Source organism: Sceloporus undulatus, chromosome 6, assembly GCF_019175285.1.
Source record: "Sceloporus undulatus isolate JIND9_A2432 ecotype Alabama chromosome 6, SceUnd_v1.1, whole genome shotgun sequence".
In the NCBI taxonomy this organism is placed as follows: domain Eukaryota; kingdom Metazoa; phylum Chordata; class Lepidosauria; order Squamata; family Phrynosomatidae; genus Sceloporus; species Sceloporus undulatus.
This window is the reverse complement of record NC_056527.1, coordinates 92,526,488-92,584,291: the sequence shown is the minus strand read 5'-3', so window position 1 is coordinate 92,584,291 and position 57,804 is coordinate 92,526,488. Positions and strand designations below refer to the sequence as shown.

The 57,804-nt window shown below is 42.0% G+C and overlaps 2 protein-coding genes across 4 annotated transcripts in view; both read right to left on the bottom strand.

The window, feature by feature from the left end:
- The window catches only part of TBKBP1 (TBK1 binding protein 1), an 86,365-nt gene extending 85,271 nt beyond the window's left edge, over positions 1-1,094 (bottom strand). For 2 of the 3 annotated variants that reach the window (XM_042477177.1, XM_042477179.1), the window contains exon 1: positions 608-1,094. The gene's annotated coding sequence lies outside the window, so the exon portion shown is untranslated. The remainder of the gene's footprint in view (positions 1-607) is intronic. The other variant, XM_042477180.1, reaches the window with a different exon arrangement.
- Positions 1,095-16,227: 15,133 nt separating this feature from the next.
- Positions 16,228-56,986, bottom strand: KPNB1 (karyopherin subunit beta 1). The gene is made up of 22 exons (XM_042474922.1): positions 56,453-56,986; positions 55,505-55,563; positions 50,350-50,532; positions 49,822-50,022; positions 48,711-48,863; positions 46,021-46,080; positions 42,832-42,921; positions 42,617-42,727; positions 39,883-39,984; positions 37,580-37,804; positions 35,978-36,169; positions 35,379-35,509; positions 28,217-28,364; positions 27,779-27,850; positions 27,348-27,492; positions 23,472-23,554; positions 22,061-22,168; positions 21,036-21,179; positions 20,843-20,948; positions 19,203-19,317; positions 18,030-18,191; positions 16,228-17,414 (listed from the first exon to the last, which is right to left on the bottom strand). Coding segments are annotated over exons 1-22 (2,631 nt in total). The 5' UTR covers positions 56,493-56,986; the 3' UTR covers positions 16,228-17,413.
- Positions 56,987-57,804: the final 818 nt, after the last annotated feature.

Genomic DNA, 57,804 nt, shown 5'->3' with positions numbered 1-57,804 from the left:
AACTGAAGGCATATATGCAATTTGGGGGGCTGGGGGTTGCAAGAGATATGGGGAGTTTGCTGAGGATGCCACAGACCCAGGGAGGAGGAATTCAGGATGAGAGTCCTGATACGATTTTTCTTTTTTCCCTAGTTTGATGGTGTCAGCTTGGATGGAGATCAGAGGCAAGGCAGCTGATACAAATGGGGAGGAAAGAGAGGGGGGGGGGGGGGGGATGAATAAAGGTCCAGGGGGGGGGGGGGGGGGGTTACACATCAGATGGGAGGAGGGAAGAGATCACCCAAATAAACATGATGCACAGCCCAGGGAAAGGGGGAGGCTTGGGAGCCCTCTTAACTCTCTTCACCCCCCCCAGGGCCAGGCTTTGGGCCAAGGCCAAGGAGGACACCCAGCTGGATACCTCCACAATGCCCCCCCAAAGCATGGGGGGCCGATCCCCTTCCTCCACCCGGGATCAGCTTCCCCATCAGGGTGCATTCCTGGAGTACCAACCCCATGATCTCCCCAGATCCCTTAGGCAAGCATCTGATCCCTTCTCCCTCCCTCTCCCTTAGCCATTCCTTATTTTTTTAACGGGGGGGGGGGGATTTTATCAGGTTGGACTTACCTCACCTCCCAGCTGGGTTGAGCTCCATCGTCCATCCTGAGCAAGCAAGGCAGGAGAAGGGAGGAAGGAGGGAAGAAAGGAAAGAAGGGGCTTCTTTGGGGAGGCGCTTATGGGGGGAGGTTGGCTTCACTGGCTTCTTTTCTCCCCCCTCTTGTTCTTTTGTTGCTTCTCCAGCTTTTCCCCCTTCCTTTTCAGCCCGATCCCCAGTAGATCTCCAGGGGATCCCTCTCTCTTCTTCTCCCCCCCCTTCTCCTTCCTCCTTTCCTTTCTCTCCTTCCTTCCTTCCTTCTTTCTTTCCTCCTCCTCCTTCAGGCTCACACCATCAAGGGGGCTGGCAAAAGCCACAACGCCTCCCACGTGTTGTGGCATCACCTTTGGGGGCCCTCAAGGGGCCCTGCCACACCTCCATCACCACTGCCCTGATGCCCCCCCCCCCCAGGAAAGGCCAAAGGATGAGGGTGGCACTAATGCCAAGAGAAGAAATGTGTTACAGTCTTCCTCTGCTGCTGGCTGGCCTGCTGTTCTGCCTCTCTCTTGTTCTCCTTCCTGCTTTCCTTTTTCCTTTTGCTCTGCCAGCTCTCCAGTTTCCTGCTCCCGGTCACACATCTCTCTAGGGCTGCGTCCACACTGGAGAAATAACCCGGTTTTGCACCGCTTTACAGTCGGCCCTCTTCACACATTTTTTTATCCATTGATTTATCTAGTTCAAATTTGCAGATGACACCAAATTAGGACAAATAGCTAATACTCCCAGAGGATGAGATCAAAATTCAAATTGACCTTAATAGATTAGAAAGCTGAGCCAAAGCTAATAAAATTAATTTCAACACAGAGAAACATAAGGTACTGCACTTAGGGCAAAAAAATGAAATGCATAGATGTAGGATGGGGGACACCTGGCTGTATGAAACTACATGTGAAAGGGATCTAGGAGTCCTAACAGACCACAAGTTGAACATGAGTCAACAGTGTGATGCGGCAGCTAAAAAGGCCAATGCGATTCTAGGCTGCTTCAATAGAAGTATAGTGTCTAGATCAAGGGAACTAATAGTACCACTCTAATTCTGCCTTGGTCAGGCCTCACCTAGAATATTGGGTCCAGTCCTGGGCACAGGATGTTGACAAGCTGAAGCATGTCCTAAGGAGGGCCACCAAAATGGTGAAGGGTCTGGAAAGCATGCCCTACAAGTAGAGACTTAGGGAGCTGGATGTATTCAGCCTGGAGAAGAGACGGTTAAGGGGTGATATGATAGCCTTGTTTAAATATTTGAAGGGATGTCATATTGAGGATGGAGTAAGCTTTTTTTTCTGCTGCTCCAGAGACTAGGACACAGAACAGTGGATGCAAGCTATAGCAAAAGAGATTCCACCTCAACATTAGGAGGAACTTCCTGACATAAGGGCTGTTCAACAGTGGAACACACTTCCTCGGAGTGTAGTGGAGTCTCCTTCCTTGGAAGTCTTTAAACAGAGGCTGCATGGCCATCTGTTGGGGGTGCTTTGAGTTCTTGCATGGCAGGGGGTTGGACTGGATGGCCCTTGCGGTCTCTTCCAACTCTATGATTCTATAATTCTATGAACTGCCATGACTCCATGCTATGGAATCCTTGCTTTGTTGTTTGTTGTGGCACAGGAGCTCTCTGACAGAGAAGGCTAAAGATCTCAAAAAATTACAAATCCCAGAACTACATAGCATTGAGCCACAGCAATTAAAGCGGTGTCAAACTGCACACCACAACTTGACAAAATCTCCTCTAATCCTCTACCCTACTCCAGCTCCTAGCTCTTACACCTCAGATGGATTTGTGGGGTTGGATTCACAATCTGCTTTCTCCAAATGGAACAGAATTATACACAGTTCTAGAGAAACTCTTTTCTTCTTAAGACCACAGTCCATTTAATAGGGCCTCGGGCACAATAGGTAGCCTTTTGGGGGGCTGGGGGGCTGTCATGAGGAAGAGGTGAGAAAGTCTGTTTCGGTCAATCTGGTTGTACATACTAAACTCTGAATCCAACCCACTGAACTTAGAAAGGGAAAACAACTATTGAAGTAATACATTTAAAAACTTGATTCAAATGCATCATCAGTACATCAAGATGTTTCAAAGGAAACAGTCAAACTTTTCTTGTAAATATACAGTAGAAGCCTCTATGACACACAGCATATAAAACATACATTACATTCAGTCATGACAAGTTATTATCACTTGCATTAAAGTGTCCAAAATTCACGTCAGAATGTAAAGGATAGTCTTATTTTGGAAGCATGCAAAATATATATTGATTTCTGCTCCTATCACTATTTAAAAATACCTCCCATATATGTGTCCAATAAAACCTATACAAATAAAGAGAAAATTATGTCAGAAAAACTACTATGGCATATAATTGATAGATAAGAGGATAACTCCAAGTCCACTGTTATTATTTTATGAAGAATGGCATGCCCATTCGAAACCGGAATATTGTTATTCAAAAAAACAGATACCTTTTCTTTATGTATAAATCTGAAAGTAGCCCCCTACAAAGTCATCTATATTCAGTACTCGGTGCCACAAAGATTAAACAGAATGTATCAAGTAAGCATATGAGTAATTTATTGTAAAGACAGAGGCCTCCATGACACACAGCATAATAAAATATACATTATACTGTATTACAATCATCACGTGTTCATACCATGAAGAGGGAAGGAAGGGCAAATGGAAGAAACAACACAGAGACATTACATCGTCGTCATCATTATCATCATCATCAGTACCACCACCACTGCTGCTGCTCATCCTTTAAAAATCTTGTTTCAAAATCCAAAGTTTAAAAGCTTTTAAATGTATATATTTGCCTGCAATGGCCACCTACCCTGTTTCCCCGAAAATAAGACATACCTATAAAATAAGCAGGAAAGGAGCGGAAAGATTGGGGCCAATGGTTCTAAAGCAAATGGAGTCGTAAGAAATTCAGGATGGAATTTCAGGTTTGGAGAGTTATGACAATTTTCCAGAAGAATACGACTTAATTATATTTGAATAAATGTAGATTGTTGTACTATACTTAATACAAGTATAAGACATCCGCTGAAAATAAGCCATAGTGTGTCTTTTTGAGGAAAAAGAAATATAAGACAGTGTCTTATTTTCGGGGAAACACGGGCCTGTTACAGACTGCCAAAATAAAGCTGCTTCCGGTCTCTTTGGAGGTATACTATTTAAATGATGCATGCATCCTAAGAATCCGGAAGCTGCACCAAAGCTGCACTCCAGTGCTTAGGAATGGAGTGTGGCTTTGGCGCGACCTCTGGACTCTTAGGACCCATGCATCATTTAAATAGCATACCTCCAAAGAGACCCAAAGCAGCTTTATTTTGGCAGTCTGTAACAGGCCAAAGTATCAGAAATGCTGTCGTTTAGGTGTTGTTTATTTCCTGGTAGTCCTGCCTATGCAATTAGGCAAAGTCAAATAGCTACCTGAAGTGTCAGTTGTTGAGCAGAGGCAAGAAGTTTATTTATTTGATTTATATGTCACTTTTCTCCAAATGGGGACTCAAATCAGCTTTCAATTACAAATTAAAATAGAGCATGTAAAACAATATGGAGTACAAAAGTTTAAAAAGCAGTAAACCAGACACTGAATTAAAACACTACTTTTAAAGCACTAAAAATCCACATGACATTATATATGATGAGGAAAGTATTGTGTTTGTCGCACAACAACATGTCTGATGGCCCATAAGCCAGGCTACTGCCTTCTGATGGGAGTGGTTATCCTCCTGCCAATGTTGAAGGAAGATTCAACTGTCACCGTAGTTGGCTTCTGTATGTTAAACAGTTGCACCATCTTGTCTTTTGCCTATGGTGATAAAATATCTTCAGCCAGACCTGTTTCCTATATAGCCAAGGCCTTGGACTAGTGATCCAATGGTTCCCAAACTTTTTCATCCAGATATTTTGGACTTCAGCCCCCCAAAATCCTGACTGCTGGCTAAGCTGGTTAGCCCAAAACACCCAGAGGACCAGAGTTTGGGAATCACTGCAACTTTCAGTAGTTTACAGTAGCTAAAGATCTCAAGAGTAGAAAATCTGGGAAGTATTTGATTGGGAGGGACTATGGGGTTTATCACACAAGTCCCATGACTGCATTAGTAAAAGGAACCTGATTTATACTGGTTTGGGAGCATTCCATATTTCATGTCTCTTCAATAGCACTACTGGGCCCTTGTGCCATCTTCCGCATTCCTCGCTAACCCTTCCTTCCTGCCCTATACCCTACCCAGAGTGCCATTTTTAATGTTGGGGTTTTTTTAATCTTTAATGCACTTCCAGAGGTATGCTAATACAATTTAAAAAGAAAATAAAAGAAAAAAAGAAGTGGAAATTTAAAAAAAGGAAAACAGCTTGTTGCTTCTGAGGACAGCAGTGGGTTTGGGAGCTTATTGACAAGTTTTCATTATAAGGTGCACTCTAATAATGCTTTGAGGGCAAGGCAGTGACAAGATGGAGATGGCATTGTGTAATACATATTGCCAAAGGAGCTATTTTCCAACTTTAATGGGGTTTAAAAGCTGTGTGTGATAAAGTCCTATGGCATCATCTTTTACTTGCACTAACCAAATTTTCACCAACTTAGCTTTAGCAATGTGACAGTATTCCCTCCTCCTCCCCCACCTGAGGTGCCCCTTAATGCAGGCAGAATATTGGAAAGTTAAGGCAGAGGAGCATAGTGAATTAACTCCTCATAGTAATGGTCTGTGATAGAACCAGGCCATTTTCCATAACTTTGGTCTGGGCCCAGAGGGGGACACTAGAATGGTTCCATTTTCCAAATGCCAGAAATATTCCTTGGCAAAAGGTAAACTAGGATTTCTGAAATGTGCCATAATATCTGGCAAGCTGCTGGATGTGCTGATTAGGGTATTCTGGGGATTTTAGCTTTCCCAAATTGTAGCTTTTTTCAAGCTCAGTGTGAGAATGATACAGCCACATTTAATACTATAGTCTTCTCAAAACAACCCAAGTATGTTATGGTTTCACCACCTGTTTGATTATTTTCTCAGGCTCTTATCAGGTATGTTTCCGTCATCCTTATCTTTAACCCAGGTGCCAAGCTCTTCTACCCTGCTTGTCACCCACCTACAAGCTGATTGCTTTTCCACATCTGTTGTCCATTTTTAGTCTAGCATGACTATTCTGGTGTTGCTAATGTAGATTAAAAGGCCTGTAATTCACACAGATAGGTAGGTAGTAGACAGACCACTGATCCAAATACTTAACCCAAACGTCTGCACCAGTTACATGTCTGCATTTCATGGTTTATCCTGTACCAATGCTAGGTGGCTCTCCAGCTGTTGCTAGACTACAAGTCCCATCAACCCCCATGGCAATCATTTGGGAATCATGAGAGTTGGAGTCCAACAACACATTTTCCCCAGTCCTGCTCTGTACAATCCAGAATGCAGTGGAAATTGCCAGTACACAAAAAGTCTTTCATAACAAATGGCTTGAAATGCCTCATGCAAGCAAGCGGAGCCAAAGACTGCAGAGATCAGCAACCCAAAACAGGATTGTTAATCAGCTTGCCTTACAAGTAAAATTCCTTACCAAACCCTAGAACTACAAACAACTCCAATCCAAACATGAGCAAAGTAAAAACAGGCCTGTGCTACCGAAAGTCCTGTCCATGGGCTTTCCTTCCTTTCCCACATTATATAGGGATGCACTGAATAAAGTCAAAGGGAGGAAGAGCTGAGGGAGATAGGGACAGCTTAAGAGATTGCTGGAGCAGACAATCTTTGCACTAACAATGACAAAAATAGCATTCTGATCACAATTAATTGGGATGTGCAGAATTTGGATTATGTGACTGAGGCATTCTGGATGGGAAAGAGGTGGATACCCAGCCTTTTCCTATACAGTGGTACCCCGGGATACGAATTGATCGCGTTACGAAATTTCCGGGATACGAAAAAGTTAGATTGGAAAAAACTGTTCCGGGATACGATGTTTTTTTCGGGTTACGAAATTTATTTCGGCGCGAAATTCAAACGCAAAGCGCGGCTAGCGGCTTTCCAGCGGCTTTTCGGGTTGCGAAATGTATCGGGTTACGAACGGAGCCGCGGAACGAATTAATTTCGTAACCCGAGGTAGCACTGTATTTATATTACACACAAGAGTGCACCTCTTATATTATGGATCTATTACACGTATAATATTATATTATATATACTGTTATATATATTATATTAGAGTGGCCAGTTATACATCACCAGAAAATCAGGTAGATTTTGCATGTGTGGGTGGTGCACACTATACATTACCAATATATTGCACATATGACATGATGCATATATTATATGTACATATAATGTAATATTATAAATATTGTATTAGGGTGGCCAGTTACAGTCACTAGAAAAGGAAGCAGATTTTGCATGTGTGCATGTGTTACACAATATACATTATGCATAAATAGCAGAAATTATATTATGCATGAGAGCCAATGTGGAGTAGTGGTTTGAGAGTTGGACCATGACTCTGGAAACCAGAGTTTTATTCCCTGCTCAGCCATGAAACCCACTGGGTGACCTTGGGCAAGTCACATGCTCTCAACCTCAGGGGAAGGCAATAGCAAACCTCCTCTGAACAAATCTTGCCAAGAAAACCTCATAACAGATTTGCCTTAGCGTCATCATAAGTCAGAAACAACATGAAGGCACACAACAAAAACAGCAACTATACAAGCATATAATGTGATGCTATAAATATTGTATTAGGGTGGCCAGTTACACCTCACCAGAAAAGGGGATAAAATTTGAATGAGTGTTTGCTTGTGTGAGTGTCTCACATGTTATACATTACACATAAACTGTGCATATTTCATTTATCCATGCATCTGTTGTGATATTGTAAATTTTTTGTGTGTGCTAGCATGTGTGTTAGTGTCTGTGTGTAGATAAAAATGCAATACATGCCATCATGGTACAATATGTGGCCATGTTTCTGATATGGCTGCTCAGACTGCCCCACAATGGAAAGTATGATAGGCAACTGCAAGACCCTTTCTGCTCTCCCTTATTTTGGATCTGGATCTATAAAACAGGCCCAGCCTCTTCAAATCAAGGACTGTCCTCTATAGAGGAGGACAAATGGCCACCCACATTACATTCATTATAGCATTGTTTGTTTTTGATTTTTGAAGAGAGAAACTATCACTTTTAATACAATCATATGAGCAAGAACAAAGAGGAAGTGGAGTGTCAGGAGGTTCTTCTTTGCACCCAGGATTTAAAAATAAAATCCCTTGGTTTATAGAAGTTGAAAGGAATGGGAAGAAGAGAGGCAGGCTTTGTTTTCAGGATCCCATCTCTTCTCGCTCCCTTTCTCTTTTGCTTTACCGATTTGCTCTAGAGTACTTTGAAGTACAAATTAAGTCTTGCCATCAGCTCTGATGTTATGAGTTGATGGAAAGGAAGCAGAAATAAATAAATAAATAAATAAATAAAACGAACAAACACAACACATTCACACAGAGGAGCAGCTCTCCCTCCAGTCTGCTGAGCTTTATTGTGCCAGAATAGACAAGTGACTCAGAGAGAAAATATAACATCTGGAGGTATAAGGAAATCAACAGTCTCCTGCCAGGAAGTGAAGCGAGGAAGTCACCCTGCCTACTTTGGGCATATTTTATTCCAGAGACAGCTTTTTCTGAAGATGTAACTCTTCAGAATAGAGGTGTGGGCTCACATGCTTATACAGGGAATATAGAAAGGGGGCTGGAGGATCCCCCTACATGTCATTTTCAATGCTCGGGGAATACAACATGGCATATGTGGGTCCCTACCTGCATTCTGACATGATGCAGCCCAGGTACACACGTTTACTGTTGCAGTCACCGAGAAAGAAGAGTTGGTCTGATCCAAACCTAGTTAGTGGGGACGGGACTTGGCTTGACATTATACATCCCTTTATCTTCCAATGGAAAGTGGAAAATGTGAGCAGACAATACAGCTGTCACTTTGGATTTTAATAATACTGACCGTCCTTAGTACTAAGATAGATGCCTTTCGGTGTGAGCATTAACCCAATGGAGATGCCCTTTGCAAAATGGTGGCAAGGCCACAGTCATTTTAGGAGACGATTGTTTAAAAGGTGAAATGCGAAATGTGTTGAATAGATAAGCATCTTGATTCATTGCCTGGCCAATTCTATCATGCTTCAGTCTAAGGACCAGTATCATTCTTAACTATTCCCTTGTACACTGGAAAAATAAATGCTGATTGCTAGGAGTAGGCAGCCTGATGTGCTCCATATTTTTGGGCTGTAAGTCCCAGCCACCATGGTTAATGATAGGGAATTATGATAGTTGCAGGGCACAAACTTGTTTGTCCCTGCTCCAAGCCTTGTATCTTCACTTTACTAAACATAATTGTATGCAAAGAACTTGTATTTATTTTTTCCTCATTTGTATTTAAAGTCTATTTAAAGCCTGTGTAATAGGCTTGAAATATCTGTGTGCAGCCTTTAAAATGGCAGAGCAGTTTCAATCTTTTGCCATAAATTCTAGTGCTATAGCACTACAGCCATTAAAATCTAGCTATCAAGGGTTGGATTACACATGGTTTTACCATGTCAGTGCCAGTGACTCACTTTCTAAAGCACAATGTGAATGTTGGCTGGTGTTCTCTTTGGGACAAACCGTTCTGAAGGATCATTCTTGCACATGAGTCTGAATGCCTTATTCTTCATCAGAGATCTTCTTGCTCCTTGAGACTTTCAAAGATGCAAATGGCCAGCCTTCATATTGTAGAACAAAGTGTTGTTGGAATGCAACTCAGTGGAGCATAATCTGATGGGAACTACAGTTCTGCATATGGGCCACAGATTGGGGGGGGGGGGCAAGGGGACCCCAAAATGAGGGGGCAGACCAGGCTGGAGGGGCCAAGCCTCCCAGAAATGATCTGGCAAAACTGGACCACCAGAACTAATCTGTAGTTGAGCCTCATCAGGGAATTATCAGTCAGAATTACCAATCAGTACTAAGAAATAATAAGGCAGCTATTGTAGTTTAGTCTTCCCATGAACAACAAAGGCTGTCTGCCACCTATACTGTGCATATTTACTTGGGCATAGCCACAGTGAACATACTAAGGGTACTTCTAAGTATATATTGTGTTTTTATGACTCTTCATATATAAGGATTTTCAATGATAACAGATGGTTAAAAGCAATTTGCCTTTCTATTACAAATAGTTGCAAGGAGACAAAATTAATAACAACCTATTTACCAATTGTGAAGTCTTCATCTCTGGAAAAACAGTTGAAAACAGTTCCTGAGTCCCTATTTCAGCATCCTGAAGGCCACTTGTTCACCCTCCCTGGCCTGTTCTCATCATGCAGCAGAATGTGGTCAAGGTCTCAATGAGAGAACAGACAGCACTAATTTGCAGATGTATTTTTAAAAAGTGATCTTTTACATAAAAGGCTTGCTGCTGAGTACTAAGCACTGAAAATATATATCCCTGAACTTTAATTTAAAGTGGCATAGTCTATTCAGCACCACAAGCTCCTCCATGGACAGATCAGTCCCCAGCAATTTACATCTAGCTCAACAATGGCAGTTATCTTCTGCAGCAGCTTCCATCCAATTGGGTGACTAGGCAAAATGCATTAATGGTAGTGTTTTGACACTGAAATTTGAATATACACTATTCTACTGGAGCCTGCATGTCTTATGTAGTACTTCCTATCCTATGGTCCCCAGAGGTACTATAGGCCAGAATGTTGTATGATGTATCAGGGGCCTGTAACATCTGGGGACCCAGTGCTAGGAAAAATCAACATAATGTAGATATGGGAAACATACAGGTCTCCAAACATTGTTGGACTGCAACTCCCATAATCCCTTACCACTGAGTAGTAGTGCACCAGCAGCTAGAGGGCCACACACTCTTCCCTTCTAGGGACCTTTTATACTACACAGCGCTATGATCTTACTTTAACTGCTGTGGCAACTTTCTATTGAATCCTAGGATTTGCAGATTAGTACTTTGGCCATATCATGGAAGAAAGGACAATAATGCTTAGCAATGCAGAAGAAAGTAGGAAAGGAGAAAGACCACATTCCAGATGAGTAGACTCAGAGAAGCCATAGCCCTGTGTCTTCAAGGATTGAACAGGGCCATTGATAATGTGACGTGGAACTAGAGGTCTCTCATTCATGGGGTCACCATAAATCAAAGTTGACTTGATGGCAGTTCACAACAAATTTAGGATTAACTAAAGTGTGGCATAGTGGTTTGAGTGCTGGATTATGACTCTGGCATAGTGATCTGAGGGTTGGACTATGACTCTGGAAAGCAGGCTTCGATTCCCAGCTTGGCCATGAAATTTACTCGGTGACCTTGTGCAAGTCTCATGCCTCAGGAGGAAATGACAAACCTCCTATGAACAAATTTTGTCAAGAAAACACCATGATATGGTCACCATGTCGGAAATGACATGAAGACACACAACACACACCATAGACCCCCAAGGAGTAAAAACAAAATTTTGCAAACATTTTCAAAAATGCCTCCAAATCCTTCTAGGATACCAGTTAGTCCCTAAAACTCAGCGAGAATATTCCCATGTCCCATAAAGTGTGTTTGGGGCATGGCTGGTGGTGATTTTATTTTATTTAATGGGGGCAGGTATGGTTGGAGTTTTGGCCCTCCAAGATGTCCTGGGGACTAACATGCTCCCTATAGTTCCGCAGTTGCACATCTGTTTTAGAACAAAGGAGAGTGTTTAATGATTAGATCACATAATGGGTCTCATCATTGCCATGTGTATGGTCCCTTATTGTACTCCAGCCCAGGAAAGTTCTTTTCATCATGGGGACCCCAGTGGACATCAGCTCAGAGAAAGGACTGCTTTGGTCAGTGAAACAACATGAGCTAACTTTACCTCTGCCTTGGGTTTACCAATAAGATTTAAACACACCTGTGACTACATTTCATTTTGATAGACCCTTGGGCCTGAGTTGGTTTGGGAATTGAGCAGATCAAGGATCAGGAATTGTTACATCTGGTTTCTGCAGAGCACCCTGCGCAGACACTGACCAGATTGAACACGTTCCTTTTGTCTGCTTATCAAAGCCTTAATCAGTAAATTATCTCACCACCACGTCAATGATGTATTAGCAAGAATAAATGCCTACTGTAATAGATAGCCAACATGACTATAGATTTCCTATACTAAGCGAGATCTACATGACAAAAGGTTAAGGAATGTCAAAGCCATAAATATCGTTAAATAATACTCAAGGGGCATCTTAAATAACCCTAAGTCAGGAAAAGATTAGTCAAATCCAAGATTCTGGTCACAAGTGCCAGAAACAGCTCTACAGCCAAGCCTTTAGCATCACCATTGGCCATAAACATAAAATGTGCCTTGGTGGTGCAGTGGTTAAATGCTGGTACTGCAGCCACAATGTTGCGAGTTCGATTCCAGAGAGCTCCAGGCTGATTCATCCTTCTACCCTTTCTTAGGTGGGTAAAATGAGTACCCAGCCTGTTGGGGGCAATAGGTTTACCAGATGTAAACTGTTTAGAATGCCGAGTTCATTATTAAGCAGTATAGAAGTGTAAATGCTATTGCTAATAGGGGATAAACTAGGAGATTAAGATGGTTGCCCTCGTTTGGACTGCTGCAAAGTTGTAGTGCATTCCCCTGAATTTTGGTAGAGAAGCCTTAAGTACCCCTTTGTACTAATCCCAGGATTATCCATCTGTAGGATGGAGCCACAGCAGTCAAAATATTATCAAAGGTCAATACTACTCAAAAGGGAGACCCATGGACTGCTGCTGCTCCATGAGCATTCAGCTGCAGAGGTCCCTGCAGTGGTTCCAGGAAAGAAACAATGGACACAAATAGGGTATCAGGCCCGGCACACAAGAAAAAAGTAACCCATTACATAGTTCAAGAAGCACTTGTGTAGATGAGACTCACAGCTGTCCTTTGACAGACTGGAACGGCTAGTGGACTCCCGCTAGCAGTGGTGTCACTAGGATTGGCACCACCCAATGCAGTAACTCATGGTGCCGCTCTATCCATTAGCTTCCTCCCATACCACACCATACAGAATCCTTAGAAGTGTTTCTTGTATTAATGTTACTCATAAATTGTAATTCCCATATATCACTGGTAATAATTGTGACATAAACGCCTAGCAAAATTAATATATCTTTAAATCATTGTATCATTTGCACAGTCTAAATGTATTTACAAGTACGTAGTTGCATGTGGTTAAAGTAAATATTTGGTAAGATGTGATTTATAAAGAAAATTTTAAATAATTTTTTAAATTCTAAAAAAAATTAAAATTTCACTCCCCATGAGGCCTTGGAGAGCTGTATCCCACACCCTATCCAAGGTTCACCCTCTCCAAATGTCCCCAGACACTCTTTAGACAAATCATTCCCTGTTTCAGGACAAGTGCTTTCCTAATCCTACAGCAAACTAGGGGAGGCCAACTATATATATTTTGTATCCCTGGGGGGGGCCTCTATGAAGACTATGTGACTCGCAGGGTGCCAAAGGGTTCTGTCCATTCCCTGTGCAATTCAGTCTTTATGAATGACTTGGATGATGAAATAGGGGGCATGCTCAGCAAACTTGCAGATGACACCACATTAGGTAGGGTAGCTAATATCCCAGAGGACTGGAGCAGAATTAAAAGCAACCTTAACAGATTACAGAGCTGGGCCAGAACTAACATGATGGATTTCTACAGGGAGAAATGCAAGGTACTATACTTAGGCAGAAAGAATGAAATGCAGATACAGGATGAGTGGCATCTGGCTTGACAACAGTACATGCGTAAGGGATCTAGGAGTCTTGGTAGTAGTTGTGTGCTTTTCAAGTCATTTCCAACCTATGGCGACCCTAAAACAATTGGCAAGTTTCTTTAGGGGGGCTTTGCCATTGCCATCCTCTGAGGCTGAGAGACCACAAGTTAAACATTAGTCAACAGTGATGCAGCAGCTGCTAAAAAAGCCTGTATGATCCTAGGCCTGCATCAACAGGAATGTAGGGTCTAAATAAAGGGAACTAATGGTACCACTCTATTCTGCATTGATCAGACCTCACCTTGAATATTGTGTCCAGTTTGGGGAACCACAATTCAAGAGGGATATTGACAAGATGGAGTATATCCAGAGAGGTCAACCAAAATGGTGAAAGTTCTGGAAACCACCAAGCCCTATGAGAGGCTCGGAGAGCTGGGTATGTTTAGCCTGGGGAAAAGGTAAAGAAGTGACATGGTAGTCATGTTTAAATATTTGAAGGGATGTCATATTGAGGATAGAGCAAGCTTGCTTTCTGCTGCTCCAGAGACTAGGCACATGGAGAAATGGATTCAATCTACAGGAAGAGAATCCACCTAAGCATTAGGAAGTGCTCGACAGCGCAATACACTGCGTTGGTGTGGTAAAGTCTCCTTTTTTAGAGGTTTTTAAACAGAGGCTGGATGGCTATTGTGGTCTCTTCCAACTCCTATGATTCTAAATCACATTTATAAAGACTTGCTCTGCCAAGTTCTGCTATTTCTAAGGGGCGCTTACCAGGAACATTGGTTAGTATCCAAAATCTTAACGCAGCCTCATAAACAAACTCACAAGTTACTAATCTTCAAAACACAGTTAGGAATTATCTGTAGGAACAGTTCTCTTGTTTAGCAACCCTTTTTATTTTTTGGCTTCTCTATCAGTTCACTTCTATTCTAAAAGATGGCAATAAGTTATGTGCAGGTGAGTGGTAAAAATATATGGCTGGTTTAATAATAATTTTAAAGTTTAATGCTCAATTCAGGATTATGGTTGCCATTTTGGAACCTTTTGTTGAATCGGTATAAAATCTTTAATATCCTGCCTACCCCCAACCTCCACTAGTGCCTAAAATGATTTCACAATGAGCCACATGCATTTCTTCATCCTTAGTTCCTACCTTAAACCCAAGTACTGAACATCTGGACTCAAAGATAAAAAGGCTTTCCTTGAAAGCAATACTCTCAGCCTTTGATCCTCCCATTTGTTTTGGTCTTCAGCTCCCAGAATCCTGACCTGGCTGGACCTTCTGGAATCCAAACACCTTGCAGACCAAAGATTGAGAATCACTGCTTGAAAGAATTAATGAAAAGCTATGAATCCTATAAACAATATGTGAATACTCCTGCAGGCTCATAAGATAGGCCTGTAAAACTTGTGTGCTTGTGCACGCCACAAGCAGCTCACCCTCAAGGTTCCAGATGTAATTTATAAATTATTAAGTCTCACACTGAAGTCTAATATTTTATTGTCTCCTCCCAAAAGTAGGTTGCAAGAATTCTGATGGGTGTGCATATTTTTGGAACTCTCCTTTCTGTGGTACTAAGACACAAACAAAATGGTTAAAGACTGGTAACAGAACTTGACAGATGCCTTCTTGAAGTACATTCAAGGTTGTTTTCACATATCCCACCCTCACCATTGTGCATTAAGCTTATCTAAGACTGTGGAAAGTTTTCTTAGAGAGGCTGGCTTTGGTCTCAGCCTCTGCCATTTTAGAAATTAAACAACACCGAATAGCAAGAGAGAGAAAAAAAGTAAGACACAGTATTTGGTTTCCACTACTAACTCAGTGTACTTTATTTGCCTGCAGCCTACAGCTGAAGAGCCAACACTGGACAGAGTTCAGTAGCACTGAGGAATGATCAGTTCTCCCCTCCACACACCCCTCTCCCCGATTCAGGAATGGCTTTCGTGTTGTGGGTGTCTTTCAAAGAAAACCCCACCCCAAAGAAAAAAGGCAATAAGAAAAGGTGGACCCAGGTTTGTCAAAAAGCCCAACTTTCAGACTCATGCTGGAACTGTCCTACTTAGCCACCTGGTCTTTTCTGTACACTGGTTCAAAGAAGTCGGCACTTGGGACTGCAATTCTGAACCTGGCACTGAAAGGCACGCGTCAGATACCCTGTACAAGAAACTGGCATGCTTGCTTTCTAACAAGGATGGGCAACTGAAGAGCATCCCAGGATGAGCCTGAGAAAGTGCAGAGGCAGAAAAGGTATATGAGAGCAGCTTAAAAAAAACAACCCAATTCTTGAAAGGTATTAAATCTCTACCTCACAAGTCAAGCTTGAAAACTTTTAAAAGCTCCTAAGCAATAGCTGCATAGTTAGAAGCAGGTGCATCTCACCCCCTCCTGCCTTCTTTTAAGAATCCCGAACAGCTACAGAACTACTGCCTCTTCCCATCCTTAAGGATTGTTTTAAAATTGTGAACTATATGCAATATTAACAGGTACACTGTAGATCCTAACACACAGCTGATCATCCAACTGCTATCTTTTTTTTTTCTTTTGTAAAAAAGGAAAAATGAATTTCCTGTTTACTGAAAAGACCAATAGAAAAAAGTAGTACTGGGGGGAATGTTTGACACCATTTTATTAATCTTCAACTGCAGTGGAAAAATATAACCTTTTACAAGTGCCATCCTGTGTAAGCTCAAGTCAGTATATATATATATATATTTATATAATTTTTTTTCCTTTTTGAAATGCAGCAAGATTAATACCGTATCAGAATCAAATAAAGAGAACAAATAGGCCAAGCAGTTTCCAAATCGTACTTTTATCTTTTTGCTTTGTTTGAACATTTGAATTTCAACCTCATTTTGCAATCCAAAATATTTTCCTGAAGTTTTTTTTTTTCCTTGTTTGGACTTAGTTTCCTTTTAAACTCTTTGGCACAGTTGTGTGTGGTTCGGGCTACTTTGTTCACGCCAAGAGAGGGGCTTTGTTTTGTTGCCAATTCAGAGCAGAGCTGTTTTATTTTCAAAGCCTCACATCCCATTTGGAGAAAGTGGAACCTAATCTCTCTAATAACACGCGAGAGTTTTTTCTGGATACCCCTCCCCCCCCCCCCCCCCCCCCCCCCCTGATTTCTACATTCACAGTTGAACAAAATTCAGGAAGGAAAGGCGCTTTTTAATGAAACAAGATCGTGAAAAAAGTGTCACGACGGGAGCTTTAAACATCCCACCAGCGATTCCCTAAAGAAGCCTTATGCAAAGTGACTTCTCTTCCCCCCCTCCCCCCAAACTTTCTTACTCTTCTGCTGCTTCAAGTAGACTGAACTTGTTTTATGAAATGCAACTGCTAATCTCTTCAGTATTTCTTTTGGGAAAGATTAACTGCAATGACTTAAAAGTTGAGAATGTAGATACCGCTTCATTCACACACACTCACTCCTGAAAGAAAATCCTTCACCCTTCCCGTTTCTCTCGTGCACTGACAGCGTTGTGCGGCCCAAAACTCCCCTCCCTCCCCAAAAGGTGACTGAGGTGGGCTGGGGATCCCACATCCTCCTCTCCCTCCAGCAACGAAAGCCAGACCTTATTATATGAGCACTCCAATTGAACCTGAAGCTAGTTTTCCTCTCTCCCAGACTAATTCATCTCCCTCCTCACTGGCCAAAAGACACAGAAGTTAGTCCTTGTCTCTTGTCAGAAGAGACTGCATTGAAGTATGGAAATCAATCTTTTCCCACTTCCTGGAGGCAAGCGATGACAAGGTTTTGTTGCTACGCAAGTCAGTGATTAGCTCCATTAACAGCGCTGCTGCCGTTTGCCGTGGCTGGATTTTCACCGTGGTGTGTTTTAAGCCTCTCACTCACTCATCCTCTCATTCCCAAACACTCAGCATCCGTGCACACTCCTCACTTCCGGGTTGGGTTTTTTTCCTCAATAGATTGGAGATTTCCAGTGGGGGTCTCAGGTGTCATCCCAATGGTAACAGATCTGCAAATTAAGGAAAATAGTGAGGGAACAAGGCAAAATAAGGAGTGGAGACACAGTTCCAGGCCTGTTAGCAACAAACACAAGGTATTTCATTAATATCTCAAACAGCAGGATAATCTGATTGATTAACCTCTAATTACATTCTAAGGAACTCCAGAGTTCCACACAAGATTGTTTGAAACTTGCTCAGGCCATACATGCCAAGCTTCAACGAAAGGCATGCTACTTATACACTATGCTGTACTACAGTGTACCAGGTTTCACCAAGTACATACTTAAAGGGCACTGTTATGTGCTTAGGACTAGTAGACTCCTTACATTCTGTAATTTATTTTGATGACTTCCAGGACAGTTAAGTTGTGGGCTTTGCTAAGAGTATTGGCCACAACCTGTGAGAGCTGAAAAACGGGACAGGAAAATTCATAGAAGATGGCAATATATATCTATGTCTATCTCTCTCCAGTACCAGAGGCAGTTACACAAGAACCATGGAACAGCAGCACCAAAACCAACCTCTACCTAAAGTTTTCAGCCTAATATTGATTTTCTGAGCATTTAATGCAAGCAGCACAGAAATTCAGCCATTTTCAGGAAGATAAAAAGAACCCTCCTTACCAAGCTTGATTCTTCAGTTTTCTCAACTCTTTAGTGGCCCAGGTAGCAAGAGTTTTTGTTTTGTTCGTCTTTGACTTCCTTCCTTCAGTTAGCAATTCATGTATCATGGGCCTAGCTTCTACCAATTTGAGGACATCTTTCCCAAATGCCGTGCACAAATCCCTATAGGAAACAAAGATGACAGAGAGCTAACTTCATGGAAGCTTCATCTCCAACCTTATTTATTTATTTATGGATGGATGGATGGTATTTATACCCCGCCCTTTAGCCCTAAAGGCTCTCAGAGCGGCTTTAATTAATGATCTCTGGGTATGAGGTTTACAGCTTCCTGTCTCTCAGATTGGAAAGGCACAAGCTGGAATGAATTAACTTCAATACCGTTTTGGAAGCTTAGTTACCATTCGATTTTAAATTAAAAGATGTTCATTTTGACTTTTTAAGGCTCTTGCACCTTAATATTTAATAAAATACACCATATATTTAATACAATATACCAAAATATTTCTTCCTGCATGAACTTATCTAGCTTCCAGAACCCATGTCAAAGGGAGAGTCCAGTTTCTCAAAGCCCTGACTGGCCCTTTTATTTTTGTCCCTAGAGTATGGAATGAACTCTCTTCTAGAAGTTTGCACAAGGACACTGGAGAAGCTCCCCTTCAGAATTCAGAATGCTATTAGTGGAGATTTACTGCTCTATTAAAACAGGGTTTCACAGTACAATTTATGATGTTTGATCTATCAGTAGTTTTGTTTTGGATTACAGTTTAAGACCGGTATCTATGAGGCTTGGTATTAACAAATCACAACACAAACCCTCCATCACTGAAGCATCATGGAGGAAACCTGTTTGAGGATCATCTAATGAATGCTAAAAACTGTCTTTGCAAAAGAAGGTCGAGAGCAGCTAGGTATATGCCATTAATTGCTCAATTGCAATTGCAAGTTATTGTGTGCTCTTAACCTCTCACATAAATCTCGATGTCTCTCTATGGTGGGCCACATAAAATATAAGCCAATGTCTTGTAAAATGCTCTTATTTGTAGATGAGGGAAGCTACTGTTAAATACATCATCTTGCCATTATAGGAGGTAAGAATTTACAGGAGGCTTGACCTTCACTGTGATATTTTTATGCTCCACCCACTCTCCAAACACAAGGAAGTCTATCAATTACCCTATAAGCCCAGCCGCACAGGCTACAACCCCATCAGTATGATCTTCATCTGCAGCAATATGGTCAATGAAAGACAAGATGAATTCTACTCTGGGCTGCACCAGCATCACATCAGCTGAAAAGGAAGCAAAATTCAGTTTAGAAAACTGGCTGCATGGCCATTTCCTGACTAGTGATATAAAAAAACCCATCCACTACTATACATAGGTCCAGATGAGGCCTACAAAGCTTCTATTTCTCCTGTCACTGTCTTCACATCTCCCTTGTGGTTGATATCGCTCTGTCCCTGAAGTATATGTTTATGATATTATAAATTCATCATTTTAGAGGGCTACCATTCATAGACATGTGCTCAAGGCTCTGCAAGGTAAATGTTTAGCAGCTTTTCTTCTCTCGAAAATTGCTTTTGGGTAAATGTATTGTAGCCAGAGCCATCAGTGGTGACAAAGCACAATCATGAAGGAGTGGAAACAACAATGCACAGGGTGAGATGATCTCCAAACCTCTTCCCTCTGGGAATTCTTGTGTTAAGAAATGCAAATAATTCTGCTTTAAAACAGTGCTACCTGATGTGGATGACCAGCAATTATCTCCTCACTTCACCCAAATGTGTCAGGAATTGGCACCATATTTGTAGGCAGACATAGGCTACAAATGATTATTTTTTTCTTGGAAATTCACTAGGGACAGGCAGCCAATTATTTGGAGACTACTAACAGTCCAGAGACCACCACTTTTGAGTAGCACTGCTTTAACAATACAGGTAGAAAGAAATTGGTTCAAAGGCCATTTGGTAACTGCAGACTAAAACTACTTACTGTATATACTCATGTATAAGTCTAAAAATCTTAGTCAAAAACTTGACCCAAAAAACCTGGGTCAACTTATCCACGGCTCAATGTAAATACTGTACTTTGGCTTATAGAAAAGGGAACCATCCCCTGGTGAAAGGGAAGAACGTAATGTGCCCCTTTACTCTCTCATCCATCCAGCCTTTAGGGTGAGCACAAACAGCTACGCCTGCCAGAATTTTGTAGATTCTTTGGCATCATTCTCCTTTGCTTCATCATTTAGATCCTTTGTTGCATGACCCTAAGTTTTACCCTCGACTTATCCATGGGTCATATCAAAATCCATACTTTTGTCTCCCAAACCTTATACACAGGGCCGTCTTATAGTCGAGTTTATACGGTATGTTTAAATCAGGGCTGGGGAGTAAGAGTAAGGAGTAAAAGGTTTTTACAGGCGTAGGAGTAGGAATCAGGAGTAACAAAATATTACTTATTCCTGTTATTATATTGTAATTGCAAACACCATTTTTAATTGTTTTTATTGAGGAGTATAATATGGGTAGGAGTAACATTAAGAAAAAATATCTTATTCTGGAGTAGGACAAGGAGTAACCCCAAAATCACCACTATTCCCCAACCCTGGTTTAAATCTGCTCTCAACAGTCGAATATCTGACATGCTATTAACAGAAACAGCAGAAAACACAATAACTCATTGTAAATCCAAGAGATAAAGGCACAAACATGCAGAGGCTTGACTTCAATACCTTTACCCTTACTCAAGGGCAACATCTAACAAATGGAAAGTGATCCTGAGCTTAGCTGCTAGTGGAATCTAGAAAACACTCACGATGCACATTCTCTTGATCTCCTTTCAGTCCTTGAATGATGCCTGTGTATGCTTCTAAACAGCCTTCTCGAAGTTCATTCAGGTAGTCCACCATGTCATAATCCGACTAAGGCCAAACATAAGTATGAGTTAGTTTGGGAATACGATCCTAGTGCAGCAAGTCTACTCAACAGCCCAGGTTTCCAAGTCTTACCTTATCAACTTGAGCTTGAGAAGCTTGCTGTAGGGTATTCAGTACAACCTCTAAGTATTTCTTAAATTCACCTCCAATTGCAAGAGCAATGTCTCCAAACACAGAAAGAATCTGGGGTTTCACAGACCGATGCACATTTTCATTCTGTGAAGGAAAAAAACCCTGTATTACTCACAGCAGTTACACTATGTAACATCTTACAAAGCAAATCTTAATGATTCACAGAGAGAGTCAGTCTCTAGTAAAAATACACAGGGTTGTTGTCCTAGATTGCAGGGTAAAAGGTGGGCTCAAAGTCACTGAATGAGCTCCTTGACTGAGAAAAATTTGAACCCAGTTTTCCTCAGTCCAAATCCAATGCTCTCCATTTATTACATTGGGAACTACTGTAGGTTTGCTTTTTACCATTCACCATGAAGGCACAGCTAGCTCAAGTTTTCTTGTGCTCAACAGGCAAAAATACATATTTTTAAAAATGGGCTGACAGAAACTGCATTTTTAATTCAGCCACATAAAGTTTATCTTAACTTTTCAAGTTGAATATAATTTCAGGGAGGAAAAAACAACAACTTCCCCTTCTTTGGTCTTAATGACAGTACAAGTGTTACTTCTTGGTTTGGGCAAAATGATGACAAAGTTTCCAGGAAATGCACTATCCATCCAACACTCGTGAACAAACTGAACAGCTTTGACTTCTGAGTTACATAAAACCCCTCAGCACATTTTCAATAAAAGCTACAAAAAGGCTTGAGAAGAACAAAACGTTATGTGCACATGGGTGCAGTTCAAAGAGAACTCACCCAATGTAAGAAATTACAGCTTTGACAAAGTGTTCTTTTGTTCCTTTGCTCCCCTTCCTTTGCCAAAACCCCAGCCACCATAGCAACTAAATGTTTACCCTGTTGTGCTTCCAACATTAGGAATTTCCCATCAATTCCAATGTTACATGTGGAATTTTTCTCTCATTTCTAGTTCCTCTCTGCCCTTCAGCTTGTTCAAACGGTTCACTTTGAAGCAGCACTCACCCCCAAGTTTTCTAAGAGCAGCTGCATAACCTCATCACAAAAAGGGAGGATGTTGGACTGCAGAGCCCGGCACAAGTCACCCACTAGGCCCACTGCAGCCAAACAGACCTGTAAAGAAAAAGGCACTGAGTTATACACCCACCCAAGCCATGAGTCACTTTTCACCCCCCTCCAGAACTGATTATTACATCCATGTCCTATTAAAACGCTCAATAAAGCCAGCAATGGCACAACGGTGACGTGCTTTGTGGACTCATAGCTTTTGTTAACCATTTAGTAGAGAGTAACATGTAGCAGGAAAAGGAGACAAACACACCCATTCACAAAAATGCCTGCAGCAGTTTGCATCAGGAAAAACTCCTCCTATTTATTCTAATGGGAGCTCCTGATGTGCCAGTAGGTGGGATGGGGGCCCAAATGGAAAGTGGTCCTTGGGAATGATGTGGAAAGTGGCCACATAACCAATTTGTATTTAAAAAAAGCACTTTATGTTCAGTCTTATGTTTTTTCTAATGCTTATTATAAGTGGAAGTCCTCTACTGTGAAAATTTTCCAGAACAAGCAATTTACCTCATTTTTCTGGGATCCCTGAAAAGTTTGAAGGCCCCAAGAAAAGCTTTAGGGGGCTGCATGTGAACCCATGGTTCCGTTTTGCCCTCTTCTGCTCCATAACATTGATAAAGTATTGCACATAGAATCATACACTGCAAGGGCCATCCAGTCCAACCCCCTGCCATGCAGGAAATCACAATCAAAGCATCCCCGACAGATGACCATCCAGCCTCTGTTTGAAGACCTCTAAGGAAGGAGACGCCACTACACTCCGAGGGAGTTTGTTCCACTGTTGAACAGCCCTTACTGTCAGGAAGTTCCTCCTAATGTTGAGGTGGAATCTCTTTTCCTGGAGCTTGCATCCACTGCTCCGGGCCCTAGTCTCTGGAGCAGCAGAAAACAAGCTTGCTCCCTCATCAATATGACATCCCTTCAAATATTTAAACAGGGCTATCATATCACCTCTTAACCTTCTCTTCTCCAGGCTAAACATCCCCAGCTCCCTAAGTCGTTCCTCATAGGGCATGGTTTCCAGACCTTTCACCATTTTAGTCGCCCTCCTTTGGACACGCTCCAGTTTCTCAATGTCCTTTTTTAATTGTGGTGCCCAGAACTGGACACAGTATTCCAGGTGGGGCCTGACCAAGATTCATTGCTCCTGGACATTTTCAGACAATAGGAGATTTTCAGGATAGCTCATGGTAGAGGTGAAAACTCTTCCTTCAACAGCTGCCCACCTCCACTATCACTCAACTAATGGAATACAGATTTCAACGCTCAGAGCTATTAAAACATTTCAAGTTAGAGAGCACATAAATTGAGATCCAAACATTTTACAAGGCAATAAAAAGGCCCTCACCTGGTATTCAGCATAGTTCTTCAACCCAATGCTCAAGAAAGGTTTGAAGGCATCCATGTACTTGAGAAACTCTCCTCCAAGCACTATGCAGAATGGAAGAGGAGAAACAGGCATCAATCAACTAAGGTTAAGAGTTCAACACCCCTAGCACTGGGGGTTTTGACATATAAGACCAGGGAAGCCTACATGCCACTATAGAGAAATTATGTTCATTTACCCTACCACAACTGCATCTGCACTGTAAAAATAATCCAGTTTGATACCACTTTAACTGCAATGGCTCAGTGCCATGGAATCCAGCAATCTGTAGTTTGTTGTATCATCACAGCTCTCTAACAGAGGCGGGTTAATTATCACACAGAACTACAGTTGCCAGAGTTCCATAGCACTGAGCCATGGCAGTTAAGGTTTGTCAAACTAGATTATTTCTTCAGTGCAGATGCAGCCAACAAATCAATTTTGCTGGATTTATACAGAAATAAAGCAATGTAGAGAATTCTGCATTAAGGAATATGATTTTTTTAAAATGCTGCTTGGAAGCAAGCCAGCTTCTCTTTTGTCCTAAAACAACTAAGCATTTAGAGTGCTTTTCCACAAAATGGATCTATATGGAAATAGTTGATTCTTAAGTGAACTATAGTCTTTTCCTTTACAGATGGAGAATGAACAGTCATGTTGATGCTCTTTGTTGGCATCAAGTTCAGTAGCCAGTCTTTTAAACTCTGTGAGGAAATTGGGAGCATCCTACAGGCTCATGTGCTTCTCTCCTGGCCCATGCAGGTAGTCTCTGTTTGCATTTTAGAGCTAATTATGCTTAATATTTTGTCTGTACAACATTTTTATTGCCCATAACTAATGCCAAATCATAACTTGCAACTGTGCTTAGAAGGAGATGCAAATTGGTTAGGCAGTTAGTATGGTTAGCAATAAATGCTAGACCAGACTTTAACACACTAACCACAATCAGCTTCAAAACACAGTGGGACAGGGAAGGCGTGTTTGAGTCCACAGACTGTGTCTTGAGCTGAACAAGACTCAAACCTGGATGTTCCTTTACCATCCAGCTAAGTTTCCAATTTGTTTCCCCAAATTCTTGTTCAAGTAAGTTTTCACCTCCCATAACTGAAGGATAGTATCTCTCATCTATAGTGACAGCATTGTCAAAAGAAGCTTCCAAATGTGCTGTTACAATATATATGGTGCCCAAAATGACAGTAAAATACTGCAGCCCAAATTTCAGGATGCATCATTTCTCCACTAGTGAATGATAACCGAGAGCAGAAAACATAGGATGGGAGTGATGTGGAGAGATCTCCGTCACCTAGCACTCAATATGTAAGAAATCAAGCAATAGGAAGACAGAGTATGAAATAAAAATACATATACAATTATCTTCTGAATCAAGCAGTTTCCTGTAAGTCAGCTTCAAAAACATGCCCATATTTCATGAATAGCGTAGGTCAGAACTATATTAGATTGGGGTACAGGTAGGGTTGCTATATCCCAATTTTACCCGGACTTGCACAGTTTTTGGGGTCTAAAAATGACCCGCCCGGTTTTTACTACAGGTCCCAGGTTGGAGCTCTCCTCTGGCTCCTCCGCAGGCCTGCAGTCGCTTTCTCCCAGCTGTTAATTGGGAAAGCTCCTCCTTCTCTGGTCTTGGCCAATGAGGATGGAGGAGCTGAAAAAGCCCACCCCCTGAAGCCTCTCACTCTCCTCCCACATTTCCCTCTTCAGCTGTAGCAGCAGGCAGGCAGCAGGCAAGCTCTCGGCTGAGGGTTGGATGGGGGCCAGTCAGCTGGAGCCCTTCTCCCTCACTCTGAAGGGGGTACAGGCAGCAGGGAAGTAGAGAGAGAAGGGGGGGCAGGCTCCCTCCACTTCCTCAACTCTTCCAAGTTCTTCTTTGTCTCCTTCTTGAGCAGGAGGAATTAAATGTCCTACATTTTGTCCTACGTCTTGGTTGTAGAGAATTATGGCAACCCTAGGTACAGGTGAAATAAATATTGTCCCATACAAAGAAAAGTAAAACATATTTCCTCTCCAATAAGCAAGCTTTCTCCTGCCAGTGAGATTTTGTCCATAGTCTTTTGGAGAGGAAAAACATGGCAATTGCTATCCATGGCCTTAGATAGCACAGTCTTGGGGTGGGGGGATTTTAATATGGCTGCAATCTCCTCCTGTCACCAGGTGAAAACATTTTTATCCAAACTGGTCTTTAGCATTTAGTTACCTATATGCTGAATGAGGTTTGGATTTGTGGGTACCCTTGCTTCCTCCTCTCTTTCCCCCCCCCCCCCCCTTTCTTTCTTTCTTCTGAGGAGCTTTAATAGGTTTTTTTTTAATTCTTGGGCTTTTAAATTATTGGTTTTAATGAAAAATTTCAATTTTGTCTATATGTTACTGTTAGTTGCCATGAGCACTGTGTAATGCCACTTCAAATTCTTGCTCCTTACAAGACTGCACAAGTGTGTGCATACATGTACATTACATACAGACCAGCTTCTATGATGAAACTTCTTCAAATGGTCTCGGTAAAAATTAACTTTAATTAGAAAGTAAGATTGGGACATCAACCTATTGAAGGAGCAAATCTTTGTAATCGTGTCAACTATTCCAAAGGAAGAGATAAGAGTTCTTCTTATTTCCAGGTCTTGCAAGAGTCAGGATAAAAACACATACTACACAGTGCCCCCACCATACATGGGTGCACTATACGCACCTTTCAGCTTACACTGAAGCCATGCTGCAATACAATGAATGGCACACACGCGCCACTGCACCCGAGCCCCATTATATTCAATAGGGCTCAAGCATACGCGTTATTCGCCTTATGCCGGGGTCTGTGTGTGTCTGGAATGACAAGGGTCCACTGTACTACTTTTTCAACATTGGGGTATGAATGTATGGCCATCCAGTTGTTGATGGACCACAATTCCTATCAGCCTAATTTAGCACAGCCTATGGGAAGGATAATGAGCTTCAACATCATGCTGCCCATTCCTTCCTGTTCTTCACTCAGGAAAAAGTATCCCTTCCGCAGACATTTCAGGAATCATCAGAAATCCACAAATGTGCAGCAACTGATAGGATCCTCTTTTTAGATCTTGAGTTTGAAGGCATCCCTGAAGCTCAGCACATGTGATGACAAAAATATGCTGTCTACATATATGCTTCCCCAGACTTTGAAGAAAGCTCCTGTTTCCCGTGCCTCTGGACTTGAAGTCCTCAGAAGCAGCCAAACATCTTCCTTTTCCAAGTTCTTCAAAAACTCAGCATGGCCAGAAATGAAACTTTGCAGTCCCAGCCTCAGTGAAAAGCTAGCACTGACAATGCCAAAATGTTTTGGCTGGCAACCAAGGCCTCCAAACTGTGGAGACCTGGAACCAAGTCATACACTGTGCAGTATTATGTTTTACACATAGCAGGCAAACTTGCCAGAATGATCTAGTGATGTAAAGCCTTGTTAAATGTTAGCGTCAAAAGAGCAGGACAAGCACCAATCCCACTACCAATGTTCTGTCTTACACTTCACTGGCAAAATATCATGCCTGCTTTCATCAGACTTACATACTATTTCCATGCAAATAATGTTTATTCTTTAGTAAGAGTAGAGAATATTTAACCCTCCAGATGTTTTCAATTACAATTCCCATCAGCCCCAGCCAATATAGCAAGTGTGCAAGTCGTCTTTTAAATATTGAAGGGCAAAGCTTCCACAGCAGTGCCCTTAACTAAGATAGAACAGACAGCAAAACTGAAGCATTACATCATAAACAGGAGAGCATAGAAGGCACGAATGCATTTATACAGAACTCAGGTTTACATAGTGTTAAAGACCCTTTTGCTCTACAGTCCCATACAGAGTAAGATACTGACCTTCTACCAGGGTGCTGACAGCCATGAGGGCATCCTCTTGCACACCTCCTGATCCTGCTGTACTCTGAAACATTCTCAAAAGAGATGCCATCACCACATCTGAGATCTGCAAAGCATCTTGGTGTTGCACTTTACGAAGGACATTCTGAAGTTATGATAATAAAGAAAAGTTAGATAGGGTTATTTCCTCTTAGAGCAAAGGATACATATACGCCATTTATTGCTCATAGTCTTAGCTACTGAAACTGCTCTGTTTCACATTATGGTTTTTAAAAGGCAATATTCTATTTCACAAGTTCAAAAGAAAAATATTTTGCATTCAAACCAAAATAGTATGCCAAGTCAAATCAATTCCCCACAAATATTCCTCACTATGTGCTTCTGTCATTTCTTCAAAAAGCACACTGATGTTAAAGAACAGGTTATATTACCTGTAAAGTGGCACACAGCAAAGACTGAAGATCATTGAACTGGATTCTGTCAGATGTGCTCTGGATATGGGACTGCAGAGAAAATATTATTTAGCATTCAAAAAGAGATTAGGAATGTTTAATGCTTTTGAGTCCTTAACCAACACTTGAAATCATGGTTAAGAATAGCAGAGTGTGTTGACAGGTCTACTGCCACAATGAAATTGATCCAAATATTCTCCCTCATTTACTGTTCTGCACAGTGTGACTTCAACTTTATATGTCTGTCATCCAGAAGGATGGATCTGAAGTTGGTGCACAGAGACAACTAAATGTAGGTAACTGGGACACAAAAATCATGACTGTAAAATGGACACATGCACTTACACTACACCATTAAACACAATTTGTTGCAAGGCCTGTATGTCAGACATGACCAATTTTCTATATTTAGCTAACCTCCATTTGGAGCACTTGTTGAAGTCGTTCCATAATTACTAAAGTTGTCTTCTGGACAGCAGGGTAACAGTCCTTAGCACTGTTTTTCACAATCTCCATCAAAGCTTCATAAGCAGCACTCCTCAGATTATTCTGGTGTCCATCAGGCCTAAAGGAGAAAAGCAAATACTCACAACTACAAACTCCTTAAAAACTTGAAATATAGCAATGATAACCTATAAGAACAAGTCAAACTGAAACCTCCTACCAGAATGAACTTGGACTTTACTTAAGAAATTAAGCAGTTACACGTGACTTCACAAGAAACTCCTCAAAAATTAGGAGTGAAGCAAAAAGGAAACTAAAAAGGAAGAAGGCAAAATCTCTCTTCAACACTTGGGAGAGGCGAATGTTACAAGAAAACTCTCAATAAAAACTCAACTAGAACTATATTGTAAGTCACAAGCAGCATGAAGTCCTAGAGGTCAGCAGTATGGTCAACAAAGCAGTATCAAAAATCAGTTACAGAAAAAAAAAAGCTTGCTTTAGAAACTAAAAGCTTTGCTCAAATAAGAACAAAAAAAGGAAACAAATCTGCAGAAGTGAAATGCAAGAGAACAGGTTACAACAAAAAGATTGACAATGGTCCAAAACACGCTACAGAAATAATCCAGTTTGAGACTGCTTTAACTGCTCTGGATTAATGCTAAGGAATTCTGGGATCTGCAGTATTGTGAAACGTTAAGCCTTCTCTGTCAGAGCACTGTGGTGTCACAATAAAGTACAATTCCCAAGATTCCCTAGAATTGATTTAAAGCAGTTAAAACAGTCTCAAACTGAATTATTTCTGCAGTGTGTTTTGGACCCATGTTTCAAATCCCCACTTGGCTAGGGAAACCAGCTGGGTGACCTTAAGCAAGCCACACTCTCTCAGCCTCAGAAGGCAAAAGCAACTCTTTCTAGGTCTTGCCAAGAAAATCCCATACAGGTTTGCCCTAGGGTTGTCATATTTCGGAAATGATTTCAAAGCACACAACAACAACAACAACAAAAATGTCTTGAAAAATGGCAACCAGGTACCACACTGAATGTAAAATGGCTTCTCAGAATGGTGTAATTTCACTGACATGTCTCGTAGGATATCATCTCTGGAAAACCTGAATTATGTTGCCTTTGGCTGCACTATGTAGGAACAAAGGATCAGGATTAGCCCTTTTCAAACTGCTGTGGCAGTTTAGCAGCTCATTCAATTATATCATCCCTACACCCATAAACTTTTAACCCCTACACACTGATTCCACCAGTAGATTGCTGTCATTACAGACTACCTGTGCTGCAGCAAAGCCCATGAGCTGCCCAGAGGGTCAAGCACAGTGCCACCTGGCTCCATTAAAGGATTTGTTATCAAATACATGACTTTAATTGCAGTAATGATTCTGGAAGTGCCTGAGAAGGATCAGTCAGTAAAGCTAAGGGGGAGGGTGCAGGTGAGTGAGGAGGCAACTCCCTGAGGAGGAACAGGCCATATTGGAGTCTCTCAGCACAGAAGTCTTCCTTGAGGCAAAAGAAGGTTTTTGGCTTGCTTATCGCCGGAGGATCTGGTGGATTTTATAAAGGCTTCCTCAAGTGGTGCCGTAACTTGGGTGGAGAAATTGAAGGGGAAAAAACTAGTGCTACACAAAAAGGATCAAGGCACAGGAAAGTGGGATATGAAACCTAACAGAAGCCTAAAACTAAAAGCAATATAAAACTCCCTTTTCAATAGAACTCAAGGGGAAAGGATAGAACGGGCATATGCATGAGGAAAAAATGGGAAGGAGTCTGGAGTAGAAGTCATTAAAGGCTGTTCCTCTGAATCATTTGACTCCTGCCAATGTTAGGTGTCAAAAGGACCTGGCGAATGTCTCCTTTCCTGACGCCTGAGAACAGTATTTTTAACATTGAGTTAAAGACTCTACAGGTTGAATCTCCCTTATCCAGAATTCTAAAATACTCCAAAAACCAAAACTTTTTTCATGGGTGGTTGAGATATTGGCACCTTTGCTTTCTGATGGCTCCATGAATACAAGGACAGGTTGCTTATTTGTAACTGTAATTCTTCAAGTCGTCATCCATGAATCCACACGAATGGATTTCTTGCACCAAGACTATCAGAACCTTCTAGAATCGATAGGAAAAACTTTTGGCAGTAGCTCCACCCACCCTATATACACCCCTGGATGCCTAAGATCAGCTGTAGCAATGGGTTTGAAGGGCTGTTTGGAAAGCTGCGCAAAGACCAATTCCAGATTCCAAGCCAAGGTGGGTACTGAAGCAGGAGGATGGAGATTAACATATCCTTTAAGGAATGTTTTTAATCAAGGGATCTTGAAAGAAGGATGGCTGACCACCAAATTGGTAATAGCTGCCAGGTTACACTTTAAAGAAAAAAAGGAGAGTCCAGCTTCCGCTAGAACAGCAGTTCTCAACTTGTGGGCTGCTACCCCTTTTGGGGGGGGGGTTGAACGACCCTTTCACAGAGGTCACGTAAGACCCAGGGTGGCTTTTGATCTGACCTGCCTCATCTTCACCACAATCCTGGTGATGAGTGGAAATGAGGGGAAGGCATCCAGTAGGTGAACTGTCCATTTGAACAGAAAAGCATCTCCTCGAGAGTCTCGAACTTGGCCCCTTGAACAAAACTGTGGGCACGGACAGTTCAGGTAGGTCACAAAGAGATCGACTCAAGGAATATCCCAGCAATGGAACAATTTCCGTGTACTAGCATCTTGAGAGCACTGATGTGAAGCACTTTTTCCTTTGAGGACCACTGTCCCTGAACTGTGAGGTCCTCCATATGAGCACTCCAGCCAACCATACATGTGTCGATGGTCAAGGTGAGCTGCGGCTGCGAAGGCAGACTGGGCATACCGAAGCATATGCTGTTGGCGTGCAGCCAACACTCTGGCTAGTCCTTGGAACCATGAGCCACTTGAAGGGAAAGTCTCTCAGAGGGTGGAAGACAGACAGAAACCAAGATCAGTACCAAGTGTGCAAGGATCCTTCTGTGACAGATGCAAGCCTGCACTACCTGAACCAAGGATTTGAACTTGTCTTGTGGAAGGTAGGCCAAGCCTCATTTTGAATCCAGCATTGCTCTAATGATTCTGATCTCTTGAGATGGTGAGAGATGGGACTTGGACTCGCTGATAATTAGGGATTCCAGCAAGATGTTTCAAACGAGAACCTGTCTCAAGGCTGCTGTAAGAAACCAGTCGTCTAGGCATGGAAAGACAGATATACCGGGCTGATGGAGGAAGTCGGCCACCACTGCTATGGAGCCATGGAAAGTCCAAAAGGTGAAACTCGGAACTGATAGAGGTTCTAACCTATTTGGAATGCTAAGAATCTTCAATGGCATTCCCTGATTGTGATATGGAAGTAGACATCCTTGAGACTGAGGGTAATGAACCAATCTCCTGGCTGTAAGAGGGGAAGGATAGAAGAGAGAGTTACCATACCAAATCAAATGACATGGCACAAATCCAGAATGGGCTGAAGGCCACCATCATGCTTGGAAACAATGAAACATCTGGGGAAAAGGCAGTATCGAACCAGAGATCTAGGCAAGAGTTCAATAACACATTTAGAAAACAAGAGTGTGCATTTCATTGTTTAGGGTATCTGAGGGAGGAGTGTGTTGTAGGGCTCCTGTAGGTATTAATTCTTCGAATGCAAGGGCATAGGCTTCAGCAATGATGGTAAGCACCCACAAATCAGATGTTATTGCAGACCAAACGTCAAGATACTGAGAAAGCCTATGACCAAAGATGGGTCGGGAAAGGAAGCACACAGAAGGTAAAAGTCACAGGTGTTTTTTACTTAAGTCATCCTTCTTCTTCAAAGATTGATGGTACCATGGCTGGCTGGTATTGTGTCTGCCAGAGGAGAAAGAAGACTGATGAAGACCTCTGTCTCCTCAATTTCATAGGGCTATAAGGACACAATTGGGTATGGGATGGTCATTGCCAGCCCCATCATCAACCAGAACAAAACGTGGTGAGGATGAAGACATTCCATATTTCTTGGCAATGGTCTTCATATTGTGATCGTGGTTCAACTTCTCATCCATCTCTTTGTTAAAGAGGCCAGAGTCATCGAATGGCATATCCTCAATCGGGCCTGATAAGGAGGGTCCAATGCTCGAAGCCAGGCATGGTGACGGAGGGCAATCGAACCCAACAAGACCTTCCAGATACAATCCGCTGAATGACTGGCACAGTTGATTTGTTGGGCTCCAAGAGAGTGAGCTTCCATCTGTAGAGCTTGGGCCAAAGGACAGCTGTCGTCTGGGAGATTACTGAGAAGTGGAAGCATTCCCTCCCAAAGGTGTTGCTGATAAGCGCCCATGCAAGCCCAGTAGTTGGCGAGACAAGGCTGCTGCCAAGTACAACTTGCAAGCTATATCATCTAGTTTCCTGCCCTCCTTATCCATAGGTGTTGAGGGTGTAGAAAAGGTTGGTTTCAACTGGGAGGCTCTAACAATGACCGAATTTGGCCTCAGGTGCTCAACGAGCCAAGAAGAATCCAAAGGAGTCAACCTATAGAAGTTGTTGATTTTTTTCTTTTTTGAAGTGGAAGAGATGGTAGCTAGAGCAGTCCAGGAATGCTTAGCAATATGGGCCATCAATGGAAGAAGCCCAAATGGAAGCAGGAGTAGGAACCTTGGACTGAATCTGTTCATAGATGGAATCCAGAGGTTCAGCACTGTGGCGTACAACCTCCAAATCTAGTGCATTAACCATTCTGATAACTTGTTCTAAGGAGTAGTGCACACCATCAGTTGCAGAGGCAGATGTGTGTATTATTATCACATTGAAAGGTGATCGAGCACGGATTTGAGTCAAGGAGGTATCTGAAGTGGGTGAGACAGCACATGGGGAACATGGGAATGCTGGAGGGGTTTGTTGGCCAAGGATTCACAGCGTGGTGAAATTGATGGTGCTTGATGTTCATGTGGCAGCTGATGATCAGGGTTTTGACAAAGGGACCGACTGAAGGATTACTGAACCCATAGGAGAGCCTTGGGAACTTCTACGCACCTTGTAGACGTAATGTTAGAGATGATAGTCCAGGTCAACAGGCATGTAAGAAAGTCCAGTCTCTTGGTCAAATAGCAAGTACTGTAGTGTTGGAAATGTTCAGCGCTCCGTACCAGTGGTTGGACAATGTCAGTGCTAGCACAGGATCAAGGGTCAAATTCACGCCGAGGAATCAAGTTTGGGGAGAGAGATCTAGTAGCCAACAGAGGTGTCAAGGGCCTAGGAGAAGGGGATCGACACACTGAGGAGTCGACCAATTCTCCCTCAGATATGGAAGCAACGTGGACCTCAACCAGCTGGATGGACAGTACCAGGGAGGCAGGCTTCTCCACAGGTCGCTCATCTGATACAGTTGTCTTTTCAGAAGAGGATGGGATGGGGAATATTTATGCTTCCTTTTCTTGTCAGTTTTCTTTCCCTTTTCACAGATACCTTTTTAGAAGGATTAGAGGTAGACTTGGTCACAGCTTGGTCTTGTTCGAGCATCGACGTTTGGATTCAGGTCGACGTTTCACCCTTTTGTATAACAATGACTGCAGGTGGGAGAGCCAATTTTTTTCTGGCCTGAGGAGTGAAGACCCTACAGTGGGCACATTCTGCATGTTATGCCCCTTGCTCAGGCAGAGGAAATGAGTGTGTTTTTCTTGTCAAGGGATTTCCACGCCACATTCCTTACATCATTTCAACAACATAGACTAAGAAGCCAAATTACTGATCCAAAGTCAGTCTGTTGCAGAGAGAACAATGTCCAAATCACCATACAGAACAGTCAAACCAAATCAATACGAGCAAAATCTCTATGACAATATAAAAATGTGATAAAAAAAGCCAAAAGCCAAAATCCAAACTGAAATCAGAGACCATTAAATTCAAATTCAAAGAGCGATTCAAAGAATCAGTTCCTTCGATGCTGCTAGCGCGGCGGACAAAAAAGAACTAAGGGAAAAGAATGTGAACACTAGGGGTATACTGTATATAGGGTGGGCAGAGCTACCACCAAAAAGTCCTCCCTAGCATTTCTAGAAGTCTCTGCACAGGTGAAGGCAACCCATTTGTGTGATTCACAGAGATCATTATGAAGAAACTTTGTTTCATGTAGAACATTGTTAATAATGTTTGAAATTACTTATAGACTATGTCTATAAAGTGTACATGAAACATAAATTATGTTTGTGTTTAGACTTGGGTCCCTTCTCCAAGATGTATCATTATGTATGTATATGCAAATACAAGTACATTATTTCAAAATGCAAAAATGACTAAATAAATAAATAAATAAATGAGACCACTTCTGACCCAAAGCGTTTCAGATACGGGAAACTCAGTGTATATATCCAAATACACTGCTAGTCTAGCTGTTAAGATGGTGACAATTTCCAAATATCATTCTCATTCCCGTGTTTTGCAGCAGTTTGCATTTCTCTTCAGTATAGAATATACTCATAATTTAGCTTGTAGAAAATAAAGCCTTTATATTTTTAAATTACATGAACTTGCCAAATAGAAAAATTTTCTCATAAAAAATTCCCTCCCAAAAACCCTAAGAGCTTTGGCAAATTTCAGCTATCTTTTCTAAATGCCACACTAAGAGCTCTGTAGTAAAATGGTTAAATGACTCAAATCTGAAGATGCCTACAGTTCAGAACTGTATGTATTTGAAACTGGAGAAAAACTCTGTCCCCAAGTAACCTGCACTCTATGGCACTGGGAATAAAATTCTACAATTTAAGTAATGCAAATTAAGCAAACCTAAGTGATGATCTGCAATTCTAGATATTTTGCTGTTTTATATAATGGATGCTGGCTTTGACTAAATTGGATAGGGCACTGCTCTTCTTGTTTCTGAGATTCTGACATCTTTGTACCTATCCATTTGAAAATACAAATGCAGTTCTTCCCATGGAGATTTTTCTGTTGTTTCTCTGCTTTCCTGTGGAATAACCCACAGTTCAACCCAACATCTGTTGAATTGACATTGCAATATGCTGCTTTAATCTGAACAGTGCAAAGACCTTGGAAAGATTGTTAGCATGTCACTACAAGAAACTCGCAATAGCAAGATGACCATTCAGAGTCTACTGAAGGGGAAATGGTTCAGTTACCTGTCTGTTGTTTCTAAGAGTTTCTGCACTATTAGTTCAAATGATGAAGATAAGCAGTATGTTGCAGGCTCCTCCTGATCATCAGCCACATCAGCAGCTTCATAAGCAGCTTCTGCCAAACTAGAGAAAGCCTGAAAGACAGTAGATGCCAACAACTTAGACAGAGCTCATCATGTCAGGAAGATGGATCTGCTTATATGCTATCATTTCTACTATGGACCACCAACCCCCTATGTTTGATTCCAATTCCTTGGACCTGTCCTTATTTTCTCCCATTCCAATCATATAAGATGCATCGTAACAGCATTGTGAGAACAAAATCTCTCTGCAACATGCAACTACAGTTCTTCCTCCGTTCTTGTGGTCTTCAGACTTGCATCCCTTGCTTATACGTGAAGGACAAACGGCAGGAAAGAATGGAACGCATGTGTGCCTATATTCAAGCCAATGGGGTTTGAATGTAAGTGTAACTCCATTTTTGTGAGGGGGTCCAGAATGGCTCCCCAGCGAAAAAGAAGCGGCGACTATATAACGTTTTCCACACTTTTCCTTAAAAAACCAAACATTAAAGCATGCCACAAAAAAGGACCATGTCTTACCCAGCAAACATTGGAGGCTACTCTTGGCTCTGCACTCAAGCCTTCAATTAGACACTGCAACAGTGGAGCAAGGTAAATATTATTTATAGCTGCTTCAGGGAGAAGTTCGCAGATCCGACCCACAGTCCATGCAGTTGTGTCTCTGACCACTACGCTGGGGTCCTTCATTAACTCTATTAGGGTGGGCATAGCCTAAGAGAAAAGCAAGCAAATAAAAAATACACTTTTAATAGACTTTACAGGTAACATGTTTTCTCCACATTTTATAAATTTTAAAGGCAATAGATTAAAACCAATGTATTTTAATTAGTTTTCTGGCCACAAGGTACTGAGGTAGTTCCACCACATGGTGAAGCATTCTTCTTATGTCTCTCTAAACCACACTGAGAAGTAGTACTCCTCTACAACAAGAATTGAACTGCAATACTGAAAGACATTACATAGTGGTTAGGCTGAGACTGAGAGCAAGCAACTCCAGTTCAAATCCTTGCTCAATCAAGGAAACCCACAAGGCAATACCCCACCCTTCCACAATAAAAGCTTTTTTTAAATGCCCAAACAAAAAGACATGAAACAAATGCAGCACACAAAAACTAGTCAAGATCAAACAATTAATAACCTAACCAGACAAATTAAAAATTTGCTAAAAACAGACTTGGCTAAAAAGCAGAAGACAGGCATAGGTAAAAGGACAAAACAGACCACTCAAGGAAGGGACTAGATGTAGTCAGAGCCAAACCTCCAGCTCAGATGTTAACAATTGGACAAGATGGCTATGCAGGTAATGATCCTTGGATTCAAGTTATTTAGGGGTTTTAAAGATAATCACTTGCATTCCAGATTATGCTTGGAAATGAACCAGCAGTCAGCATAGTTCATGCACTCTCCCATATAACTCACAGGGTTGTTCTGAGAAGTGAGGCAAAGCCCATGCTCTAAGGTAAAACATCTACAATTAAAACATAGAATGACACAGAGGGAACCCTAAGCAGTGAGTTAGTGATTTACAGTAAAGATATGCATTCCTGCTTCTTCTTCTTCTTTTTTTTTTGGGGGGGGATCTTTTTTACTTTAAAAATACAGCCTATCTTTTAAGCAAAGTGGTTGTTTTCCAGTGCCTTTCCTTTTTGGCCAGTGGCACAAGCTAGGATAGCCTACTGGCAATTTTGCAAGTGAGAGCAAGAACATAGTTCTTCTGGCAAGGAAGCATGATAGGGAGCAGTTTGTTATCTGATTGATGACTGGAGTCAGTTAATCTTCCCTCACTTGTGATTTGCTTGCCACTCACTTGCGTAACCTCCAGACAGTTGAGTGGAAGTTCCTTCCAGCAGGGAAGGGTAAGCAAACTCCTATGTCTTTTTTGTTCTGTAGCTAATGAGTAGAGTTGGCATGAGGTTCTTTTCTGGGAAAGAAGTAGAGATGCAGCCATCTAGTACCTCCTGCCCCTCTCAAATCCCACACCAACATATTTACTTCACAAACTGGAGTTTTACACTTCCGAACAAAAAATAAAGGCAACATGTCCAATATTTCTACTTGCTGTGCTAGCTCATATATGACTCTAACCAAATCCATCACTCCATAAAAAGGGCACTCCCTCACCTGAATGACAAGGGGTTTGAGCTGGTTGGGCTCTGGTCCTTCCAAAATACACCCAAATGCCATGACAGCAGCATCTCGGTATCGCCAGTCAGGATTCTTTATGTGTTCTTTGATGAAGGGCAGAACATGAGGGACAATGTCATCTTCACAACAGGTAGCTAAGAGCATGAGACAGACACCAGCAGCTTTGCAGGGGTTCCAGTCATCGTCATCATCATTCTCATCCTAAGTGGGGTCAAGATGGGGAGAAAGCACCCAAGTCAGCCTCTCTTTGCACATAGCCTGTACAATTAGGGTCCTTTTACTCTGTAGCCCTGGAGATAACACATACATAGAACTGTGTTTTACCAGTATAAATGGGTAGTTATTCAGTTACTATCTTATGCAAAATACAAATATTTTTGATACCACAGATTCTCATTTCTTGTGCAGTAAAATTCACAGCAAAGACCCTAGAGCATGGTAGCCTACTTGGACCTTTTGGTCCAGACGTCCCTACCTGGACCGAAAGGGCATTGAAGCAGTGGTACATGCACTGGTAATCTCTTGTCTTGATTTCTGTAATGTGCTCTACATGGGGCTACCCTTGTGCCAAGTTTGGAAGCTTCAACTGACCCAAAATATGGTAGCCAGATTGGTCATTGGTTCTTCCAGGTTTGACCACATAACACCTGTGTTAAAATCTCTTCACTGGCTGCTGATCAGCTTCTGGGCGCAGTACAAGGTGTCGGTTATTACCTTTAAAGCCCTACATGGCTTGGACCTGAGTTACTTGCAGGAATGCCTCTCCCTATATAATCTGTGCTGCACACTCAGAACATCTGGGAAGCAGTTACTGGAACTACAAACACCTAGACTAGTAACAACTTCCCAAAAAAACTTTCACAGCTGCTGCCTCAAAATTGTGGAATAGCCTCCTGGAAGAAATCCATCTTATTACCTCCTTGGATGCTTTCAAGAGGGTAATTAAGACAGATGTCTTCTGGCGGGCATACCCACCTAATCTCATATAAGAGATAACTGCTCCACTCCTCCGACTATGATTGTTCTGTAATCCATTATTGCCAGAGTTGGTTTTTTAACTAAAATTAATATTGTTGTTGTGTTTTATTGATTGCTTTACATATGTATTTTAGGTTGTAATCCCACCTCGATCCAACTGGGAGGCAGAAAATATAAATAAACTATTATTATTATTTATTAAAAGGATTTCTTTGAAAGCAAGATGATGCACAGCAACCCTGCATTACCTCTTGGCTCAATCCTGAAACAGTTCATGCTACAGAGATCAGTTCTGGTTTGGTGGAAGAAAAAACAGACATTCCCTCATCAGAAAATTTCTATGTTTTGAGCCTCAGGAGTACAAATGCTGTTGAAGCTTTATTTGAACCAAAGACCCCATGACACATAAAACAACCAAACCCTGTTAAACCTTTAAAATATCCAGGTGTGCTGGTTTGATACAATAAAGTTAGCAAGCACAGGACTGGCCTCTGGAGACGTTGGTGGTACTTCCTAACTCTGACCTCAGCAGAGTGTCATCTAAACAGCCTGCCTCTTAGGGAATGAAGCAGAGTGGACACAAGACATTCTGGATCAATGCATGGTTTGGTGGTGAAAGAAGTATTTAACATCAGACTGGAAAGGAAGTGGATTTAAATGTGGGGTTTGGTGGGGAAAGGATGTTTTTATTGTACTGACCCATATGTAAGTCAACCTTGGATTTTAGGGTCAATTTTTGAGCATACATTGGTTTTGGGAAAGTCACAGACTCTCAGTCTCAGAGAAAGGTAAAGGCAAACTGCCACTAAATAAATCTTGCTAAAAAATGCCAAGGTAAGTCTACCTTGGGGTTACCGTAAGTTGGAAACAACCTGAAGGACACAACAATTACAGAAGTTCTAAATGTACTAATGATATTAAAAGTACATACAAGCTGAAAAGACCCTTTTTCTACCAACAAGCAACTACCATTTGAACATCTTGAGACATGCCTCTTATTTCTCCACTGAATCGAAGTAGTGGCAAAAAAGTAGTGAGAATGATACACTATTTATCATTAAGGTGAATAGTTTCATGTCATAAATTGCCAGAAATATTTCAGAGCCCCTGTACAATAAAAATTACAGTAGAAGACAGCAAATTATAGGGAATACCAATTTATTAAAATGTTACCTTTCTCAACAGAACTGGACTATGTTCCAGGTCTGTTCTCCAACTTCTCACAGGAATTACTACATATCATGGAACTCCTTCATCTGAAGACTGTTGTATGTGTGTGCACACACATACATAGAGCTTACCTGCTTGGTCAGTGTCTGTGTGAGAATTGGGACAAGATACTGTAGTGCACCCTTAGCATAGAATTTGCTAGTATGCTCTGGAGGTCTTCCTTGCTCAGCGGCCTAGAAAAGAAAATACTCATTTCCATTAGGGTCTCTTCCAATTCAACAACAACAACAACAATAATTTATTTATTTATTTATATACCGCCCTTCTTGAAATCAGGGAGGTGTACAACAGGAAAACATACAATAATACAACATACGATAATACTAAAAACACATTAAAACCAATGCAATAAAACAATAAAACTCGTGCCGGCTAACAGTGCTGACGAAGGAGGGGGGAAGGGAGGAAAGCAAATCTGGGGACAAGAGTCAGGGGTAGGCCTGCTCGAAAAAATAAGTATGATTCTATACACTTCTGAAAAAGATCTACCAATTTGACTCTTAAAGATTAAATACTTCAGAGAGGTTAACAGTGAAATGAGTTTCAAATATGCCCAGCTGTTAGAACACCTGTAAATACTGACAATAGCAACCCATCAGAGTCAGCATTATAGCTACTGTCTATCCCTACAGAGGTGATATTAAAATGATCTGCATTTGAATGCTAATGGAGCCTTCAGGATTCCAGAAAGTCTCAGAGCGTTTTATGGCTAGCATGTCGCACTGCTGATCCTGTCGAAGCCCTGGTCAACAGATGTAATCAAGACTTGACTGGAGCCCTGGTGGCGCAGTGGTTAAATGCCTGTACTGCAGCCATTCACTCGAAACCACAAGGTTGCGAGTTCAAGACCAGCAAAAGGGCCCAAGCTCGACTCAGGCTTGCATCCTTCCGAGGTCGCTAAAATGAGTACCCAGACTGTTGGGGGCAAATTAGCTTACTTGCTAATTAGCTTACTTGCTGTTCACCGCTATGATCTTTGGAATAGCGGTATATAAATAAAACATTATTTATATATATTATTTATTGACTAAAGCTATTGATAAAACTGGAGCAAAAACAGCAGCAGCAGTGCAGCTCCTAGGGCTCCCTGAGGGTGGCAGTGGCCTGGGGACCATCCCCCAATTCTTCAGCAGCAATCAACAACAATGGCAGCAGCGTAGTTTCTGAGGTTTCCTGAGAGCAATGGTGGCCTTGAAACTGCCTCTTTAACCTTCCAGCAACAAGCAACAAAGGTAGCACAGCCACAGCTGTACCTACCAGGGTCACACTTCCCCTGAAAGACAGCACCCGCAGCTTGGGGGTGCTCCTGGATTCGTCGCTTCAACTGTCTTCTCAGATTGATGCAACAGCCAGGAGTGCCTGTTATCAGCTTCGGCTGATACGCCAGTTGCACCCCTACCAGGAGCAGCGGGACCTAGAAACGGTCGTACATGCTCCAATAACCTCTTGTCTTGATTTCTGCAACGCGCTCTACATGGGGCAACCTTTGTGCCACGTCCGCAAGCTGCAATTGATACAAAACATGGCAGCCAGACTGGTTGCCGGAAAATCCAAGTTCGACCATATTACACCTATTTTAAAATCACTACACTGGCTACCTATTAGCTTCCGGGCACAGTACAATGTGTTGGTTATCACCTACAAAGCCCTACATAGCCTGGGTCCAGTCTATTTGAAGGAACGCCTCCTCCCATACAATCCTTCCCACACACTCCGATCCTCTGGGGAAAACCTCTTACAATCTAGAAAGACCAGACTGGCAGTGACCTCCCGGAGGTCCTTCTCTGTCACCGCTCCAAAAACTTGGAATGACCTGCTGGAAGAGATTTGCCAATTATTCTCATTCAAGACTTTTAAAAAGGCGACAAAAACCTTTCTCTTCCGGCAGGCCTTCCCCAATTGATAATGTCCAGAATCAATCGAATCCCCCTCCTTAAGTGGTTTGTTTTTTAATTCTGATGTATTGTTATGTACTTTTTAACCATCTTTTACTGTTTATTTTTATAGTTGGGAGGGAGGGTTGGGGTCTTGTGGGGTTTGTTGTTTTTATTGTTGTATATTGTATTAACTTTGCTGTTACCCGCCTCGATCCTCAAAGCGGAAGAGGCGGGATATAAATAATAATAATAATAATAATAATAATAATAATAATTATTATTATTATTATTATTATTATTATTATTATTATTATTATTATTGAGGGTGGTGGTAGCCTGAAAACCACCACCCTCCAGCAGCAGAAAGAGAGATATTTGGACAATTTTAAAGACTATAAGCAAATACAAATTATAAACTCACAGATAAGACTTCTGGTTCAGCTGAACTACTGAGGATGGTGCGAGTTCTAACTCAGACACTCTGAATCCAATTCTAGTGCCTTCTGCAGTTCACTGTCATGGTTTTAATATTCATTTTACAGATGAAAATCACTCAGATAAGAGCTAACTTCGATGTCGTCATTACACCAGAAGCTGACAATGGGGGTGTCCAGGAACTTTGTGAGTAGGATTACACTGGATCAGTTTCAGTTTATGAGTACTGCAGATGTTGACAAACTGCTAGGAAAAGTAAGGAAGACAACCTGTCCCCCTCAATTCCTGTATGTCTTGGATGTTCAGGGAGAAGAACAACAAATAGCAATAGATATTGTTTGTGAGGTTTGGTCTCAGCATTTATAGGAAATATATGCATCACTTTAGTCAGAGTGGTGCATGGTGTTTCATCATGGACCAAAGACTACTGTACAACTGTACAAACTGTACTACATGGTTTGGAGAACATGTTATTCACAGGGCTTTAGCTCACCTCTGATGCCTCAATAGCAAGATCCATTTCTTCGTCACAGACATTTGACCAGAATTCAATCCCTTGCAAAGCCACCTCATCTATGTCGCTCTTCATGGCTTCAATTGTAATCTTTGGAAAAAGCAAAGTTGTTTGAAATCAAATTTCTCTTTTGCCCAGACAACATGCCCATTAAACTAAATTGCCATTCTAGACTCCTGGTCTTGAATACTCACAGCAAAAAGTGCAGGACCCATATATGTCTCCATGTACTGATAATAAAGAGACATAATCTTTACCAAGTTCTGTAAAGCAGCTACTCGCACCTAAACACAAGGAAAGAGATATTATTTTTTACAGAGGATTCAGAAAAGCAAGGAAGCTCACTGACATGTAGCACAATGGACACACAGCAAAGGCATGTGAGGTTTAGAATGTACAGTTGGCCCTTCCCTTACGCTGGGGATCTGTTTCGGACCCCGCCAAGGGAAATTCCACATAAGGTCAAGCCCCATTAGAAACAACGGGGCTTGTTCCCGTGGCACACACCCGGCACACCCCATTGTTTCTTCCGGGGCGCAAGAGAAGCCTTTCCGGTGCAGCTCCCAGCATCTGCTTCCCAATTCAAAATTAGAAAAGAATGAAAGAATGCAGAGAGAATTACTAAGCAGCTTGCACATTAAAGTGACTGAAAAAGAACCCTGCTATGCTATTTTAATTAAATGTCACTGTAACAAAAGACCTGTGACTTATTAACTATGAAATGCATCCGTACAAGTAGACCACAACTCCGACACTCCCAAGATAAAAAGCAGCAGTTACATCACCACCTCGAGCCTACTATTTTACCAGAATTAATTTGGGAACATACTAAAGGGGCTTGGAATACTATAAACCATCTCTGCCCAATGCCTTCCAGAATGCACCACCTTTAAGGACATATCCATAGGGCTGTTACTTGAAGCGTTTTCTACTACCGCTCAAGACATGATTGTCATAGGGCAATTTTTCACAAGAGTGCTTCACCACACAGGCAGAGTAGTAGTATTCCTTCAAGGCATTGCTTCTACTTCAAAATATCTGTGTTAATCAACCTTGATTACAAGTAGTATGTACAAACATGCACCAAGCTGAACTGTAACACATTAAGGATATGACTATTCAGTGAGCTAATAATCCTATCAAGTTGTGAATTCTGTATGCCTTCAAGTTGTTTCCAACTTACAGCAATCCTAAGGCGAACCTATCATGAGGTTTTCTTGGCAAGATTTCTTCAAAGGGGATTTGCCTTTGCCTTCATCTGAGGCTGAGAGTGTGTCACTTGTCCAAGGTCACCCAGTGGATTTCCATGGCTGAGCGGGGATTTGAATCTTGGTCTCCAGCATCACAGTTCAATGCTCAAACCACTGCACCATGCTAGCTCTCATCAAACACTGAGAAATTCACCAAACTGCTTTCAACTTCCAATCAGGTGCTGAATTCTTCAACATTTGACAAGATGACAGCTGACCAAGTGGTGTTGGTTGTAATCATAAACTTTATTTATATCCCACTTCCTCCCCAAACTAGGGAGTTTTATATAGTATGTATGCAACCTGCTGTAAGCTTCCTTGTGATCATCCAATCAAAATTAATGTTATCATGATGAATGGCTGCTTATATTCTTCATGTTTAAAAAAGCAATGGCAGTAAGTTTAACACCAGAGACCAAGGAGACTTATGTTAGTGCTCAATACAGCACAGTCCCATCTGGTCTTTTGGAACAAGAGACTTGTAAACAGTGTTATTATGAAGCCATGTCACCTAAATATCCTGTGTCTGACAGGAAGACACCAAGTAGTGTAATGACACGCCTACATATGCAGAAGGCAGCTGATTGTAAAACTTAAGTGTCAAATTAATGCAAAGAAGAATAATTGATTTATTAGCCACAGTATCTTAAAATGGAAGCATGAGAAAAATTATCAAATGCTGCTGACAAATAGAGAACACCGTACGGTAACTGGACCTTGGATTTATTCTTAAAGGTCAGTTAAGGCACTTAAACCTGGGGACAGAGTTCCTAGAGTTTAAACAACAATCATAAACAAGTAACAGATGTCCTGCCCTCTTCACAATTAAACTATCCTTCATCTCTTCCTGAGATTTCTCAATTCCAATTATTGCCTTCTCCTCCCAATTGCTTGTTTCTCGGTTATCTTTCATGTAGCTTTAGCCTGACCCTTGGGGAGTCAATCTGTTCCATGGTGGTCTGATCATCTCTTCTGAACTGTCCTCCTAACTAAAACCTCCTTCCAAAATGACCCCTCTCTTTTTCTCTTCTGTGTTTCTCCATCAACTACACTTTTTCCAATGATCACTTTATGACAGTCCCCTAACACAGTTAACAGCTTGTAATGGCATTTCCTCTTCCCATTACTGCATGTCGTTGGCCACTGATACCCTATTTATCCTGTCACAACCGTTAAATTGCTCTTAACCTACTTGCCATGCAGATGCCACTTGAAAGTGATTACCACTGGAGACAGAATATTGGGCTACAAGAAAATCATTTCTGACATATCTACATCATGTTTATGACTGAAATCAGGGTATATCATATTGTTTCTCTGTATAACGCTGGGGAAAATCATCTGTTTGTTTATTTGTTTAATTTCAATGCTGTCTTTCTTCCAGAAAGGGACCCAAGGTGGATCATAAAATAAAACTAAAAATTAAATAAAGGTTGCACACCTTGCTTTCCAAATCTGAGATGCTCTGGTCATATCCCCTCCTGCTTGTTACAACTCCCTTTTGCTGAACCTACCCAGATTACTGATGCTACTAATATCCACAAAACCAATAATGAAATGATTCACATATCTCATTGCTCACTGAGATGTAAATCTGCATCTCAAATCTTTATGCTGACTTCTCTCTCTTTCTGAATCAAGCATCGGTTCCTATTGTTAGCTTTAGAAGTCGTCCCCCCCCCCGTTTCTCCCAACAACGCTCTTTCTCCTTTAAATCCCTATCTGGGATCCTTGATCCTTTCAGCTGCTCTCAAAGGACTTTGCCCAATTTTTTCTCTGCCCAGCTAGAACTCTTTCCTGAACAAATTATTATTCCCCCTTTCATTAAACCCCACTCAAAACTCATGTTTTCTTTCAGGTGTTTGGCTAACCTGTATGCTTCAATCCTAACCATAACTAAATTTCTTCTGTTTATCATCCCTCCCCACCACATCCTGCCAGGATTAGGATCAAACAGTTTTATTTCATTTTCATAAACTGCTGTCCGTCCTGTATGAAGTACTGTCTACAAAAAGGATTCTTTTATTCAAGTTTATGGGAATCTCTCAACCTCTATTTGCTCCCGAGATGAGTCTTGTACCAAGAGCATTATCACTTGCTGTAACTTTTACAAAACATTTATGACTTACTTACCCTTGTATCTGGACACTGTGTTGCTTCACAGACTACTTGCATAATAAAGTGCCTTTCAGACTGGACATGTGGGGTAGAGAGAAAGAGAAATACAGAATTAGAAGCATAAATTGCAAAGCTTACTAATTATAAGGATGGTTCCAGTTAAATAAAGCTAGTAAAGAGTCTACATAATGCTGCTAAAATCCTAGCTATCTCAGCCTTCAATTAAAAAAATAGTTCCCAAAACAATGGCCAGAATTCTCTTGAGAAATATAGACAATGGCCAGATGGGGCTCAAGCTCCTGTTTGCTTGGAGCAGAAAGGTCCATCACCTACTGTGAACTTTGTCTTGTAATGGGATAGCAATTATTTCCACTTGTAAGGACTAAAGTTTCACCTTAACTCTTTCATCACAGTATTAATCTGCTACTGGATCTATGTTGCCTTTACATTTTACCATCTTATGAAAGCATCTCTGCCAGGCTCTTTAATTTATTACATTCTCTGCTACTTCAACTTTATATTAATTATTTTAGTGCTTTTAACTCCTCCTTTTCTAATGAATTATGGCTACTCATTTCATCTGAATGAAGAGTCATGTCTCACATTAGCTAGTTAGCTTAAACCAGCTTTGTAACTCTGGTCTGAAGTTGTTTTATTTTGAAACCACTGTTAAATTACTGCTTGGACAAAATGGAAAGCACTGGGTAACTAAAGCATAACGCTTTGGAATTCTTGACAGGGAGAAAGACATGAAAGCCCAGTGTCTGCTGCAAAGCTTATGGACATTTAGATAAACCATTGTTTATAGTGATGTGTAAAAAGCAGCCAATATACTTAACATTTTCAGTTCTCCAGCTTATAATACTGCTGAACAAGACACCCACTACTAAATGAAAGTTTACTGAACTATCAACTGTGTCATTAGTATACACTTCACCACAATAAATGTTGATACTGACCAATAAGCTGTATGAGGCCCAGCAAGTAGTATTAGAATAGGTAACTGTTGTTCTTTGCTTGGTCACATGGGAACTCACATAAATGGATCGATCTTCTAACAGCAGAGCCTCATTTGGAACTTTCTAGGAAAGCTGCTTTCTGGTGGGCTCCCCACCCCCCATTTCTACTGTGGATGCTCCAGAACATCCAATTATTTTCCTTGGTTCTCTTTTATCTGCTACATGAGTGGAAGGTGGTGAAAAGCCTATCAAAATCTACTCATCCCTATAAGGTTCCAAACAAGGCTCTCTGCAGACACAAGACCCATTTGTGAGAGTTGGATACCATAAAGAATTCATCAAAATGCTCCAACACAGATACACACACAAAGTTTCATCTGCAACATCTTTTGAATGAACACAAAAGACTAGATCCTATTGTTACTCACAAATAGAGAAGACTCGCTGAATCAATGACTCTTATGTATATATTTATTTACCAAGTTGTCAATGATTCAATGGGTCTATTCTAGTTGGTACTAAAATTGATTTAGGCCTGTAGACAATGACATTCTACCATTTTTGTTTCTTTTCTCACTCAACCATTTTAGTTTATTTTTAAATAAAAAGCAGTACATAAAGTTTCAAAATCAAAGAAAACCCCTGTTTAAAAAGAAACTTCTCATTAGTCAAAATCAGAAGCTAGCTACAGTACTAAGTTCCAGTACAAAAATATTTAAGGATCCACTATTGTTTCCAAGAACACTGCAGCTGTTTTCCTTCTGGGAGCCTCTAACCCAAGGGTGGGTCACTGCCAGGGATGGTGGGGCCACACTGATCTCCTGCAGGACACTGTCTATATTAAAATTTGGTCTACATTGTTATGAAACTGTAAAAGATTACTACCATGAACTGCCGAGATTCGAAATCCTGAGAAACATTGTGGAAGTGACTAAAAAACATGCAAACATACACTGTATACTTGTTGAGAAATTTTGGTAATGTTATAAAACTATTACATAGGCTGCATCTTCACTGCAGAAACAATCTAGTTTGATACTACTTTAACTACCATGGCTCAATACTATGAAATTCTGGGAATTGTAGTTTGTTGTGGCACCAGAACTAACAGAGATGGCTAAATGCCTCCCAAAACTACAATTCCCAGAATTCCATAGCACTGAGCCATGGTAGTTACAATAGTTCAAACTGGATTATTTTTGCAGTATGGAGGCAAACAGAGTCAATTCAATGCTCATGCAGGAATTCATTCTACTAGCAACATCACACCAGAAAATGGAAAGAGCATACAAACGAAGCTTTGGAACAGACTGGTTAAGAAGCTAACTGCAGGCCCAGCATACTCATGAAACTGCCTTATTTCCTGTGTACTTAAGTTATCTCCAATAAGGACATGCAAGGTAGTGTGCGCCACGATAGCTCACAGCTCCAAGCTGCTTCTACCAGAATTGCCCAATTCCCTCTGGTAGATTTAGCTAAGTCAGTTTAAAGTCATCATTTGTGTTTTTTTTTTTTGCTTGAGTTCTTGTTTATAGTTGATTTAACATTCGTTCTCAACTACAATAGGAGCTTGCTGTACAAAAGCCTACCCCTAGCACAGACAAATTCAAGTCTCAGCAGAAATGGGAGTGCATCAGAACTCAGCGTGGTGCATGATTTCTCATCACAGACCATGAATTTATTTTATGTCCCCATTGGCTTCTTTTTTTACAGCCTCTCCTTGTGCCATCCTATTTGCCCACTTACCTCTTTGTCAAAGTTTGCTTTGGTGAATTCCAAAGAATTCAGGAGAGCATTGGTAGCTGCTAGCTTTACATTATTACTTGGCTCTTCTTTCCTCATGCCCTGGATAATGGCTGTCAAGATCTCATTGGATTTGTCCTGAAGTTGTTCTGGGTCCTGATACAGAAATAAAAGATAAAGTACATGAGTAGCAGTTTAGTCTCCAATATGACACCAGAATAATAACGATGGCAAGTGGGGAGTCTTTGAAGATCACCACAAGCATGGAGGTGTCTCACTCATACAACAACTGGATATCAAACATACAAGAGCCAGAGCCTAACACTATTTGCACACAATACTCTTAAGCATCACTGAAAAATTTACCTTGCTACTTAGGGACAGTTATATGTTAGCTCTTTTAGAGAACACATATGATAATCCTTGAGCATTTATGTTCCCCAAAGAGACCTTATCATTGAAAACAGTGATACAACACAAGAAGAGGAACAAAACAGAATGTACAGCAAGAGGATGACCACAATACTAGGCATAATGGAATGAAACAGAAAATGGATCAGAAAGACAAGACTTAGATCCCCAGGAATGTTTTTTAAAATCTTCCATCTTCTCTACTGTACTCCTATGGAATACCCAAACACCCAGAACCTTCTGAATGAGGCTTCCTTCATAACAGAGGTGTCACAGGTCATATGATCCACAGATTGCTCATATAACATTACATAAGATATATTAATTGTCAATAGAAACAACTTCAAACAAGATGCAATCAACTGGAGGATATTTTTCTACTCGTCTGTTTCACCATGGTGATTTTTTTTTCATCCCTCCCCAGTAGGCAGCTGAATTTCTGATGAAGGACTAGCCTGCGTTCATCCTCAAAAGGAGTGGGAAATTATGGAAAATAGAAGCAATTATGCATATATCTTGTTCCTCATACTTAAAGCTTCTGAAAAAGAACCAGTGCGCAACCTTCACTTTGTGCCTTCAATAAGTTGTAGGTGATCACAACATCTACCAATTCAACAATTAAGGTATTAAGAGTAGGAGAAAAATAAACAGGTTCATGAAGAAAAAAAGTACAGTAAATGCAGACTCAGGAAATAGGACTTACAATATCCTGACAGATGTAGCCAATCGCCTCCAATGTTGACTCTTTCATATGCTCTGTGCTGTGCTGATTTGTAACATTAGCTACCAGCTGAGGAATAAGTTCAGGCCACTGATTCATGGGGATTTCTGCACAGGCGATGCCAGCAACGCACTGTGATGCTGAGCTGGGCCTGTAGGTTTCTGTACCCAAGGTCTGCAAAACCTGCAAAGAAAAGGGGAATGGACTGATATACCAATAGGTAAGAATAACACACAAGGAACATGAGTGGCCCTAGGCAGCAGACTATAAAGTAGACCGCTTTCAATTATATGACAGGCTCTCAAAAATATTCCTAAGAAGCCTTTACAATCTTGACTTGCAGAAATTTGACCTTTTTTTTTATTTGGGAGTTGGAAGGACAAGTAAGGACCAAGTCTTTGAAACATATAGAAGCACAATGCACAATCACTACAGAGAGACGGGGAAAGCTTGTTTGGACAAGTTAGCAAGACAGTGAAGGAAAAATAAAAGTACTAGGGCTTTACATACATAATTCTTGACTTCTCGACGAGCATTGGCATCTATTGCAAGCCATCTCTGCTGGTGCTGGGCCTTTACGTCAGGGTCTTTAGACGTCAGGGAGTTTTTGATCTGCAAACCAGCTGCAACTCTGGCAACCTGGCTGTTTCCTGGGTTTGCCAGCACTCTGGACAGTTCCACAAGGAAAGTAGGCTGGTTAAAAAAGAGAGAGTGAGGTGGAAACACTTTACTAACCCATACCAGCTATTTCCTTCTCTCAAGAGAAGGAAGTACATCTGAATTCCAAATTTTACATGGATTTATTTCTTACTGAATTTAAGGGTCAAAAACTAATAATGATTGATTGAATCATCTCAGTTCTTCAACCTAAGCATTTACATGTTTTTATATCTTAATAGCTACTTCTTCTTGCTACTCCTTCATGCCACAAACCAGGACAAACTGCTTTACTTCGGGTAATTTAACAACTCCACGCCAAGCTCGAACATCAACCCAATTTAGCCCACTGCACCAATTTTCATATTTTTCAATGATCCGAGATTATTCAAGCCCAAGCCATTTTGGACTCTGCTTCAGGCAGCTGAAAGGAGCATAGAGATCCAAAAACTTCCAGCCCTTGAGAAAGCACTAACTACCACACACGTCACTGTAACCCATGGTGGCAAGGCCCAATGACAGAAACAAGCAGAATCTGGAGCACCACCAATGTCTCCTTACTGTTCTTTAAAAACTGTGCTCAGGCCATTGCTGATCACACAAACACCACTTCCATGATCTACTCCATGTCATAGTTAAACCAAATTCACCCTGCTGCACACATGGACCAGCTACAAATCCATCCATTGCTTAAGTCTCTACATCAGTTCTAAAGTGGAATTAATCCAGTTCTAAACTGGAATATATGAAAGCCCATGGTAAAATAAGACGTAAAGGTGCTGCTAGATGCCTTCACCCTGCTTTTTCTTTCCTTCCTTTTACATTTCACCATTCTGGTTCAAATTATTCCCCTTTCCCACTCTCAGTGTCCTTCTCATATTTCATTCTAAATAGTGCTTCATGTTCACACAGGCAAATGTTATTTTAAACTGTTAGGGAAAATATTTGATTATATATATATATATATATATAGAGAGAGAGAGAGAGAGAGAGAGAGAGAGAGGGAGAGATGATCAAAATACAAACCAGGCATGTACAACTTGCTACAAGGCTGGGTATGACACATGCAACCTGTAGAAACACTATACCATGGGATTCTTGACATTTGAATAGAATTCCAACTACGCAAAACCCCAAAATTACTTCTTTGGACTCATTTCTGAAGTTTATGCAATTTTTGGGTCATCTAAGACCACCTCCCCCCCAAATAATAAAGTACGCCATGTTAATGGATAATGGTGAGGCTTGTGATCTTCACATACAAAGTGATACTATGCATAAAGAAATTAAAAGTTAATCGTTCTGTTTCCTTGTATCAGTAAGGGTTAAATATGCTTCCCTATTACAATATTTTAAAACTTCAAATGCATGGAAGTGACTCGCAGAGGTTTTGAGAGCAGTTGATCGGGCAAATTACACCAATGTTGTTCTGTGTATTTCCACATGTCCAGCTAATAAAGAAATTGTGTAAAGTCACCAAATGGTCTAATGCATGTTAACAGAATCGCCCCATTTTAAACAAAGACTGCTCTGCAAAAATCTTGTCAGAGTGACAGGGTGCAAAGGGCAATTTGCTCAAGAGCACCTGACAGATTTCAAGATCATCTTTACTTTCAGTTACACTAGGATATATTGGCATGGCAGCTATGAAATAACTTCCACTATTAATGCATGCAGAGAAAATGTGAAAGGAAAAAAGAAGAAAAGGTGCTGAGTGCTGAGTTTAGGTATCAGGTAAGTTTCACTTATTTAGCCTAGATGTGTTAAGACTGAGAACGAACAAGTCAAATGCTTTACAGTACGGTGATGCTTAATTAAGATCTGCACGCCAATTTGACAGAAATCGATAGGCAATAAAGAAATAGCAAGAATCTTAATATGCCAGCATTGGAAACATGGATGCTTGGATATATGCATAAAGATGCTAAGTGACTGATGAGCAGGATTTATTTAGGCCTTCTCATGCCAATCACAAAGTGCTTTTAAAAATCTCTTAAATTCAAGCAGAAGATTGTTGTATGATGTAGAGGGCTGCTACTGGAGAAGCACAAACCCAACGTTTCTCTCTACAACTGGATCCTATTGCGCAGCTTTGTGAATGCTAGTTTTCCCTTATTTACATAGCCCCTAGCTATCAAGGGCTCATAGCAAATATGAGATAATGAAACAGAAACCCATTTTCCAGTTCTCCTTCAACAGCTCTGTTTCAATTCCTACATAAAATCCAGCTCAATATGCAATATTCTTACATTACCTTATATCCTGTCCTTTCCTCCAGGAAGAAGACCAGGATGATCTTCATTGTTTATTCCAAATGGTTCAAAAATGTGGCAGCCCATGCACCACCACACTGAGTAAAGATATGTTTATGTTACACCTTCCCACAACCTTGTGTAAAAGGTACGGAGATCAGAACTACACACTGCCCTGATGACAGATGCATCTGAAACCACTATCTGCCAAGGTAAAGGGTTTCAGGAGGGGCAAAGTGTTCCTTATTCTCTTTTGTTACTCAAGTCTCAGACAACTACCTCTCAGAGGGCAAAAGTATGGGATGGAACAGCTAAAAAACTGTAGAAAGAGTAATCTGAAATGTAATAGCCACCTCACAGTATGTTGCTCTGCCCTACTCCCCCCACAATTTTAACTGTACACTGAATTCTCTAGGAATCCATTCATATGTTTTATGATACAAAAGTGAAAGCTTAGTGCTATCTATTGGCAAGGTAGGCTTCTAAACATTTGTGACACTAAAATACCCACACCTATGAATAGTAGCTGCTTTTCAGATTTTTTCAAGCACTCATAAATAGCAGATATGTTGCTGCACAAGGAATTTTATTTCAAATCATCGGTCAGCCAAGAAGCTCAGTGGTTGATCTTTACCTATCATTTCTGGAAGGAAGGAGGGTCCATTAAAGTGTGACAAAGCTATTAAAAACTGATACTAGCTTCCAGGAATCTTATGGGGTTTTTTGCAACCTGGTCAGAACATCTGAAGAAGGCAGAGAGATTCCAAGGCAATTCATCCTTCATTGTTAGTTCATGCTGGTTTCTGCATTCACATGTAAGATTTTCAGAGCCAAAAGCACCACATGAAGTGGATTACAGTGTGGTGAACATACTGACACACATTCTCTGCAAAGCACTTGACATTAGACTTCCTGACAAAAGAATCTTATTTCTGTATCAATAAGGTTTGAGACAAAGAAGAAAAATGTGCACCTATCAGTAAAAGGGCATGTATGAGGTTATAGACTCTACACCTGCTTGGCTTAGCTTTCCAAGAAAAGCAAAATGCAGATACCGTGAGCAGAAAGACAACTGGAGAGAGCCTGTTTGGCTACGCATGCATGAACTAAAGGTTTTGCAGCAATGGTGCAATTGTTGTGACAGCCTTTGCTCTGTATCCCACTCTTACTTAAGTGGGGGGAAAGTGCATCAAGACCTTTGTAAGGAACAAGTTTATGTGGCTGTCAACTGATATTTTAATGTAACCCACAGAACATGATCCTGAAAATTAAACACCAATGTGAAGAATGGGGAAAAAATACACAGTACTGAGTATTTTAACATCTAGCTCCAGATTTCCTGAATTGGTAATGGTTGAAAAGACCAGTGAAGCCTCTTCCAACCCTGTAATCCTGTTATTCAATAAAAACTAAGTTACAGAGTTGTCTGCTGGCATAGCCCTAAGCAGATATACATTCAGTCTACAAAGCAAATGTAATACACAACGTGCAATTCCCTTATGTTTCTTCATCACCCTAAGAAAAGGGTTACATTGAATAGGAAACTGTCTTTCACAGACAGGCCATTTGTCCACCTAGCTTAATACTGTTGGTGCTAACCTGTAGTGGCTCTCCACGCTTTCAGTGTTTCCTAGATCTACTTATGAGATTCCAGGGAAGAAACTGGGACCATTTTGAAAGTAAAGCACCTAAACTTCCACTGAACTCTACTCTCCATGATGTCATTTCTATGCATTGTGGAATCCCACAGACCTTAAAAGGCATGCGCCTAGGAATAAAGTAAATGATCAATTCATCTCTGTTCTTTGGAAGAGAGCTACCCATTAATTCAATATAAGCAGATGTTAAACTGATTTAATAAAATACACCAAACTGTTATGCATTCTGGAACAAAAGGAACTGAATTAACACTATATGTACTTTTACTTATGTATCTTATGAGCTTTTATTTCAAGTCTCAAGCTGTCCTGCTTAACATCTCTAACTCCCACTACCATAACTATTAGCTTTGCTCTAAAGCAGTGATACCCAAAACTCTGGTCCTCCGGGTGTTTTGGACCCCAGCTCCTAGGAGCCTCAGCCATCCATCTTGGCCAACGATCTGGGATTCTGGGAAATGAAGTCCCAAACTCCTTGGAAGGCCAGAGCTTGGGAATCACTGCTGTAAAGAGACGCAGGCCCAGCTCCATTGGGCCTGGTCTGACCTAAGAAGAAGAAGAGCCCTCCTTCCAGTCCATCTGGAAAGGGAGTAAAATGGGAGGCATGGGATGGCAGTGCTTAAACGAGAGGAAACGAAAGCAAGGAAGGCCAGCCTCGGAGCACTTAGGCTGCAAGGCCTGTTCCCAGCCTCCTCCTCCTGCTGCTGCCGGCTTCCCCACATGGCCGTCCCCCGCAGGCCCCATCCCTGCCTTTCCCTCCCCTCCATGCATGCAGCGCGGTGGCAGAGCCCAAGGTCCCTCCTCTTCCTTTTCCCTCCCGCGGGGCCGGCTCTCTTTCCCCATTGGCTGGCCAGGCTCCCGGGAGCGTCGCCATTGGCTGCCTCATTCAGTCTCCCCCCCCAGAAAGAGAGAAAGAAGGGGGGGACCCAGCCTAGAGTTGGGCTGCGCCCCTCTATGGCGCTTCGGCCTATGGGCTTTTTAAACACAGAGAGAGAGAGAGAGAGATACATAGAGAGAGGGAGGAAGGGAGGGAGGGAATCCCGCTTTGGCAGACCCCACCCAAGGCTCGCAGGAGCCCGGTTGTCCCCCCAGTCTTACCAGGTTCTCGATGGCCGCCTGCTCCAGGAACTTCTGAGCCGCTTCGAGCTCGGTGCAATCTGCAGGGCAAGGGGCAGAGGAAGGAGGGAAAAGAAGGGGGGCGATATGGGGGGAAGATATTTGGGGGAGAGGAAGGAGGTACATAGAGGGAAGAAATGTTGAAGGGAGAGGAAAGATATGGGGGGAAGAGTAAGGAGACAGATGGGGGAAAGGCATTTAGGGGAGGGGATATGTGAGGTGAAAGTGATGGGGGGGAGAGGGGAAGAAGGAGACATTAGTGACGACCCCAAAGCCTCACCCCATCAGACACCCTCCCCATCTAAACCCTCCTTCCTAAGCCAGGATACCCAAAACCCACTCTGGGCCCACGACCAACTCCAACTCCCAGAATTCCACAGCCTCGAAACAGACAAAGAGTTAAAGCGCCGCCAAAGCGGGCCAATCCTGGCAGAAGTGGAGGAAAGCTTGGCCCCGGGGCCTGATGCTAAGCGCCCTCGGGAAGGGAAAGAGAAAGGCGCCCCACCCTGCGCTCCACGAGGCCATGGAAGAGGCCAGAGCTGGCTCCCTCTCTCCCCGCCCTTGAACCGGACCCCATCCTCTCTTTAGGATCCCCCCTCTAATTCCTCACACTCCCCACCGCCTTCCCTTCCTCCAGACACGTGTAGCCACGCTTCCCCAGAAGGACTCCAACCGAGGAGGAGGAGGAGGCTGCTTTGTGCTTCGCCGCCGTCCCTCTCCCGGACCCCACGAAAGCCAAGCAGGGAGCAGGAGGGAGAACAAGCACCGCTTTGAACCCAGCGGGAAGCCCTCCTTCCCCAGCCCTCTCAGAGAGGCCGAGAAGGGGCCCTTCCTCTCGGGACCCCATCCGCCCTTCCCTCCGTCCGGGGCGGGCAGCCATTTCCCGAGGAAGAGGAGCCGCTTGGAGGGGAGGGCGAAGGGCCTCTTTACCTGGCGAGACCGTCTTCTCCAAGATAGTGATGAGCTCCATGGCGGAGGCGAGGCTGAGGTAAAACTCGGGAGGAAGGAAGGAAAGGGGGAAGGAGAGGGAGGGAAGAAGGAAGGAAGGGAGGGAGGAAAGAGAAGGGCCGGAGCCTGGCGACCACCTCCTCCTCCTCCTCCTCCGCCGCTTTCCTTTCCCGGCTTCTTCGGCTCCGGAAGTGGAGGCTCTTCCTCGCTCACTCGGGCGGGCGGTTTTATTTTATTTTCCTCCTTTTGCTTCTGCTTCTTCTTCTTCTTTCTCCTCCTCCCTCCTTCGCGCGCTCTTTTACTTCTATCGCCCTCGGTGCTGCTGCTGCTGCTTCTGCGGGGAGGCCCCACCCCCGACGGAAGTGATACTACTTCCCCTTGGAATATAAAAAGGGGAAAAATGTGGCGGCGGCGGAAGGAGAGGAGAATAAAAAAAGGCGCGCGCGGCGAGGTGAAGCTAAAGGGATGGGAAGGGAGGGGAGAGGGAGACCGCGAAAGGGCAGCGCGCATGCGCGCACGCCCCTCCCCACCTCTCTCTCTTTCCCGCCCTCTCTAAGGGAACGCTACCTCACCCTCCCTATTTCACAAAAGTACTGGCTTAAGGGAGTTCCGCCTTCAGGCACGTAACGTCCGTGCGGACGTAAGCGAGCGTGAGCACGCACGCAGCTCAGGACGTAGGAAGCGTTTAAAAGCCCCGCCCTCTTTTTTTTAAACCTCCACCGGCCGGCGGTTGTCTGTCTTCTGCAGCCCTCGCCCTCTGATTGGTCGGTTACGGCTCGAACTAGCCGTGACGTAATCAGAGCCGATTCCAGCGCAGCTTTTTTTTTCTCCCTCTACTACTTTCAAAATCTCTTTATGAGTGGCGTTTTTAGCTGAGAGGACGCCTCTCTAGGAATCTCTAGGTCCTCCAGTGCAACTCTGTGGTCGACATCTGACAGGCACTGATTGTAGAACTGCACTGGAAGAGCTACAGAGGCCCAGTGGAGTGTCCTCTCTAGGAATCTCTAGGGTCTTTCAGTGCAGTTTGGAGTTAAAGTTGACCATAGAGTTGCACTGGAGGACCTAGATATTCCTAGAGAGGACATATTAATCAAATCCGCAAAAATGGAGGGATGAGTGTATTTCAAATTAGAAGAGCGAGGTTTAATTGGAGAGAGCTTGGCCCCTTTAAAAGCTTGGGCATTTGGACTAAGAGAGGATTTATTCCTGAAGTAAATACTTTATAGAGTGGGAGTTTATAATAATAGGAAACTAGGTTTTTCTAAAAAAAAACCCTTTAAAAAACACTATTAATCCCGATGGATGAGGCTGGATTGAATGTGTGCAGTTTTTAA

Excerpts from the sequence above, each read along its gene's own strand:
- KPNB1 (XM_042474922.1), bottom strand. The coding sequence starts at position 56,492 with ATGGAGCTCATCACTATCTTGGAGAAGACGGTCTCGCCAG. Across the intron at positions 48,864-49,821 it reads GCTACATCTGTCAGGATATT|GACCCAGAACAACTTCAGGA; the intron begins GTAAGTCCTATT and ends TTTCTGTATCAG. Across the intron at positions 27,493-27,778 it reads TGCTGTGTGCCACTTTACAG|AATGTCCTTCGTAAAGTGCA; the intron begins GTAATATAACCT and ends TCATAACTTCAG.